Source organism: Fulmarus glacialis, unplaced genomic scaffold (genome assembly GCF_000690835.1).
Source record: "Fulmarus glacialis isolate BGI_N327 unplaced genomic scaffold, ASM69083v1 scaffold533, whole genome shotgun sequence".
NCBI classification, from domain to species: Eukaryota; Metazoa; Chordata; class Aves; order Procellariiformes; family Procellariidae; genus Fulmarus; species Fulmarus glacialis.
Genome location: NW_009202092.1, coordinates 3049 through 75137, shown reverse-complemented (window position 1 = coordinate 75137; position 72089 = coordinate 3049). Strand labels below are relative to the sequence as shown.

Genomic DNA, 72089 nt, shown 5'->3' with positions numbered 1-72089 from the left:
AAGGGCAAAGTTCTACTAACGTGAGTTAGCTTCCATTAGGAAGCTACACTATACATTACTGATGCTCTGATTTTATCTGAATGTCAGACATCAGATCTTCACCTCCTTTTCACCTTTAACTTCTTCTTTTGTTATTTAATCACAAATCATTCATTCGTTTCCTTGCAGAGAAAATCCTATTATCTTTCACTTGAATTGTAATTTTAACAAATGGTTAGTGAAGTCTGAAACTAAGGTGTTGTTTTTGGAAGAAGAGTCACAGAGTGGGGTTCATACCACTAAGCTCAACACAAACATTTAGACATCTAAAGTCTAAATATCTGTATCTGAATTAGTTGTCCAGACATTCTTTATATTCAAAAGAAGGATATAAGCATCTTTAAAGAGACAAACCACCTGGCTAATTTTATTCATCTACTGTAGCAGGAGATCATATCCTCCTTTTTCTTCTCCATTGACTGTAAGGGGGAGTCTAGAAAATTCTCATAGCTTTAAATGTCTACAATATGGAAGTACAAAGTTTGGAGACATGAATTTTGATTGTTGTGTCTGAGAAATGTTACTTTCAGTTTCTTACAGAAAGGGTTTTAAAATCAGACCTTTATAGATGATAATATTGTTTGATAGTGTTTTGTAACCAAAGAAAATGATGAATATTCTTCAGTTGCTTGCTATGTTATTAAACATTGTGGTATTTTGGGTTAAATAGCATCTCCTCACCTAAATATTGTTCTAGCTTTTAGCTATGCCTTTGCTAACTTTTTGGAGTAATGAGAATCGAGAGCTTAGGAGGGCAAAGTAGGAAAATGCATAAACATTATTTTTAAGAATAAACAGAAAGAAGAGGACATAGTGTCTCAGCGGGCAGGTTACTAAGCCAGTGACAGTGAGTTAACTATTAGCTAAACACCTCCATATAGATTCAGGATTTTAAGCTGAAGCATTAGGAAATGTTGGTTTACATTCAACTAAGACGTAGTAATTTTGAAATGTAATAGAAGTCTTTGTAGCACAGTAAATATTTCAAAACAGTTTTTGAGTCACTAGAATCAGGTGCATGACTCATTAAGAACATAAAAAGTTACTACTCAGTTGCTACACCAGTTCCTTAGAATAACTCTACCAGGTGTCCATGGCAAGGTGCTGGGAGCGAGGGGCTGCAGGGGCCTCTGTGAGGAGAGCTGGTTCCATCTGGCTCCAACAGCCCTACTGCAGGACACAGCGGGGCCCCTCAGCCAAGATGGTGGTGCCTCGGGGAAAACGTATATAAGAAAGGGCAAAACACTGCATGGCAGTATGAGGGGTGAGAAAAAATGGGAGAGAAACAACTCTGCAGACACCAAGGTCAGTGAAAAAGGAGGGGTGAAGGTGCTCCAGGTGGCAGAGCGGAGATTCCCCTGTAGCTTGTGGTGAAGGCCATGGTGGCACAGATATCCACACTGCAGCCCCTGGAGGACCCCACGCTGGAGCAGGGGAAAAGTATGAAGAGGACGTAGTGGCAGAGAGGAGCTGTTATGGACTGACCACAACCCCCCATTCCCCATCCCTCTGTGCCGCTCGGGGTAGGGGGGGTTGAGGAGACAGGAGTGAAGGAGTAAAGTTGAGCCTGGGAAAAAGAAGTGGGGAAATGTATTGTTTTAATTTCATTTTTGTTTCTCACTACCCAAATCTATTTTAATTGGCAATAAATAACATTAATTTTTCCCAAATTGAGTCTGTTTTGCCTGTGTTGGTAGCTGATAAGCAATCTCCCTGTCTTTATCTCCACCCCTGAGCTTTTTCATCCCATTTCGTCCCCTGTCCTTTGAGGAGGGGGAGTGAGTCAGCAGCTGGGTGGACGTTTGGCCCTTAGCCAAGATAAACCCACCACAGAGAAGATATGACTATCTCTTTGAATATGATATAACAATTAAACAGGGGAGATTTTGTGGATGAACCAAAGTAAGCAAGCTGTTTGATGCAAGGTTCATGATGTATTCTGGGCATAGGAGACACAGAACCTGTGTTAAGGTTTGAGCGTGTTCAAAATTCTGCAAGAGGAAAGAACAATATTGATTGTGACAAAACAGAAGATTACTTCTATTGTTATGTCAAAAGATGAGATACTGGATAGGAAGATGTTGCTAACAAAAACGGAAGAAAAGATACAACCATGAAAAAGCCAAAGTATAAAATTGCACTGAATTTAAGAGAAAAGAACAGACTCTGATGAAAATAATGCCATGCTGTGAACGAGATTGTTTGTTTAAAACAGCTGAAACAACTTATTTGTATCACAGGATTTGTTGAGCGTGAGCAGCAGTTCTGACCAGTCCTGGCTGCCCTCTAAACTATTGATACTACCTTATATTTGTCAGTCTACCACAGAAGGTTCATTTCAAATTGTTTCCCCATCCTTCACAATGTCTTTTTCCTCCATTGATTTGAGATCAATTTGGCACTTGGTCTGCTGATTCTTACAAGGCCAAATCTATGGCAAAAAACAATTTAATTATCTCTTTCTAATCAGTGAACTGGCAGGAGGTTGTTCAACTTGTCTTCTCATTTCTGTTAGTCATCCATCTTTACTTTCCAAAGGACTGGTGTAAGTCTCTTGGGACACCTAGTCTCAAATCAGTCAATATGCTGCATTGTTGCTTTCTTAAATCTACCATACACTCTGTATCTATCAACAAGATTGATAGGGCATAAGCATGGTAGTTTTGGACTTTGGCTGTTCTTGAGGGCTATAAATAAAGGAAACAACAACCTATTATGTTCACATCTTCTGTGTGTAAATACAAAGAAGCAGAAAAAGGCAAGTGTCTAAAATGTAAATGCATATATCTATTTCTATGTGTGGGTGGAAAGCTGACTATGCAGTGACTTTATTTGTAAGACCTAGATATTTACCCTGTGGGCTGCAGCAGACTAGATTGTCTTATATTTAAAGATCAGCATTTGAAAACATGGGCTTACTCTTTGCCCTACTGTGAATTTGCTAGGTGATCTTAGTTAAATAACTCTTGGTCCAAATTCTTGGGTATAAATAGCTAAATAAAAGGCTGACTTTGAGATGTGTTTGTTGCTCCCAAATTCAGTGGGAGATTTGATAATATAAATTAAGACTACTTAAATGATGCCTAAATATGCATATGGGTGTCAGTTTTAAATTATTAGCTTTACATCTCTGTGCTTCGCTTTTGTTAGCTGAAACATGACATAATAATAATAATAATAATACTTACAATATAAACATGAAGCTTGTTTTCAGTAATATTTCTAAACTGCTTTGAATCATATAGAACAGATATGTAAAAATAGATAAACAGAGAGCCATAGCCTACAAATCATACTGATCCCTTTGCCCTGCTACTGGTTACCACCCTGGTCCCTGTCCCACTGGCCTGGTCCTGGTTATCCCACCTACTTGGTCATGGTTACCTTTTCTAGAACAGACTGTTGAGCAAAATAATGGAGTAGCACTGGAATAGGCCTGACCAACTTTATTGCTCTGAAACATAGCTGGCTATCATTCTAAGAGCAATTTTGGATTTTGTAATTTTAGGATATTAATCAGTTTACCTCCATTAAAACTCTTAAGAGGACTGTGAACAATGAAGTGACCCAAAGTGTGTAATACATCCACAAAATAAGTCTGATGTTCCAGTCACTTAAGTGGAACCATAATATACATCCACATGACCTTCTGATGAAAAGCATATTTTAAAGTTTTTACTAAAGCAAAATATCTGCTGCAGTTCTTCAGGCCAAATGGCAATGTTATTTTAGTAAGCTACTGTCTGGTAACTGGCCTTGTTGACTTAAAAGACAGTTCACAGCCTCATCACCACTTGGTTCTTAATGACACTCTTACTCCGCTTTCTCACACATAGCTGATTTCCCAGGAACAATTAAGCAATTATTTTACTATGCTGTACTATCCCTTCTGTGCTGTGGTAACAGGCAACAGGCTTCCTCTTTCTCCTAAGTGTATGGGCTTGTGTCTCGCATATTATGCAGTCCAACAAGTAAGGACCTATGGATAGATTTGACTGTGAAAATAAGATCCAGGATCTCTCCCTAGGATCATCAAGGTTTCAGACTCTCGTCTTTACAACTCAGTATGTTCCCACAGGTTCCCACACAGTTGCCATTGAATTATGGCAACTCAAGTGCTCCTATTCACGTACTCTTTAAAATAGCCTCTGGTCTTTGCCTCCTCGCTCAACAATATCTCCTCTCTGCTTTGCCGCCTGTTTTGTAGGTCCCCTATCCAGTAGGAACTGTCCATCAGACTTTCCTTCAGATCTCCTATTTCATTGCAAGTCAGAGCTTTTTTGGCATTCTGCAGCAGGCTGAGTAAGAGGTCGGGCAGGCCTCCTCAGAGGTGCAAAGGGTGTGTTGTTTCTAATCCTTTCACCCCGATCCATGCCATTCTCTGTTCTCAGGAGAAAAGGAGGTCTGCTAAAAACTCTGCAGTTCCCAAACTAAGCAGTTGTTTTTGGATACTGTGATATACCTATATAAATGAGAAAACAATAATTTCTTAAACATCCAATGGATACAAAACCAGAGCTATGAAAGAAAGAGCTGCTACCTCAATGCAAAAATGGAATAATTTATTAAGACATAGTCTTAATTCTCTATAAACTCCCCCATCTTGCTTGTATGAACATTGAGACAACTGTGTCTCAGCAACATTTTTCCAAGGCAGCAATGTGATCTCTGGTAATTGATGTTGAACAGATATAGGTGTGGTGATTTAGGATGTTATCACTACAGTTGTCCAGCTTGCTTTTCTGCCAGAAGAGACTATCTACACAGCAGGGCAGCAAACTGAATGGATTCAGCTTTTCCAGTTCACGGTCTTAGTATCTGAACACAAACCAGCTTCACCTGCTGAAGTCTGCTAGAGCTTGCCAGCCAGAGCATGAGATCCTTGCCTCAAATGCCATGAGAAAAACCAACATCAATTTGGCTTTGTGGAAGAGTAAAAGTGACATGATCGGTGACAACGAACCATTACGGCCTAATTTATCTGTGAAGCAGTCCTGTAGGGTTCCTGGCCGGAAGCCATCTCATGCACTGACTTCAGTGGAGATGTAGCAGGCATAAATCTGGTACTCTGGGAGCACTTTTGTGTTTGGGATGCTAAAATAGTAACGTTTCCAGTATGAGTTCTTAAGGTCTATTAAGCACCATAATTGAACCACCCTAGTTTGACAATTAGGCTCACAGTAAAACAATTATTTAAAGATAGTGAAGAAACTAATGATATCTTAGATTTCATGCAGTAATATAGCTATGCTTACAATGAACTTTAAAAGCATTGCAAATAATGAGCTACTACACCTCTTATTTCTGGGCAAAGAAACCAAGATAAATGTATTAATTTTCTTTGCTAGTGCCTCCAAACTCAAGCATAGACAAATTATCTTTAAATCTCTCTCCAAGTACATTCTGGATACTCTAGGTTTTTTACAGTATGATTGATCCATAACTTTCAAGCAATAAAATATAAAATGAGCTCTTTCTGAAGGAGTCGTCTGACAGACCAAGCTGCAGCAGATTATGAGCCGGCAGATGTGGGCTCACAGGCAGGTCTGCATCAAACAGTTATTATATTCTTGTTTTTGTGTCCTTGTTTGAAGCTAGATTCACAGGGAGACAACTGGTGTCATTCCTAATTAATCAGGCTGATTTGCTTAGAAAAAGGAGATTGTTCAGAAGGATGATTAACCACATTGACAAGATCAGTACAAAAAGCCCTCTTCCTATACAGAGAAATCTCTCTGAGCTATCATAATATGTGGCCAAATTGTGAAATTTGCTTGTTTTGATGGTACAGCGGATGTTTGCATGACCTGCATATCGGCATACTTTACTGATTTTCTCTCATATATTGCAAAAATCTGTGAAAGTCTGCATTGAACTATTGGCTATCTCATAGCATCAAACCTGTTGGGTGGGCCTCAGTTCCTTCAACAAGGATCTGGATTAGGAAAATGAACTGTTGAAAACACAAAGTTAACTTCAAAACCATGGTTAACAGACAAACAGATTTGAGGAGCTGCTGAAACACTTAAGCATGTTGTATATAGGAGTACACTGTGGTAGACGTGATGTAATCCTGCTGCCTGAAAGCTACATATTTTTCATATCTTTTTCACAACATAATTTCTCACACCATGCCATCATTTTTTAATGTAAAGGAAGTGTTATCACATGTTTCACATGTAAAGCCTGCAACAATACAAAGATTTGTCATTCAGCAGCAACGTGAGTCTTTTTATGCCAAGACATTATAAGGCAAAGTTTATTCTGGGGTGCCCTTATCCATAGTCTGCATGCCTGTGATTTTCCAGGTCTCTAATTCTCATTTGCGGTGGTTAACTGTCAATTAAGAATTAAGAAGGCTTAATTTTCAGTATATTTGTGAACAAAACTTTTTTTTAATTTATGTATTTTGGACTCATAAGAAAGGAAGCCTAGTACCATGTGCACATTTAATAAGTCTCTGTTTAAGTAAGTGGCTATAACTTGATCATCTCCAAGTGTGTTGATACTTTGGAGTCATTTATACTTAAAAATTCAGGAATAGCAACTCCTATGTCTCATTCTTGCATTTATGTGACTTTTAGTCTTTGTTTTTAACTCTAGTAGGCAAAGAGAAAGTAAAAAAAAAAAAATTGCCATTTATTCTTTATAGGTCTTGCCATAAAAACTTCAGATTTTTCTAGTGGAAGAGTATTTGCTGATATTGTTGGATTGTTCAAGTTTGAGGTCTATGATTACTTTTCTGATGGAAATACAGATTGTAGTCCAGGGCATGCAATAGTATAAATTAATTTAAGTTCATATTCAATATATATTAAAGCTTTAATTCAATATGTATTAAAGCTTTGGCTGCTCTGCTACTGAAAGGCACAAGTTTAGCTTAAAATCCAATTGTTGCTAAGGAATTTCTTCCTTAAGTAACAAGTTTTAATTGCAGTAAGCTTATGCTGTGACGTTTTTATTTTAATAGAAACTTATTTTGGAAAATACCACATTAGTATGGTTTTCCTATTCTGGGATGCTTTTTATCACGTGGCAGATGACTCAGTGAGGTTTGTGGAGTCTTATAAGATATACCCAAATACTTAGACTTCTCAGGAATGTGGTGAACTGACCTAGTAGTAACTGGAATCCTAGTAAACCCAGCTTGTTTGCAAATGTTAAACTAATGTGAACCCTGACCACATTTTCATATCATGTGCTTTCATTTCATCTGGAAAAGCCTGTGAGTGATGTGTTCAGTCTGCAGGTTGTTCTCTGGTATAAAAAGATTTTATCACGGTCAGGAAGACAAAATACTGCTTTCTCACTTTTAATTTCAACAGCAGGAGAATTTTATACAAGAGATACAGTGTGCATAGCTGTAAGGCATACTTCATTATTCCTTCTATACTTACATTTCTCCCTCTACCCCAATTAAAAATGCAGGGCCTGCCAGTGTGCACATTCCTTTGTGAGCACCTGTGCCTTTCACAGCATCACAGAAAAGACTGTGCTCCCTAGAACTTAGCAGAAAACAACTAGCTCTCTGCAGAAAACAACCATCTTGCCTCATCATTTCATTATATCCTGATGCAACAGGAAAAGAATCAAAATTTTCCTCTTGAGTTCTGGCTTTTGCAAAACTAAGTAGTTGGGTAATGCCCACACAGATGGTGGTATTTCTTGGCAAAGCGCAGTCTGCATATCTGTGAGGATGTCAGAGTTACGAGAGCTGAGTATTGCATTTTATTTGGAAATCTGTGGGCTGATTCCCCCTATATTTGTCTGTGTGGCTCTTGGAAAATAGCTTGTTCTGGAAGACAGTGCTTTTCTGGCAGTGATTTTTCTTCTGGAAAAGTTGTTTTGCAATTGATGCAAATGTATATCAATGTATATCACTGAAACTGAGATGCCTGCCTGGATGTATGTCTGGATGTGGCACATGAAAGGTTTTATTTGTACTTGCATATTTTTGTGAAGTGGAGAATATGGATGGAGGTCTCACGGAAAAACCTGTTACAATCTTCACAGTCTGTTCAGTGGAGTAGAGAGGCTGTTCCTTTTATGCGTCAGGAGGCAGAGGAGCTTGGAGGCGTCAGTGCCTGTGGAGAATACCAGAGATCACTTTTTCCTCTTTTGCAAACAAGTTTGAAGAAAAAGTGTGCTTCCCTGAAATGTAATCTCTTCCAGCCCCTGAGGCGATAGAGGTTTGCTGCACCTGCATATGGGTTGCTGTCTAAAGACTACAGTATTATTTTAAACATGAAGAAGCTGATTTTTGTTTGTTTAGTTTTCAAAACACTGAAACAAATTCACCTTAGTGTTAACAGAGCTCCAGGCATTTTCATCAAGGCTGTATTTAACTTCATGGGAAATTCTCAAAAATTGTTCAGAGGAACACAGTGGGTGTGAAGTACTTATCTCTCACTGGCTTTCCCTGGTTTTACTCAGAAAGTCATCTTTCTTGTCTGAAAGTAGTCCTCAGAAATCTTCATGTATGAAGTGGGAGTGTGGTATATTGTGATCGTGGTATATTTCTTTCTATTTTCTGAATGCCCATCAGCTGTTTTGGGCCATAAAGTGTAACTCGTGTTAGAACTACTTCAAAATGAATGGCAATTATTTTTCATCAAACATGTAAGAAATACTAAGACATACATACCAGCATGGGGGTAAAGAGAGAGGAAAGGTTGGCTAGTGAAGTATTCTAAGTTGACCAGTCATGAGTGGGATCTCACAAATGAAGGCGAGTATTAGCAAAGCTACAATGCTACAAAACGTGATTGGAATTAGGGCATCAGCCTCACTGACAACTTCCCATGATTTACATTTCAAAGAACTTCAGCTTTTCAGTCCTCTATTCAGAGTATGTAACTATCAGCAGACAGCACTTATTTATAACGTGTAAATGGGCTTTCTATAGAAAATAGGAAAAATGAGGTTTAAAGTCAGGTGCAGAAGAGATTATGGGAACTACTTTAAATCAGTGTAATAGGTGGGATGGAGCCTAATCTAACCAAACTTAATAAAAAGAAAGCTGAGGGCAAGGGTATGACAACCCTATTCTGGTTTTAAACACCTCCTGCAGCGCTGTCATCAGTCATTCCCTTCTGCTGTGGGAGTCAGTGCTCGGTGGCTATTGCAGTCACTCACAACATAGCAAAATTGTGGTTCAAACAAATTAGGCTCTTATTAGCCACAACGTTAATAGTCTTTGGGGGAAAATGATGAAAATTCTGCTCTTTATCAGTGAATTTTCTGCACTTAATGGAAAAAAAAATCATCCTCTCTTCCTCCCTGGCAATATTCTAGTCCTGAACTCGCAGAACTCCACTCCCCCATGTAGTTCTTTCTGGCATGTAATGAGTCTTTGGCTTTTCTGAAGAGCTGAGTCACTCCAATAACACAGATGGATTCACGGCGTCTACTTTATGTATTTAGCTGTATATATTTAACTTTGGAACATAATCATTCTGTACAGGCTCCTCTAGAGATTGTTCAGAATTAGATTCTGTTTCTGTGTCCTGATCAAGCACATGTAAGAAAATTGAGGGAAAACGTTCAACCTCAATGATACTAAGGTGCTTTGGAGTGTGTGCCTTGTTAGCAGAATTTTCAAACTTGTAAAACTCTGGAGCCCTAATCACAGAATGTTTATGTCAAAACCTGAGCTATATCTGACTTTAAATGTTTGATTTTCAATGAAAATTGCAATTTTTTTTTTTTTTTTCACTTGCACCAGTTTTCTACTGGTATAACAGCACTGTGGTGGGTTGAACTTGGCTGGCCGCTAGCTAGGTGCCAGCCACGCTGCTCTATCACACCCTCTCCTCAACAGCACATGGGGAGAGAATATGATGGAAAAGCTCAGGGGTTGAGATAAGGACAGGGAGATCACTTACCAATTACAGTTGTGGGCAAAACACACTTGACTTTGGGGAAATTAATTTAATTTATTGTCAAAGAATAATAGAGTAGGATAGTGAGAAATAAAACAAAACTAAAAGCAGGTTCCCCCCACCCACCTACATCTTCCCAGGCTCAACATCACTCCTGACTCTTCTACCTCCTCCTCCCGAGCGGCACAGGGGGATAAGGGTTGGGACTTCTGGTCAGTTCATAACGCTTCATCTCGCTCTTCCCCTGCTCCAGCATGGGGTCCCTACAACAGGATACAGTCCTTCACGAAATTCTCCAATGTGGTTCCTTCCCACGGGCTGCAGTTCTTCAAGAACTGCTCCAGCGTGGGTCCTTTCCGCGGGGTGCAGTCCTTCAGGAACAGACTGCTCCTGTGTGGACTCCTCTCTGTGGGCCACAGTTCATGCCAGAAGAATTGCTCCAGAGTGGGCTTTCCATAGGCTGCGGCTTCCTTCAGGGCATCTCCACCTGCTCCAGTGTGGGGTCCTCCACAGGCTGCAGGTGGATATCTGCTCCACCGTGGACCTCCATGGGCTGCAGGGGGACAGCCTGCCTCACCATGGTCTTCACCATGGGCTGCAGGGGAATCTCTGCTCCAGCACCTGGAGCACCTCCTCCCCTCCTTCTTCACTGACCTTGGTGTCTGCAGGGCTGTTTCTCTCACATATTCTCACTCCTCTCTCACAGGTGCTGCACATCATTTTTTTACCCTTTCTTAAATATGTTATCACAGAGGCACCACCAGCGTGGCTGGTGGGCTCAGCTTTGGGCGGTGGCGGGTCCGGCTTGGAGCTGGCTGGAACTGTCTCTGTCTGACATGGGGGCAGCTCCGGGTGTCTTCTCACAGAGGCCACCCCTGAAGCCCCCCTGATAGCAAAATCTTGCCACGTAAACCCAATACACAGCACTTACTTTCATGCAATTTAATCAGGTCAGAAACTAAGATACAGAAGATGAGAATCAAGTCATAAATATTTTTATGATAAAGCTCCCAATTTTTAACCTCCATTAAACCCTTGACATTTTATTTTGTAAAATTGTTTTATGATTGCTAATGTCTTTAATGGCTATTTGCCATTTTTCTGGAGTCTGACTTGTCCAAATTTATTTCCCTGTTCATAACTTTAACTGCTAGTTACTTAGAGCAAACACTGTGAAACATAGAAGGTGATTTTATAGATCCACTGTGCAGTTTGTGAACGTGATTGGCCTGGTTACGAGTGAGAAGTAGGAAATTGCTCTCCTGATGTAAAGTGTTATCAAATGATGATTTATAAGTTGTGTCAATATACATTTTTATTTAATTTTCTAATGATAATCATGAACGATCAAGGGAAACCTTGATTCATTTTACAAGTGCACAAATGTTAAGTGGGCGAGAAATGTTCAGAAAATGTGTTTAAGGGACATACATAAATTATAAACCAAAGGATTAAAATTATATGGGGGTGATATCATCACTATATTCGTTGCTGGGCTTTACTTAGTGAGTGATTTATTTCTCAAATGTTGTAGTGCCTATATGCTTATGCATGGGGAAAAACAGGGAGAGAAGAGGTACTCAGATGAATGAATTAGAGGTACTGTATTCATCTTCACTGGTGATTCAAATCAGTCTGGGAATGCCCATTTGAGATGAATGCTCATGTCACATTATTGTGAGCTTTCTAACCTGCCAGGTGTGTGCATTTTGTTCTGGCACTAATAATTAAAATAGACTGCAACCTCTGAAATTCTGACTACAGAAACAAGCTACTGTAAGATAAGCTATTGAGTAAATACAGCTATTAGAAGTTGACTCCTATGCATGGTTTTATTGCATAGAACTGTATGACCTATGGTAACATAAGTCCCTTTAATTTATGCACAAGCTATCTGGCAGCTCATATTCGTCAGCAGAGCTCGTGTGAGTAATTCTCACTCAGTGGCTAATGTCCTGTAAGTTTCCAGCTTAGCTGATGTCATAGTAATGTCCCCATACAACCACAGTAATTTCTTTGTATAGTCAAATCAATGTTTCTTCTCCAGTCTCCTTTAGATTCAATTACCTCTTTCTCTCTTCACAGTGACATTGTTGTGTCCTCCATTTATGTCTTCCATTTATGTCCCACAGCTACACATGTACATGCCCCCTCTCTCCCTTTCTAAAAAAATCTTTTTTCATTATTGCATCATTAATTGTGTCTGGTAATAGTTCATACTCTTCTAGGATGTTGAGCATACAACACTTTACAGAAGAGAATGCAGAACAATACAGTAAGAAACTCAAATCTGAAAGAAACAGGAAAATAGTTAATCTTAACTGGCTGTTCTGGGGTTATTCTCCAGTGAACTCCACCCTGCCTGTAACCCTCACCCAGGCTGTAGTATCCATTCATTAGAGAATCTGTCATGCTGAGTCCTCATTAAGATAATTTTTTAATAGGATTTTCTCTGGAACAGTGTTGCTAAGTATCTCACTTGCAGTGTAGTGTTATGCTTGCTGCCCTGATGATCTGACCAAAAATCATGTCTCTAAAAGTAAACAAGAAGTTGCTTTTTTTGATCCGAATTACACGAGAGAGACGGGGAAAGGATAAAGTGCCTGGTAGACTTCTGACAACTTGAGTGCAGACAGCACATGCTGGGATTACTGTTAGCAGATGAACCCAAACCCAGACTGATGAGTTTACTCATCTTTTCCAGGTGTCTGAAAAACTTAGAAAAAAAAATTGGGTGTGTGATCATCTTATCTGGCACAATTACTAAAGGTTTCCTGAGCAAGAACAGATTGGAGTTCTATGATTGCACAATGTGGGGAGCTGAGCATAAATGTGATGGGTCTAAAGTCTCTACGTGTTATATCTCTTTCCAGACTCCAGTAGGAGCTATGAAAATATGCTATGAGTATACATAGAATCACGAGTGTAAAATCATTTAATCTCTGCTCAAGTCTATATTTTGCCCCTACCGGAGATAAAGACAGATAGGAGTTCATGTATTTACAATTCTGTGCAGTACAATATGCCATATAAAACAGCATGTTTCTTAAATGTTTCCTCATATTTGCTTGTTCTGGGCCTGAGATTTACATGACGTTTTGGGTATGGTGTGGTTTACTGGTAATTCTTAATTTCTGCTTTAAGCATAATTACATTGGGTACTCTGTTAAAAGTGTGACAGAGTCTTTTATTCCGATTTCCACCTCTCCTATCCTTGCCTTTTCCTTTTCCTTTTCCTTTTCCTTTTCCTTTTCCTTTTCCTTTTCCTTTTCCTTTTTTTTTCTTCACCATGTATGTGGTGTTGTGTGTTGAGAATGGGTAATAATTGTGTAAATGCTGTGTTAAAAAATCTTATGAAAAAAAATTGCTGCATATAATGGCCTTTGACATCTGAACAACAACTGATTAAATCTGTGACCATATAAAACAGCATGTTTCTTAAATGTTTCCTCATATTTGCTTGTTCTGGGCCTGAGATTTACATGACGTTTTGGGTATGGTGTGGTTTACTGGTAATTCTTAATTTCTGCTTTAAGCATAATTACATTGGGTACTCTGTTAAAAGTGTGACAGAGTCTTTTATTCCGATTTCCACCTCTCCTATCCTTGCCTTTTCCTTTTCCTTTTCCTTTTCCTTTTCCTTTTCCTTTTCCTTTTCCTTTTCCTTTTCCTTTTCCTTTTCCTTTTCCTTTTCCTTTTCCTTTTTTTTTCTTCACCATGTATGTGGTGTTGTGTGTTGAGAATGGGTAATAATTGTGTAAATGCTGTGTTAAAAAATCTTATGAAAAAAAATTGCTGCATATAATGGCCTTTGACATCTGAACAACAACTGATTAAATCTGTGATGTAGAACTAAGGTTAAAGATTCAATTATTTTACCCATGAATAACTGAAGCATTCATGTGATAGTTATTAATTAGAACTGAACCTAGACCTTCAGTTAAAAAATGACAGGTTCAAATATTAGAATAAAAAAGCCAAGTTATCTGTAAGATGGTGGTAACCCATGGGGATCACACTTTCAAAGAACACACACCAGGACTTCACAAACATCAATGTATTATAAGGACATCCTGGCCTTAAATATGAACCAACAGCTTTTTGCTCGCGTGTGTGTGTGTGTATAAAAGTCTCTTTTCTCTGTCACATATTTGTCTTTGTCTAGCTGATCTGTTTCAATTCTTCGGTGTTTCAACTGCATAAGGCTGTACCCTGTATGCATGGCTACATGGCAGATGCTTTTTTTGATACTTTCTTCCAGAGCCTACTAAGTCAATGTCTTTCATTTCACACTCCTGTGTGCTAGCTAGTCCCCCTGGATGCTTCTGCATGCCCTTTTGACTTTATTTTAGGACTTACTCTTTCAGCTCTTGTTTCATCTTTTTCCACTCCCCAGAGAGACTTGGTTTCTTTTCTGTCTCTCAGTATCTTTGTACTCATCAGCTCTAGTCCCTGTGGCATTTGCTACATCTGATAAGGCATTATTTCCATGGAGCTGTTATATGGGGTTTGGAAATGTATCATCACAAAGCACAGTAATGAAGCTGAATGTTTAATGCTCTTTACACTGACAGCAGTTGGCTTCCTGTTGTTTTCTACAAAATTAAACAACAAAATATTGTAATGGAAAACAGGAAAATACAGCAGAGGACTATCAGAATAACACAGAACCAGCTGAATTTTAGATCTGTATTCCTGGTGTTGGAAAAATTAATTGAAAGGGGATTATAGGTAATTGTATATGTGGTTCATATGTGTGGGAATTAGATCTTCTCTCTTTAATTATGAGTACAATAACAGCCTAGTGACGTATCTGTTTTCCCTGTTTTCCCTTATATATCCACTTAAATACCTCTTCAAAACCGATACAGCATGGACCAACTATTGCCCCCACAGCCTTGCAAATGAAACAGGCTACATTTCATCATACTTCTGTATTGACTGTTTTCCAGACCTTTGTGCTGTGGACTGGCTCTAGTCCTTTGTCTTAAATTGTGAGAACAATCTTACAGTCTACCTGAACCCCATAAAAACCTGAAAAGTTGTCAGACTGTGGTTAAAAATGATCCCAATTGACACTGAGCATGCTTGCTTGGAAAAGGGAAGGGCTTCGGTTCATCCTGAACAGAGAAGAACCTGACTCTAATTCAATGGGGTGTAGTAAATAATAGTTCGTTGTGCCTCTTGAAATAGCCACATAACCAGGAGTGAGAGTCCTGGAAGCCTGTTGATATACCCTTACACTCCTAAATAGGGTGGTCTGGGTTGTCATGCTGGTGGCTAATTTCTATGGGTTATAGTGCACATAATATGCATGAGATATAGATGGTCTAGATCTGAAGATATGACACCTCACCATTATTTAAATATATATGACTATCTTCCAGGTGGAATCTCCTTAATCTAGCTTTATATACATTTTAAATTATTTTTCTAGGGCAGAGACCACTTGGTCAATAATTGCTTGGTGACCTTTCTAACCTTAATTTCTTAATTTTAGGCACTATTTTGTTGCTGTCATTTTGTAAGGAAACAGTTTTTCTATGATGAAGGGTGGAAATGTGTAAGTTCAAACACATAGGCAGATTTTGTCTCTAATCCTTCTTGAGTAAACTCTTTGCTAGAATTTTTCACATCTAAAGATAGGTGCAATAATGCCTCCAAAATAGGGACATTTCAGTGGTTGTTTAAAATGATCAAATATTTAACATTTTAAATTATCAATAATTAAACATTTAAGACCTCCTTATTAGTATTTATTTGTCTGTAATATTTTCACATTTTCAAATTATTATTTATAAATATCTACAGTCTGTGCGTAGAAGCAATATGTTTAATCTCTTATCCTCTGTAAGGAGACTACCCTAAAAGAAGAATTGCATTTTTATAGGTGTAAATATGAGAAATGATGTCAACAGGTAGCAGTTTAGAGTATGCAGTGTCACTAATAGGGTTCACAGGATTCATTAAAAATGTCATGCCTTGAAAGTGGCTCCTGGTATGTGATTTTAACTCCAGTAAAATTAAAGCCTCTGGCGTGATATTCTGCAGCTGTTTAACAATATTCAGCAAGACTATAAAAGTTTAAGATTGTAAAGAAAAGAGAATGTTATGCCAATAACTGATTTTTATATTTGTTAGCTGAATAAAAAATATTTTGGGGCCTGTGCAGAATTCATTTCTTACCTTCCTTAATGAAATGAGAGATTGAAGTGGGGTTTTTTTGATGAAAAATAATTCCGTTTAATCTTTCCCCAACTCCACAGATATTAATTTTAAAACTGATTTTCAAACTCTTGTAATGAAAAAGTGAACTATTATATTTTAAAAGTGCTGAAATTAAACGTCTTCATTCTTTGTTGTATATGTCTATTTTGCTGAATGTGTGAAGTTTTTTGTAGGTGTTGTGGTTTAACCCCAGTAGGCAGGTAGGACCCACACAGCCACTCACTCACTTTGCCCCAGTGGGATGGGGGAAAGAACTGGAAGGGCAAAAGTGAGAAACACGTGTGTTGAGATAAAGACAGTTTAATAGGAAAAGCAAAAGCCGTGCATGCAAGCAAAGCAAAACAAGGAATTCCTTCAGTACTTCCCATCGGCAGGCAGGTGTTCAGCCATCTCCAGGAAAGCAGGGCTCCATCACGCGTAACGGTGACTTGGGAAGACAAACGCCATCACTCTGAACGTCCCCTCTTCCTCCTTCTTCCCCCAGCTTTTATTGCTGAGCAGGACGTCATATGGCATTGTGCTGGTCTGGGCAGGGGTAGAGTTAATTTTCTTATAGTGGGTAGTATGGAGCTATGTTTTGGATTTGTGCTGAAAACAGTGTTGATAACTCAGGGAGGCTTTCGTTACTGCTGAGCAGTGCTTACACAGAGTCAAGGCCTTTTCTGCTCCTCACCCCACCCCACCAGCGAGGAGGCTGGGGGTGCACAAGGAGTTGGGAGGGGACACAGCTGGGACATAGAATAATAGAATCATAAATGGTTTGGGTTGGAAGGGACCTTAAAGATCATCTAGTTCCAACCCCCCTGCCATGAGCAGGGATACCATCCCTGTATTATCAACAATTTTCAGCACAAAGGCAAAACATAGCACTATGCAAGTTGCTATGAAGAAATTTAACTCTATTCCAGCCCAAACCAGTACAGTAGGCACAACAACCATTTTTCACTATGCTCACGACTTTGTGACTGTCCTCACGTTTGTGCCTTTCTTCAATCCCAACCTTGTGCAGGGTATGCAAAGCACTTAAAAACAGTTTGTTTCATTGGATCTGTGCCCTGTCACTTTGTTCCTAGAAGTTTCAGCAATAAAAGTGCTGGTAGAATAGACCAGAATGCAGTTCTTTTCCACTGTTGCATACTAGGGTGGCTGTTGATTAGAAGGCCATGGGCTGGCCAGTCTTAACTTAAACACAGTGTATGTGGTGTAATGGGACAGGTGCCTGCTGGTCAGCCCCTCCCAGCTCTTTCAATGGTGCAGTTCAAGTGTGTGGCATCTTCTGTGCCTGTGACACTCTAGAATTTATCTAGCAATCTGTGTGCTATCACGTTCCTTGTCAGTGATAATAAAACCTGTCTTGCCTATAGAGGATTTCCTAATGAAGCATGGAAGGCAATACAAGCAAAGCCTCTGTGCATTGGTGATCGTTCAATAAATCATAATCATAAAAGGCGAGGAGATAGCTCGATTTAAACATAGAGAATTCAAGACTTTTATTCTGCTGTCACTAATGCAGTAATTCCATGTGCATGCAAAGGTCCCATGATGTTTCACGTTGTTAATTTCATGCTACCATTTAATGAATAATGTAATGGTATTGTACAAAACAGTGTAAGTTGTGACAATGTCAGGCAAATTGCTTCAGGCTGATCTGGTTTACACATGCCAAACTTAATGAAATGCTTTTTTTTCCCCATCCTTAAACTTCATTTATTTACGCATAGATAGATTATTCCTCGTATTGTGCTTTTTGTGATATTTTAGTGAGGGTTTTTTGCGTTGTTTCCCTCACTCCAACCTACTTCATAGAAATATCTCAAAACAAACTGTAAATATGAAGGTACGTGCATAATGCTCCTCCTGATGTCTTATGTATGGAGGCAGAGGTCTTATAATTCCTGGCAGGATTTATAAAACTTAAGCAAACCCATTTCCAATACATAAGCTGAGGACTAGTTATGTCATTCCTATCTTTCAGTGAAATTGGAAGTATTTTCCAAAGTCTGATGGAGTATTCTGCACAGTGCAAGCAAAACACAGTGTAAGGATGCTACAAACAATCATTTTCCTTTCTGACAGTTCCGTAGTAGTCTGCTCTGACAGATGTGCAGGCTTTTTTTTCTTTAGACTTCCATGCCCATTAAAAGTGAAGGGGAAGGATTACTAATAGCACTAAAATATGATGAAAAGACTTTAAGAACAGCAATTTCATTTTGGTTTTGTATGAAAAATAAATTGAAGTCCCAAATGAATAGAGCAAGATTGGTCCTGACAGGAGATTGTTCCTGGAGAGTACTTCTTACAAGTGCATTTTGGATCCCAAAACTTCCATCCTTACATTTTTCCAGAAAGGCAAGTAATAATGGAGGAATTTTGTATATGCTGTATATTTTCCATTGTTACTCAAACTCTTGTTTCAGGAAACCTGTTCAGGACTCCAATGTAGTGTTACTAGAAATGGAGAACTTGCAGTGTGAATAAAGGTCTCAGGATTTGGCCCATGGTCTGAAAGAAACCTTGTAGCTTTGTGTACTTTAGCTGAAGGAAATCTTTCTAAGAACCCCGCTTACCTTTGGGTATATTGACACCATTTAGCTACTAGGTTGTCTTGGGCCTGCTGCAAAATTGTTCTTTGTAGAGCTTAGGAAAGGACAGGGGGATTTAGAGAGAAAATGAGTAGTACAGGCTGCTTTGTATCAGCTTCAGTGCATTTTTATATGCTGTACGCTGTGGGAGAAGAGCAATGGATGTCATCTTTGCTTGTGACAACTCTTTCCTGAAACAAAATGACTAGAAGACACCAGTGCACTGTGGACACTCACCCTGCTGGGTTTAGTTTATCCACATGGTTTGTCTGGGCTCTTGTTCTCCCTGGCAGATGCAGGTAGCCACTTTTTCAAGAGGGAAATTCTCCTCTACAGTGATTTCTGTGAGCCCTTATGAACCATGCTTTTACCTAGTTTACTCCTCAGAACAAGTGCTTATAGGAGCTACTTTGAGGGGTAATCCTCACTGCCTGTTGGGATGCCAAGTCCCAAGGAAAAGATGTAAAGGATCCAGAGAAGAGATTTCAAGTCTTCTAATTTACTTCAAGACTTCCAGCCTGCTAGGAGCGGAAAGAAAAGGACATTGTCTGAACATTCTTTAAAATGTGTTTTCTGTCTTGAGGCATAACTTTTCTGCTTAACAGTGGGACATGTAGGAGGTTTGACTCTCTTTCCCACTGATGTATGGCTGGTAAGCTCATCCTTCAAAAGCTTAGTTTTCGTGTTCGTCTGGGCTGCCTTTTGAATGTGTGCCACATCATCATCACCTGCTGATTTGCAAAACTTGTCTAGGTGAAATGCTTTCTTTAACAAAAAGGAAACTGTATTCCCTAGCAATGGCCTAACACGTAGCAGTGTTTGCAGCTGATGATATTTGTAGAAAAGGTTGAGAACTCTTTGAGAATATTCTCATACATTTTCTGTAAGAGACAGATGAGAAAATTTGGTACTTAAATAAAACTCAAGCTGTTTAAACTCCTTTGAGCTAATGCCACCTACCCCTCACCCCTGAGCTTCTGTGTGCTCACACATACATGTATATTTTGCTCATTTATTTAGATCTAATGTTACTTTTTTGCAGACTTATCTCTTGCAGAGCAGTATTCTAGTTCTGATAACACTTGAAATAAATGAAGGCTGTTCCCTTAGCAACTGCCAGCTGAATAACCTTAAAATGCAAGTGGGAATAAATAGAGTAACTGATATTTGTTGATTGTCTGAAGTTTGTGAAATATTCCTTTTCATAAATCTAGTAAATGGGTTTCTGCTGAATAAAGGGTGGGTTTTAAAATGATGTGTTATTATTTTGATGTGCTGTGTAATTTGTTTACTTGGATTGGGGTGTCCTGCCACTTTGCAGCTGAGTATACTGAGAAAAATTCTGAAAGCCAATTTAATTTTTTCTCCCATTTATTTGTGATTTATGTTTGTTTTTTTAACAGCTCCTTATACCTGAAACCTTTCACTTTAGAGATAACTGCTTATATTACACTTACACGCTAGCTTCATTCTGTTTCCTCACTTTCTATTAATTTACATGAAAATGGTATTTGCATTACTTGGAGGCCAGATCCAAAACAAAATACCTCCATCTTTCGAAGCATGGCAATTGGGACTGTGAACTCTTACTTGATTTCCAAACTCTTTGGACATGTAATGAATCTTACTCTATTGTTTGCACAAAGCCCTTGTAAAATGAAACCTTGTTTTTTGTTGTTCTTTGACACTTGCGTAATAAAAATAAATAATTATGAAACAGTTCAGTTTAGCGGGGCAGTTTCCTCTGACTCCCAGACTGCTGGTCAGCTGGATGTCGCTTGGCTTTCTGCCTCCTGGAAGGGCAACCAAGTCTTTCTGTTGCTGTGTTCTAGTTAAACATGGCCAAGGCAATCATTGGCATGTTTATTCCTCTGTCAAATAACCCTGGTAAATTCTGACTGGAGGAAAAAATATGATCAAAACATCATGATGCAATACAATAACTGCCACTAATTAATTTTTAATATTAAACAATTTTTACAAAATAGGTGTGAGCTACAAAATGCTTGAAAAACCTTACAGATGGAACTTCTTGGGGAATCTTTTTTGGGTAGCTGAAAGACTGCTGAAAGGACAATGGTGGTACTACTGTGCTATAAAATTAATGCCAGTAGTTATTATACATCAGTATGTTGCACTCCCTGGGAATAGAATAAGAGGAAAAAAATGGTAAGCTGATACTTTAAAGTGGTAAAAGTTGGTATATACCAAGTTGCTCTGAGTTTATTCTTGTGAAAACAGGTAAGAAATGTGCAATTAGAACTGAGATGACGAGGCTACCTGTGCTCTAGTTCTTGTAGAATTTCAATCCCTGTTTCAAAAAATTCTCAGAGGATGTCTGTCATGAACAACGAGCTCTGCTTTTATGGGAGAAAGGTTTTTTTGGGATTGTGGTGGTTTTTTTCCTCCTGAGAAATACAGCTGTTCACTACTATTTTTCCTCAGAAGTGTTGGATAACTTTTTTAATATAAATATATACAGGTACACAGTGGACCCAGGTGTTCAATCATCTTGAAAATAAAGACCAAAAGCATTAAAGTGAACCTGAGATTCTAGGGGTACCTAGTATAAAAGTGTAAGAACAGTTCAAGTGTGTTTGCCAAAGGGTTGAGGGTTTCATGCCTATGTATATTGCTTTATTGCAGTCTAGGTGGAATATTACAAAGCCAGGACCTGGAGGACAGAGGCTCCCAGCCAGCTTAGAATGGAAATTGCTGTGTGAGAGTCTATCTCCTGGCAAAGAAAGCTAATATTCTGATGGGTCCAGATTTCCTTAAGTGATATTAAATTGGGAGTTTCACAACAATAAGTACTAGTATTGTGTTGCTGGTGGGTCTGAGTTACATGACATGAATATAAGCAAAAGCTGTTTTATAGAAACAGATGTAAGAGTTAATTTATTGTACTCTGAAAAAGCTTTATCTTAATTAGGCTGCAGAACTCACTCCCATTTAGAATAATTTTTAGTTATTAAATGAAAAAGCAGAAAACATTCATCTATTTGAATGACAAAATTTAAAAGCAGAGTAATACTCTAGTAAAGTGTTGCTGCTGAATACCAACAACTGTACTGTGTCCATAGCAATCATCTGCACTACTGATCATTAACTTCACAATGAGTAACAGTGCTGATTTATTTAATGAACCTGCAGTTAATCGTTGTTTCCTTTACTAATTACATCAGGGAAATGAGACCTGTTAGCACTGAAATGGCTTGAAATGCTTAAGCAAACCTTTCTGAAGGGTAAAATGCCTGGCTATTTTTCTCTTACTTTCTGCCCTAAGATAAGTTTTTTATTATTCCCCTGCTGTTCTAATTAGTGAGAAACCTCTTCTTCATCCCTCAAATAGTGAACCTTGGGCATATCATATGCTTTAGTATTCTGGGAAATTCCCCCACATAATTAGAACATACTGCTTATAATAACTAGAACACTTCTACTGTGTTTACAAGGTAAAGTTGTATAGGAAAACATTTAAAGTCAGTCTTAAATGCTGAAATTGTTGAAGCTGTATTTTCAAAAGCTCAGCCTAGTGCAGTACAGCTCTGCTGTTCCTGCTGGTGAGGCAGGTCTGTGGTGAGACCTGCTGGGCTTCTCTCTCACCTCAGAGCTCTGCACATGGAAATAGGGCTCTTGAAACTTTTCTTGGCTTGCAGAGATTATCGGTTGTCATAATAGATGAGAATACCATGTCCACTTAATCTTAACTTTCTGAGAAGAACAGGTCATAATGTTTGATCCAGAATTTCCTGCGCAGAAACCTTAACTTCTGGCTGTACCTGAGTACTTACTGGTAGGCTCCTAAGCAAGCTTCTTCTCTCTGGTGGACAGCCCATGAGACAGCAATTGTTCTAATGTTTATTCTTGCTGCTAGAAATGTGTATCTTGCTCATAATCTGATTTTGTTTAACTTCAGCTTCCAACCTCTGAATCTTTTTACGCTCTTGCCTGTTTTATCTAACAACAGAAATTGCATTTCCTCTCAGGTCCCCTTGTGCTTAACCTACTAAAGCGCCAATGAGGATACAACCAATTTTTACCTCATCCTTGTTTAGGCATAACTTGCTATGAGGACAGGCTCTTCTGTTATAGTGCCTACACCAAAAATTCATTAGGTCAAAGAGAGGTGACCTAATTGCCAGGGAGCAGTAATGACTGTGAGTTGAAATGCTTAGATTATCTGGGACATCGGTTTCAGTTCCTGCAATCTCAAATACTTGATTTAATTGATTGTTGATTATTGGCAGGACCTCACATCAGGACTTAATTCTTCCTTCTGAGCTGTTAGCATTGAGAGTCATGCAACAATAGCTTAATTCCTTTGTAAAAATGTGTCATGGATAGTACGCTTTATGCAGAGGGGCTTTTTCAGCAAATGACAGCCTGTTCTGCCTAGATGATCGGAAGGGAAAAAAGTCCTCGCAAAATTAGATCTCCTCACGATTTGAATTTGTTAACTTCCCAAAGATGAGGAAGTTCACAAGAAAAGGGTGGAAACACAAGAATCAGAATGTGTGTATGAGGGTAGGGAAAATCAATAGAATAAATTTCCAGAAGGTCTCTAAGTTCAGTTACCATCCATACCAAGGCAAATGGCAGGATCCTACTTTCTGGGGAAGCGTCTCATGATAAAGTCTATATTCCCCGATATCACTGTGCAGTAGCTCGAAAGCGAAACAACAAAAAAGTGTCCAAGCACTTATTTTACAACTGTGAAATACCTGACAGCAGAGAGGAGAGTAGAAGTCATCTTCCCAAGGCAGAGTTTAATTATGCAGGAAGGTATTCTACCACATAATGAGGGCCACCTCTTGGAAAAAGAGCACTGACCACAAAGGTCTTAGCAACCTGCGGCTGGTATTATAATTGAAACAGAGCAAGCTTCTTTTCCACATTAGGATAACTTTGATGTGAAAGGACAAAACGATCTTGATGTTCTCTTGCAATTTATAAGGATTTTAAGTTGAATGAACAGGTCATCTGTTAGTCTTTTCATTTGTCCCCTGTTGTCTTTCCATGCTCTGAAAAAACAATCATTTTAATTGAGTTGTTGGCTCTCACAGCTCCTTCTGCTAACCCAAGCGAACACTTTCACCTTGCCTTGGTCTAAAACTGCTACATTTTGTCAATGATTTTCTTAAGGAATATAATACATCTTTTCATTTCATTATATCAGGTGTCTGGAATGCAATTTAACTTTAAGATAGAATCATTATTGAATCTAGTTTACTTTAAGCTGTGAATTGACTTAACTGTAAGTTTTAGAGAGTTATGTTTTCGAAAAAACTTGTCTTTGTACTAAATTGAACTAAAATATTTTTAACTTGAAAAGAAAAGTAATTGCAGCAGAAATGAAATAAAAGATTTGAATAAGCATAAAGCTATGGAATTAAAAAATTGAAAAAATGTCTGACTGCACATCTAAATTAAACAGCATGAGACTGGCGTGACTCATTTCAAGCATCTAAGATCTAATGAGCATCAGGTTCTGAGGTGAATATTAACAACTCAGCAATACTTGTGGGAATGAATAAATGTACATTATACTTTTAATGTAAAACTCTCAACTGCATTACAAATAAATACTTCCTCTTTTGAAAAAGTGATACACAAAAAATTATATATATTTTTAAGTAGACCATTATTTAATCAGTCAATATTGTCTCTGGGATTCCTAAGAACAGATTGTGATCCTGATATCTTAGAGTCTTACAAGGTAAAATACCTGTCTTTTACACAGACTATGCTAGTTCCTGGATAAGATGCTATTGCCCCCCCCATTTTCATGACAGAATTCTGGAGGAGTGGTTTTATATTGTGCTGTGACTACCTGGAAGTATTTCCTTCCCCCATCCTCTGCCCTTGTGTGTGTTTTTGTGGAGAATATTACTATAACAGTTCCGCCTTATATAGAAACAGCTGAGGGTAAGCTCATCTGACTCTCTCAACATGGACCTGGTCACTTCTCTCAAGGGGAAGACATAAGTTCTAAATCATCTAAATGATATTCATTTAGAAATAGAGAGCTATACCAACCAAGGACATCCCAGCATGAATTTCTCATAATCTTTCATAAAATTACGATCTCATGTGCTTTATACAGTAAATATAATTTCTACACTCCGTACCTTCTCCATGTGCCACCAGAATTTGATGTTACAGGAAGCTACATGTTCAAAGGAGAGGTGGAAAGGTTCAAAAAGGCTGGGAAATAAATCCCTGTGCGTTGAATTTCCAGGCTTCTGCCTTAAGCAGAATAATTTTTTTCTCGTCATCACAGGTAACTCCCTTCCCTCTCTTAAACCTCCCAGTAATAAAACAAAGCAGTAGAGCTTGAATAGTTAGGAAAGAAGAGGAATCTTTTTTTTTTTTCAAATGGAAATGAACTTTACCCTGATATGTAAAACCAGAAAATTTTCTCTTAAACAGATTTTATATGCTAGAAACCTGTTTCCTGTTACCTATGTATCAGAAGGTTTTGCACCCAATTATAGGATATATACTTAGAATCTTTGTAAGGTGAGTGTGAAAGATGCTCTAAGTATAAGACAGATAATTTAAAATTTTCTTGTGTGTGAAAAACCATCTCTGCCTAAAATGGGTTCATTGTTACTTAGAATTGGGCCTTACTTGAAAACTTTACAGAGCTCACTGACATTTCCTTTGAAGTAGAACTATTTTTCAAGTTAATAACACAATGCAGTGATACACAAATCACAGCTTATTTTACATATCTTTTTGAATATTTCACTTTTCCAGTAGAATTGCCTCTCTATACCTGGAGTGCACTTTTAATAGGTATTCTTATAAATGATGCTGAGTATATTGCCTTATAAATTTTGTCACATTCAGCAAAATCATTAATATTTTACAAGGATTGTACCATTAAAAACATACTTTCATGGAATGAAAAGGTTATGAAAATGAAATGTCACACACTATGATTTTGCCTTAAAGAGCCTAATAGTTTACACAGCACTCTAGAATGGTAGTATAAAAGAGAACAGTCTTTCTTTTTGATCGGTTTCATTCAGGAGCCGGAGTTTCACATTTCGTGCAGCATGTTATGTATGGAAATCACTTGGAAAAGGTCACCATCTATCCTAGTCACTTCTTGCTTAATTAGGCACTGTAATATCATGCATTAAGCAATGCTGTTTTAAAGGAATTCAAGGAGAGATGAGAAATCCTAATGACAATGTCAACTGATATTTATTTAGGTACATCAGACATGTGCACAGCCTGCATGTGTGCTTGACAATGAATGCGAATTGTATATACAACCACTACATCACAGAAAAAGGAGTTTTAAACTCCTACTTCTTTGCTGTTGTAATATATGGGGGAAACCTTGGCCTGAAATACAGACTCTACAAAACTGAATGAAAAACTCGTTTTAGCTAGATATTTCCAGATCTTAAGTGAAAAATACAATGGCAAATATGCCCACTTTGAACTTGAGTACCAGAGGGAAGCATCAGTCTGAAGGTGTGAGACATGCCAACATTATTACTGAGTATTGGAGCAGAGAAATTATTTCGTCTTAATGTTTCAGTCGATGGGTGCTATAAAAGCTACAGGTTCATACAAGTTAGGGACAAAAGAGGCCACAAGTATTTTAGACTCTATTCTGTAACTTCACTTTGGAAAATTTGTTTGACCTGAAACATGCTAAATTATTCAGAAAACTGCATAGAATACTTTTGGAAAGCCTGAAGAGAAGTGGTCTTCTTTTTTTTGCAGTGGAAAATTATATTTCTTTGAATTTTGGACATTAAGAATTTTTATTCTTTGCTTTGCTTTTGTTGTCTTTTCAATCTGTTGGGTTTTATACGTATCTGTACGGGCTTCACACTGTTGGCTTTATGTGATGTTGCAATACAGTTTATTTATTTTTAAAATATAATTTCAAATGTTTACTGGTATGGGAAGGCCACTTTGGAAGACAGTTTTATGACTAATTGATTTCATTGCCAGAATGATTATTCTGGTATGTAGTCTTTTTCATGGCTTTGTCCTTAGCGTACTGGCTTTTCCCTTTAAGGTAACTATCTCACTGGTGGATTCTTCCACTCTCCAGGTATAATTAACTCTTTTCCATCTCTGCTTCTGTTGAGTTCCTTACAAGCCAAAAAGTATCATTTAGGTACATGAGTAAAACTGTAGAATCAATTTTAAACTTAAACCTGGCCCAAATTTTTTGTAGTTTCAGCTCTTTAAAATATACTAATATCTCAAATGTAGTGAATGCCTTTGTGCATATATGGAGAGGTTTTTTTATTCAGTCGTGGCTTTTCACTGTTTTGGACAATGTTATAAATGTTGGCTAAGTGAGGAACAGTGTAACACATCTCTTTTGCATGTCTGCATAATGTAAACACGAATGTAAGTTGCACATGGACCATTCTGAGATATTCAGTGGACAGTCAGGGAAGCTGCTGTTCAAGCAACACATCTGAAGCTATGTTCCAGGGTTCTGATGAAGGTGAAACCTTCTAAGATATTTATCCTTAATTATGAAAATGGAACCCTTAAAAACAAGTTCAGTATTCACAAACCTTTGAAGCCCACCTCTACAGTGTGCTTTCGGGTGGGGTGGGCATTTTTATTCCCAAAGCAGGTCATGCAAGGCTATGCAGGAGCTATACAGCTAAAATGGAAGCAGCTGCTCCTCAGCAGTTGCTCAGGTTAGTACTGTTATTGAGGGCCACAATGAAGGTCAGGGTTGTGTCTTCAGTCAGTTCAGAATTACTGCTGGGTGAAGAAGTCTTCACCCTTCAGGCATGGAAGAGGCCATGAACAAAGGGAGCCTTTTATTGATATCTCCTTCTTATGATCAGCAGTTTAGAGTGAGATAGACAGACAACAAGGGCAGGAGAGCTGGCAGGCAGGATCCCGTAGGAATCCTGTGTGTCTTCCATTAATATTTAATAATGGAGGAATGGCCAAGAAACATTTCAAATCCACCAGATAGATAGGAAATTTAAGTTAATTCCTTCTTTGCTGGAACTTTTTTTTCAGTTAGTATTATGCAGTTTCTGAGATTTAAAATTATGTGCTTTGGAAGAGCTTTTGATATACTTTCCTCCATTTATTTCTCACTCTTGTTTTCACCATATTTGTGGTCAGTGAGATCCCAGTTTCCTATCTGGGTTCCTTGAATTGACAATTTGCATTTATATTTAGGTGCTGCTGTGGAGATGGCCCAGTTTTTGAAAACACTGAATGCGGTATTTTTATTTATATAGGGTGCTTCCTGGGAATGATAGCTCAGTGCCTGTCCTTAGGAGCTCAAGGAACAGGTCAAACACTTTTTTTTTTTTAGTCTTTCTGCATCTATGCTAGCTTGAGAGGCTATTTCCCTCCCTCCTGGTTTCCATTGTGCCTCGCTGGAAGCTGTGCCTCCTTTAAATTTATAGGGTAAGTTTAATATATGAGTTGCTTGTTTTTCCTAATCAGTTAATGCAAGATTTTCATATTAACTTGCACAATTTAAATAGAGTTTATTTGCAACTCAACTCTTTTGGGCTGAAGCGAACCCGTACATATGCAAGATGGAAGAAACACTCGATGCAGCTCTATTGACCCAGTCTGAGATGGTGACCCAAGATCCTGCAGTAGAGGACGAGCTTTGCCCACAGTTCAGTCAATTCTGTGACAGGCACGGCAGCCTCCTGCAAAGCCTCCCAGATTTATTTTGTATCTGAAGGGGATTTTGTCTGATATTGAACAAGTTAATATCTTAAAAATATGGACCAATAGACTAAAGCACAGTCCTAAATGGAACTGAAACTAAGGAACTAAAAAGAGTAGCTGAATTGCCCATTTTTCAAATGTAGATATTCTGTGTAGTAGCATTTCAAATTACCTCAAGTATAATCAAAATATCATCCATTTTTTTAATCCAGGGGATCATCTGATGTATTTAATTTCTGGACGTCTCTACAGCCCAGTTAGTTGAAGTATGTAATGGCTCTAAAAACTTCCAGAGCAGAGCACACAGCCTCCAAAGTCACTAGGTTGCTTAACTGTGAGTCAGCAACAGCTTTACTGAGGCTATTTAGCTCAGCTATAATGCTTGGAGCATCTGGAACCACTGAATATAAATTTGGGATTTTTTAATGGAATAAGCCAAACATACGTTTTATGTGAAAACTCCCGCAACAGTTTGAAAAATATGATTCATTTTCTTATAAACAGAAATGTAGAAGTTTAAAATGAAAATGTCAGTCATCAGATCTAGAAAGCTGTCGTCCTATTTAAATAAGCTGCAAGTCCAATGCAAAGCACACCAAGACTTGTATGAATCCTTAAAAAGCGCTAGTGAGAGCTGAATACCAAATAGCTTCCCAGGAGGTACGTTATGCTAATCTCTATGGCAATCAGTTATTTATCATTCTTGCAGACATGTATTTTCCATTTACGCTAACAGGGTGGTTGATTGGATTTTGTTCATTAAATGGGCAGAGTCAAAAGCGGTCTTATAAACTGCTGTTCAAGTTAATTAGTGAGTATGTGTGTAAACTAAGTTTTAAAATTATAACCTACATCAATCGAGCATCTTTTCTACATGTCGTGGTTTAACCCCAGCCGGCAACTAAGCCCCACACAGCCGCTCGCTCACTCCCCCACTGGTGGGATGGGGGAGAGAATCAGAAGAGAAGAAGTGAGAAAACTTGTGGGTTGAGATAAAGAGAGTTTAATAAGGAAAGCAAAAGCTGCGCACGCAAGCAAAGCAAAACCAGGAATTCCTTCACTGCTTCCCATCGGCAGGCAGGTGTTCAGCCATCTCCAGGAAAGCAGGGCTCCATCACGTGTAACAATGACTTGGGAAGACAAAACGCCGTCAGTCCGAATGTCCCCCCCTTCCTTCTTCTTCCCCCAGCTTTATATGCTGAGCGTGATGTCATATGGTATGGAATACCCCTTTGGTCAGTTGGGGTCAGCTGTCCCGGCTGTAGCCCCTCCCAGCTTCTGGTGCACCCCCAGCCTACTCGCTGGTGGGGTGGGGTGAGGGGCAGAAAAGGCCTTGACTCTGTGTAAGCACTGCTCAGCAGTAACGAAAACCTCCCTGTGTTATCAACACTGTTTTCAGCACAAATCCAAAACATAGCTCCATACTAGCTACTATGAAGAAAATTAATTCTATCCCAGCCAAAACCACCACACCACATTATACCAAAATCATTCCACTTGGTGTATTCAGCATAAAAGAGAAAGTAAAAATGCTGCATTTTCATTTCCCCCATTCTCTGATGTTCTGGCAGTAAATGCGATGTTGTTATTTATAAAAGAGTAAGAACAGATATTTGCTTTTGCTCTGCTGCCTTACCTGAAACTCTCCCAGGCTTTAGGTCTAGCTTAAGAGACAGAGCAGGGATAGGAAGATCCTTAGTAGAGTTTTGTGTTCATTCTTTTACAGTCTTTAGTTGATTAGTTATTAGCAGGTAACAAAGATGGCCTGCAAGCACTACCATGAGATTACAACCAAACAGTAATAATTAAAACAATAACAATAAGGATTTAAAGGTAGTCAGTGGTGGAAATGCTGGACTTTGATTCTGGACATCCAGTTTCACCTCCTACCTTTTATGTCCATGTGGGAGGGGTGGTTTCATTATCCTGGGTTCACAAGTTTCCCATGCACGTTTGTGAGCGTCCCTTTGTAAAACAGAGGCAGACATGTTTTTTCTTCTGTCTACCACAAATGATTTAAAGATCCAGCTGAGTATTTCACAGATCTCAAATGCCTTTTCTTTCTGACTTGTATCATGTGTCTGGGAGTAGACTTGATTGCTCTGGCCCTGGGAATAGGGGGTATTCTGAAATAGCATCTTTTCAATATTGGAGCTTTTTGTGTGAATAGTTCAATATGCATTGGAGAGATAAAGTAGGATCTTTAACTTTGAATTTAAAGCACATGGGTTCCACAGTTTCCAAACAGAAAGATGAGGAGATTTGGGAGTCAGTCTTTCACAGACCTTTTTAGTGCTTTGACCATTGCACAGGGGAGAGCAACAGGAGAGAAAGTTGGGGTGTGATAGCTTCTTATCCATTGCCCACTTGTCTCCAAACTGGGGAGTCCTAGTCCTTTTAGCCTCTCCCCAAGTTCTAGATGATACCCTTGATCATTTTAGTTGTCTTTCTCTTTGCTATCTCTGTTATGTCCTTTTTGAGCTGTGGAGACCTCAAGTGCACACAAGTACCAGTACTGTGATAAAACCAAAGTTTTGTCTTGCAGAAAAGTGTTTCATCTTGCTCTCAATAACCTTCCTGATGATCCCCAACTTTTACTGCATTCTAGCAACTGCTATATGGTGAGCCATGAGTTTCTGACTCCCTTTAAGATTATTCCGAGTTCCCTTTCCTGAGTTTCACCTGTCAGTTCCACACTCAGCATGATGTCACCACGGTTTAGATTTTTGTCACCTCACATTTATTGGCATTGAAACATACTTGCCACCTTTTTCCTCCCTCACTCTGTTTTGTGCAGTCCTTCTGGAGTGCTTCAGCATTATCTGCCATTTAATTACCTGAAAGGGCTTAGTATCATCACAATTTTGAGATTTAGGTGTCCAAAGGAGATACAAGGTGGCCAGATGTCTGTCACCTTACTTCTGAGCTCTGTAAAACTGGCAGCATCAACCACAAAACAGACAGAAAGCTTGTTGCTCCCTTTTCCTGGCTGGCACTCCTCTGTAGCATCTTGCCAAGAGCCTTGTGAAAAGTTGTTATGGCACTACAGATCCTACTCTACTGAAATTCAACAAATTAAGGTGGGGGTGCAGGGGAACGGACCTCCCACCCTCCCCATCATCTGGATGGAGAGGGTTATGTGAGGCACATAGTTTCATTTTGGGTTTGGCTTGTTTGCTGGTCTATATAAGAAGACCTACTGGCTTTTGGGGCTTTTTTCTCCCATATTTTTCTCATGTTTCTTAGATGTATTATTATTATATTACAGTATTTTAACATCTGTACTTTTTGACTAGAAGTAAGAAAGAGTTCTTCACCACCTTACTGTAGGTAAATATTTTCTTGGTGGAGGGAAGAGTTGTGGGAGTAGCTATGCCTTGTGCAGAGTATTTTTGCCAATATGCTGTCACACCAAGGTTTAAGGTGCTGCAGATCTATTGTGCTGAAGGGCTTTCAGTGTTGTAACTCTTAGTAAATCAGAAACTTTCAAGAAATGTTTGGGTCTAATAAAAAATGATCCAAAACAAAAGACTCTACCATTCTGCAAAGCAAACTTGCAGAGATCCAGCAATATTCAAGCCATTTATGATCTAGAAATCTAATGAAATTTTTGCCACTGCAAGCCTGTTTCTCATGCTGCAATAATCCATTCAGTCAGCAACCTGCCAGATTTATCTCCTGCATTTAATGGCCAAAGCTTTTGTGAAGAGCATTAAAGACTGATATTTTCTTTTGTGGATACTCTGGGTACTCATATTTTTTTTTTATGAGAAATTTGTAGTGATGAAATTCCTTTCACTTCCCATTCAAAAGCTGTGGGATTAGCTTCTATTCCCTGAGAAAGTCAAGAAGTGTTGACAGGTAGCAACTCAACACAGTGGAATTTTTTGGGTAGTCTAGTGCAATCATTCTCAGATGGGGAAAAATGCTTCCTCTCCTGTATGTTTGGAAGGGTAAAGGCTTACCCTTTCAGATGGCTTGTTGGATGGCAAATACTGCTAGGTCAAGAGGCTGGATGAACTCTAGGTCATCCTCTTGGGGAACTGTGCCCATGGATTTCCTCCTCCTTTTGTCTCTCCTCGTCCCCCACTCGGTACACACATGCCCCCTTTTGCACTTTGTTGCAGGACAGGGCAGGGGGAGGAAGAAGGGGCTGCCCAGGGACTTGTAGGGCAGGGTGCAGTGCTACTTTCTCATCTCTGTAATGGGGGCGGGAGAGACACTCAGTGTACCCTGGATTATTTCTTTTTTCCTAATAGAACTTAAAATAAATGTAGTATAACCAGAAAAGATCAACAATTAGCTTTTGAGTCTTCTCCATGTTAGAAAAGAACTAATACCAGGCTTACGCATTACCTCCACTGATCATCTGACAGCCAATGTGTTATAAATTCACGGTCACAGCATTCTTTTTTTTCACTTAAAGCACATGTGAAACTTCTTAATTTGAACAAACATACATATAAAACGTTGTCATCACCTAGAATGACTCTCTTCAAAGTAATGATAAGTTTGGATGTATATATTACTCAAAAATAAAGGATTGAATTATACAAAACTAAGCAATTGAATTGAGGCTTCTTTTCTAAATCAGCCAGTTGATCCACTTGGTGAAGTTTTAAAGGAGTATCAGAAGGACTACCCTGTTTTACTATCCTGTCTTAAAAAGTTCCTTTTGTAGAATATAAGAGATGGTGTCATTATGAAATGGAAACGCTTGCGCAGCCAGGCATCAGAGCAATGCAGCTCAGAGTAAAATTGTACTTGCCAAAGCTTTGCCCCAGATATGTTTCACATAATTTCAGTATCTTTTTATTCACATGTTTTCTGTTACTAAAAGGAAATTGATGCATTTTCCCATCTTACTTTCTGTACGAATATCAAAATATGCTGAATACCTTTATTTGTGGTTAACACATATAGCGCCTGCCTTTGCTATTCATCTTGATGACTGTACTTTCGAGAAAGACTCTCTTACATTTTTATTCTATATTTTTTTAGAATTGATGAGGTTGAGCTTAAAAGTGGGACACCCCCCCCCCCCATACCAAAAAGGAGGGTATTTTTCTTTAGCCAGACATATCTATTTCATCATAGTAAAAGATGAACCAAGATGTGTCACAGATTTCTTTATCAGTTTCTTCTGATGACTAGGTAGGTTTCTTATACAAGCTGGGGTACTTAGTTAATAGTCTGACAGCAGAAAAGGAACACAGGAAGGAAGAATAGCTGTACATCTAAACACCTGTGCCAGTTTCCTTAAGCAGCTGACCCCTCTAATAAGTAATGTGAATATTGAAATTGCTAATGTACAATTTTCCATAGATTTTTCTTTTAGGCTTGTGAGTCTTTAACATATATAGACACTATCATTATTTTGTTTAAAGTATTAAAAAGATGTATCACAATAAAGGCCAAGTCAGTGCTCAGGTCTGTCTTTACCCTAATTGAGAGAAAAGTCTTAGAGCAAACTCAGGGCCTGTATTTTTGGAAGCAGCCTGGGTGGTAGGCATGCTTGTAATAGCCTGGGGCCAACTAACCTATTGTAATAAAATGCTGTTCATTTTCTCTTATCCCTGACATTGTTTTGCTCAAAACCATAGGAAGTAATTAAGATGGAAATGTCGTTCATCTTCAGATGAACTGGGATGATGGCCACAAAAGGGCAAGAGTGGGTTGCAGTTTGGTACAAGTTCTGATAGGATAGGGTGGATTTTCAATATGCACAGTTCTCCGTGTCAGCAAAAACAGGCCATTACAGTTTTCTGTGATGTTCATAACTAATTTAATGGATGTCCTGATATAATATGCTATTCAAGCCATACCCATTTTGTAATTGTAGTCTTAGCTCAAATGGTGACTGTGGCAATCTGTTTTTATTTCCAAAATGGGCTTTTTGATTTCATACTGTATTGCAAAGTCATTTACCCCTATAAATATGCATTTCATAAAGAAGTGATTGAGGATTATTAAAAACTCCAATAAAACTATGAAAAAAGAAAAATATTTGCTATAATTGGGTCATCCGTTATTACATTTTTTCCTCCAAAAGGGGATGTATATTTTTGAAAGCTTTTTTGTTGTGATTTATCACACACAGTATTTCAAGTATAAGGCAAAGCAACTAAACTTTTCAATTGAACATGAAATGGCCACGCTGTGCTTTTGTGCCTGCATGGCCATGGGGTATCGATGACACCTGAAAGAACATTATACATGCCAGAGGGGTCCTAGAAACCATATAGAGGATTGCCCTTGGTGGCTTCCTTATAAAGCGCTTCTTTTCATGATTCTTTTTTTAAAATGCAGAGAGCTTTTATCTCTGAAGCTAATCTGCAGACTTATTTTGCAATTTTTGTAAGGTATATTTTCATGTTAAAGGTTCTAGCCTTCCTGCACCTTTCAGTTATTTAATTATAAAAGTAATATCTACCCAGGGAAACCAACACATATGTGAAATTAGGAAGATGCCAAAAAATTATTTGGTTTTAATGGCTGCATTGTCCACATTCACTATTGCAGATTCATCATTTTCTTCTTGAAAGTCATGTGATTCAAAGGCTGTTGCTGTTGGAATCCAAAATGTTTGTGTCACCCTGTCCTTTATGAATACAATTCAGGAGCTGACAGGAGATAAAATAAAAGTCAATAAAAAGAGAATTATTTATTAAAAAGGTCTAATGTTACAAGAACAGTACACAGGAACTATTATATTACTGTGTCTTCCACATCATATATACCGTTATATATAGCATATATACAGATTGTATACAATATATCTAACATTTTGATATGGGCCATGACAGTACCTTTCTTTTGGTCTGCAAAACAAAGTTTCTTTCTAATTAGTTTTTTCCAGACAGGTCTTGTGGCATTATACAAAAATACAGTCTCCTCAGTGACGCTAGACTGCACTATTACAATCTTTTACATGAAAAAGGAAAGACCTCTCCATTGCAACTAAAAAATAATATGTCATGATAAGGAAACATCTTCTTCTACAAAGTAACAAATAGGTAATACATAAGTACTTAAACATTTAAAACATGTTTATTAATATATTTAAGATGCAAAATACGTAGTCTGTTCATGTTGAATATAAAACATACCCCTTTTTGTCCCTGCAATACAACTACATTACCTGATGGTATGTTCAGTCTTTCTATCTGTATCTTGACACTAGAGATTGAGATATAACTAGATGCAGCTCTATCTCCTTATTAGACTTTCGTTCTTCTTATAAAGCATAGCCATTTATTGTATTCAGAAAGTTGTTTGACCAAAACGCCACCAGCAGTGACTGTAGCCTTTCTGAATACTCTGAAATAAACTGCATTGGCAAGCAGCTGTACAAAAAATAGAGGAAATTATGCTTAACTAATTTATAAAATAGCCATTTTGCTTTTTGGTTCATCACTTGTTGATTTTAACCTTTTTAAAAACGATGGTTTGCTAATGCAAGTGCTCTGCACAGTAGCAATGCTGCTGTTTTACAAATGACAGCAGGTAGTTATTTTCTATGAGTTTGCTCTATCAGCAAGGTACATGCCACCTTCCTTTCTTTGATCTCAAAGGCTTTTACAGAAGCAAAGATATAGAAGGTCTCCTTCTGTCTGTAGCTACAGTCTATGCTCGTCTAGCTATCCTGCCGTTGTTTTCCTAGCAACGTAGTGACTAAGTAAATTTAAAATCTATTTTTTAGAAAAGTATTTAAAATATTAGTGGGTAATAAAGATTTGAGTTGAACCCCTCTGAAAAATTTTATGGATAAAATATTCAAAAGAGAAAAAAATTTAGTCATCAGTCAGCTTTTTACCTACCAAGCACTTGACCTGTGTTGTGCTTTCTTGGCTACTATTTTAAAGCTGCTAAGGGCGGGCACAGTTAGAGTGTACTAGCTAAATGCCAAGTATTATTTTGCTAGTGAGCTGGCAAAATAATAGCATTTTAGAACCAGAACCCATCAACCAAAATAGATTTACATCAAAAATTTTAGAGGGGTGGACAGCTAGAAGAACTATGCTATTAGGAGTTGCCTGTTAAACTCTTTTGACTTGATTTTTCCCAGGCAAGGGAATTTTCATCCTGGGTGCGATCCCTAGACACAAGGTAGTAAAACACCCTCCCTCATAACACCATGCACACCATAACTGTACAAACACGCACACCATATACACTGGGGATCATTTTGATTCAGGGGCCAATGTGCGGAAAGGCCTTCCAATGTAGAAAAATTGTCCAAATTGTCTATTGAGTGAAAAATTGTTTGGTACAGCAAAAAGTGGGTATTAAAACTGATAGCACAGTCCTACAAGAATAATCTTGTGAGCTACAGAAATAGAGCCAATTAGCTAAATAACTGGAATGATGCTCAGTATCACTTATCCAAGTATTTTTTTTCAGACACAGCATTCTCCAAAATATATCCTACTGGAGTCTGTATATATGTGAATGATTACATTCCAAAAAATGTTAATATTCTCTCCATAATATGCTTTCATATATACTTTAACTTGACTACCAAATATATAAAGCACTGAATGTTACTAAAAAGTGGACTCAGAGGAAAAAAAGTTACAACTGGGAAATTGTTGGAAAAAGTAGGTTTATCTCCTTGCATTGCTTTATTTGTTCACTTAGCAGCCTAATGTATGTCATGTTTAAATGCCCAGTGGAGTTTTCCTTGTCATATGCGTTAGGAATTGATTTTTTATTTGCTATTGAAAATCAATATTTGATTCATTTGACATTAAATCATACGGTATTTGATGAAAAACAAACTTGTTTCCTTTAAGTTTGTGTTTAATCATTTTCCGTTTACCTTGCAATAAAATAAATGGCTTCTTTTCTGCTCCATTTTGCCACTTTGAGTGTGCTGTCTGGTATTGACAATTCTTTTTGCTAATTAAATACATATGCATACATTTTCAGAACAAATTCTCTGTACTTTTGCAGTGGGCTGTATATCTAAACTATATTTTTCTCTCTTGTCAGTTGGAACAGCCAGCCATAGGGGATGCAAGAAAAGTATTTGACAATGTTGTATCAAAATTTGTTCTATATTTAAAAAAGAATTTTTTTCCAAACCAAACAGATGTACTGTACTAGACACCACTGTTTAAACACCTAATGATACATGACTGGGGTCACCAAAATCAAACATATTAAAAAAGTAAAGTACGTTTGACAGAAATTACGTTTCCTTACAAAAGTTTATTACATACAATCTGCATATTTTTGGGCCAAGAAGTGTCCCTTCCCCAGAGGACTTTTACAAAAAATGAAAAGAAAAAAACCTGATGAATTATTAACTGTGTCTCCAACACTCCTCTAAGTGCACCACAGGCATTTCTATGGATCTTTAAACATTAGCGTGGGTTTCCAGTTTCTCCACAGACATAAAACTCCATCCCTTGGTGTCATCAAGCTAAAGCAAACAAATAACAACAACAACAAAGTCTGCAGTCTTCACCATGAGGTTGAAGGAACCATCAGTGCCAAAAGCAATGTTACAGAGGACGAGGAAGTGGACAACACATGTAAGGTGGATTGAGCACTTGTTACTTTTCCTCCTGAAATGAAAAGCAAAGTAATTAAGGAACAAATGATGCAAACAGTTCTCAGTACACTTAGGTACTAGATTTTGCCCAAAACTTGTATTCTACTACACTGAGCAAAAGCCTAACTTTTAGGCAATGGATTACCTTGTGAGAACTGCAATCATAAAATAGGGTCCCTACACAGACATGAGGAAAATGGTGATTTTATGATGATATCCACAGAAGCTCACATGCTGAATCCTCATATTCAGTCTGCAAATGAATATTCCAAATTCCAAAAGGGATGTGGTTTTATGCCTTAATCCTCAAAAAGAATTAAACTGCAGAAGATGCCCTGAATCACAATCACAAATGTTCTTCCTGAAACAAGGAATGAAAGCTAGCCCTTGATCTTGTTGTTTGTCCAGAGGAAAAAGCGGTCTTTTGCCCAGTAGCCCAGTGATGGTTTTAGATCACAGCAGTCCCTTAAAAAGCCTTGCCAAGGGGAAATATGCTATGGCTGGCAGTGGCAACAGATCACAGGACAGGAAGGGAACCAGACTGAGTTTCTCTGGACCACAGTTGTCCTAAGTGGAACTGATCTGTTGTGTACAGTCTAATAAAAAATACCAGGTTAGAGTGAATGAAAGATTTTGTGGGCTAGAGTTATGGCTCAAAAGATACATGAAACAAATATTCCATGGAGTAGAGGCTGGTGTCTTCTGCATTCTGATGACAGCACTGTAGTTTGTGACTAGATTAGAACTGAAATTTTAAGTCTAGATTGAATTTTCAGGGTCACATCTTTTGAATAATACTCCTTAAAGACTAAAAAGCAGTGTCTAGTAGAATTTTAAAGTGTTAGCAGAAAGTTAGAATTAAGATGCCTCGTTGTGTTTAGGCAAAAGACAATGTTATTTTCTGGTTGTTCTTGCCACTAATCCTTCCATCCCTTTCTTACCTGTGTAATATTGATACTTTAAATTCTTTCAACCTATTGCAGTAACTGAGGAAATAGAAGCTAGACATCATAATTTATTTCATGATAATACATTAATACTGTAATACAATAATAATTTAGTGAAGCAATATCTACTCAAGGGAGTCAATGGAACCTACAGAGAAATTCAGCTTATTCTAAAGCAGGCACATACACAGGGTTCAGCTACCTAAATGCATGCCATTTTAGCTGTGTTAGATATAGTACACCTCTGCTGGTTGTCCAGAATGATGTGCGTATCCTCTAAGTCCCCCATCATATCTGCCAGCTCTGTGAAAATGTTTGGGATACCTTAGGACATCTCAGATGTCCTTATGTGCCTATATCTGAATATTTAAATTCAGAAGATCAGCTGAACTGCTGTCTAAGCTCCACTGTTGGTCTGTATGGATTACATCTCAGCTGACTATAATGCTATTTGAGACACCTAGTGCACATGTAGACATCTACAGCTCAGTTAGGTTCCCAAATGTTAACTTAGAAAGGGAGTTGTTTCCTGTAAATCCTCTGTTTTGTTCATCAGCCCCACATGGATGCCTCAGATACTCTTGAGCATCTCAAATGGCACTAGATACCTTTGTTTCAGCATAGAACTGAAGACTCTGGTTAATGATTTTATCTAATAGCTAGAGAATTGTGAGAACATTTTTTTCAGATAGAGAATAATAAGAGTTAATGAGCACTGCTATAATCACCACTCTTCCAAATATAAGTGTAACCTTACCTGAAAAAGATGGAACTCTGATCTGGGGACTTGCAGTCCCATCCCCTCCTTCACTGACTGCACAGACCTCAATGATGTAGACACCAACATCAGGAAGAAGTACCACCGCAGAGGTTTTCTGTGTTTCTATAACTTGACTGTTGCTCTGGCCTTCTTGCCTAAATAATACCTATGGTCAATAAAGTAGATAGTGGTCATAGTGGTCATGCAAGTCATATACCAGACATTTTGTTTACCTAACGCAGTCACTGAAATATTAACTGTTTCATGCTTTCATTAAGGATTTCTTGATGTTACATTTGACCAGTCATCTGTTTTTACTCTCCCCTTCCCCCAATAGCTTCAAAACATTAACAGCAAAGTATATTAGCAATTAATGAATGTTAAAGGACATTGATTACGATCCAGAGAGAAGATATAGCATTTGCCCCCTCCAGCATTAGATGTTACAAAATTTTTTCCCCAAACTTTCTTCTAAATGCATTTTGGGTTCCATTTGATTCAAATTCTTATCCCCAAATTCATGTAGATATTAACATTTTTGGCTCAAGAACCCAACTTCAAATGTAAAGAAAATGCTCTAAATAATGTCCTTGGTGTGTTTACCTTAGCTGGCTAAATCAACTGAGAATAGCTCAGATTTGTCCCTGCATCTCCTGTGAAACTCAGTACAAGCTTATGGTGCGTGGGAGGAAAGCAAGTAAGTACATAGCTGTCTTTTCTGTATAAGTTTCTGTTCCCAGACAAAATTGAAAAGGTTAGAGAGGTGTAAAAAAGCAAAGTAGTCAACTGAACTTTTTCAGAATCTCAGCTATTCTGATAAAGTTTAGAGCAGTTTCTGGTTTATTCGAAACATTTTACACTTTCTTAGTGATATTTCCTGATGTATCAGAGGGAATATCAGATTGTAGTTTATAGAAATGATCATCTATAGAAATGATATATGCTTCAAAAAAACCCCAACCACACCTCTGTAAAAACATTGAAATCATTCTGTTTTGATTTAAAAGATTGCAGTGAATTCCACTGCTTTTTATGGCTTGTTATTTAAGAGTTAATCTGGATTTTACTCTTTAAAACTTCAAAACTTCAAATGCCAGATGTTACTGTCACTGATTGTTGAACATCACCAACATGATCACAAAACAAACCAAAGTATTTGTGTTTATGCTCCATAAAAATAATAATTTTAATGTCATTTTAAGATGCTTCATTCTTCTGTATTTCTCTAAATCCTACTGCAAACACAGTTAAATTGAAGTGTTAGTAGGAATTTCACTGCAGACTGGTCTTATTAATAGCCACCTCTGAGTCAGATATGATGAACTGATCCCCTCAGACAGAGCTTACTCAGTTTATAATCAGTAGTTGAAAATCACAACACAGAAAATGTTGGGACATTTCGCTCTTTTCAATTTTATTTATCGCTTTTCATGGTGAAAACTGATTGCAGACAGTCTGTATAGCATACTTTACCTACACAGGAAAACAAGAAAGGGAAAAAAGCCAACAGGGAAGAGGAATAGTCATTTGGAAAAGAGAAAGGTGAGCAAGGAAGGGGAAGCACTGACCTTGTATCCCATTACATCAGATTCATTAGCTAGAGGTCTAACTGGCTCCCACCCAAGAGACACATGAGAGCCGTCCTGTATCCACATAATATTGCTTGGTGCTTGGCTGGGAGCTGAGGAGAAAAAATAACAACATGTACATAAATACAGTTTATAGGTAGTTTCTTTAAAATCAAAAGAAAAATATTTCAATCTTTTATTACATTTATAACTGGTTGTGTTAGCAGGCTCCCAACTCTACCTGGAATTTTAAAAGATTTTTTTTTCACCAGAATTGTCATTTAATAGATTGTGGTATTTACTCAGCCTACCCCATAAACTCCACAGAGGTTATGAAATTGAATTCTTTTCTGTCCCTTCTTTGTCAAAAATGCCTTGTTTTCTGAGAAGATAACCTTTGTTATGAATGCAAAGTCATATGAATTCATGTTTAAATATCAAAGCAAAACCATGAATCAAAACTATACATGATTCCTGATTATTATACACTCTTATTAAAGGAAAACCCAAGAAGGCAGAGGTTGCTCCCTGACTTCGCCCTTTGAGCAAAGGTACTGAGATCACTTACGGGACTTCTTGGTTGCTGCACGCACAGCAGTGCTAGGTGGTCCGTACCCTGCAGCGTTGTACGCCCTCACCGTTAGGTGATATAATGTGTTTCCTTCTAATCCTGTCAGGAGGATGGATGACTCATTTCCCTCAGTTTTGACCTTTTCTGCTGCTTCTTCCTGCTCCATGTCCTTCCAGTAACCAACCTGCCAACAAGCAACCAAGTGAAGGATTAATGTAGGCATCTGGGAAGCTCATGCTTCCAGATGCACATACTTGTTATCCTGTGGAGGGTCTTTTTGCCACTTCTGCCTTTTGTCTGATCATCAAGCCCTTTTAAACACGTGGGATTTGCATCCTAACCTCAGAACCAAGCAACGCTCACTTCTCCAAAATGGCAAGACTCAGAATATCACAGTATTACTTGAAACACTTTGAATTACTGTGTACTGGCATGAGAAAATGTAACTACAAGATGGAAGAGCAGAGGATGAACATTGGCAGGAAGTCAAAAGTACTTCAGAGAATTCATCGTCAGGAGAGCTCGTCGTCTGGTAGGTCATCAGAATATCTACCTTCACCCTGGAAAGCTCTGACCACATCAGTTAAGAAGTGTTGTGAGCAATATTCCCTTCCTGGCCCTGTGCAACTCAGAGCCATGAGATTTCTTATCAGCGTGATGAATAGGAAATGACAACACCGAAGGAAATCTTTCATTCACCTGAAAAATCTTATCTGAAGAAAAAGAAGGAAGTGGATTCTGTTTTAGTTGTTGGATATAAACAAATTTCTGGTAAATGCAGTTTGGATAGTATGTTTATGCCCTTCCTTTTCAGCCATAAAACCCTTAAATGACCTTTGGTGGTTCTTAGTCCATACTTCTGGTATCTGCAACTGAGTTTATCATAATCTCAATAAAGTTATAGAGCTGAGCTAGGAATTTGACTAGTCTCTTTCCTCAGGGACCAGGTATTTGCAAGGCATAACTGGAAAAAAGCAGTACTGTCTCTTTTAAATGTATCTAGGTGACCTACACAAGTAATCTCATGGGGCCATATTTTCCCTAACAGGAGATGTCACTAATGTGCCATTCAAAGACCTATATACAGCTTACCGTTATTCATGCTGAGACCTACTTGCATTTATTCCACATTTTGACCTTTTCTGTGAAGTTGGTTATTTCATAATAAGTTATTCATATTATATCCGGATAACTTCTCTGAGAAAAAGGTCATGGACAATACAGCACTCTTGTGCATGTATCCCAGAAAATGGCGAACCAAAAAAACCAAGGGGTTCATAGGAAAATAAGACCAATGAGTACAATGCTGACCTTTTATAATTGCACTAGGACTGCCATTTAAAAAAAATAAATCTAGAAAGACCTGGCTACAAAAATACACATTTGAGCTCATATCTTCACTTGAGTAAAGTGGCTCTGTTAACTTTGATTATATCAGTTTGTGCCAACTCCAAGTCTACTCTTTCAATTGTAAAATTCATGTAAATATCTTTTTTTGTGTGCCTGCATTATCTCATGTTAAAATGCTGTTGCTTTAATTCTTAGGTTAATTACAGCTCAGATAGCAAATCTAGCTGTAGTCACCACTTGTTGAAATAAGTGTGATTCACTGAGGTATTTTGCTAGCTGAATGCTTGACCAACCCTGCTGGTATCTGAACTAACACCTAGTCACATCTTTCTTGGAAAGAAAAAAGAATCCACAACCATTTATTCACACCCTAGGATTGAACCTCCAATGCTTATTATCTCTTGGGCAGTCAGATTCCTTTCATTTTACTTGCAATGCATCTTTACAAACTTGACACTACAGTGATGAGAGCCACATAGTATTAAGCACTGTACGAACAAGTAGTGAGAGGCAGCATGTGTCCTCGAGACCCTATCATCCAGTTAGTGAAGTCTGCTGAGCATCCAACAGGAAAATGGTCAGAAAGGAAAAGTGACTTGCCCAAGGTTATGCAGATGGACAGTAGCAGCAGTGGAAATGCAACTGAAATAGTGAAATCCTGGTTCTAGAAAGCCAGAAGCAAAATTATAACTAGCTCAATAGGTCTCATTGTGGTAGTTTATGCACAGGGCACACCAACATCTCATGTGAATGCAATATACAAGACAGTAGATAGCCCCCAGCTTTTGCACTGAAGCTTTTTCTTAGTATAAAGAAGTTGTGAAAACCTGATTTTCCAAATATTGGTGTTACGACTACGTAGATATTAAAACCTGATGAGTGTGGAAGAAAGCTGGCAGCATAACTCAGCCCTTTTGATATTTTTCATGTGTTTGGAAATGCTCTCCACTACTGCTTATATGGCATTATCAGTTTGGATACTAATTATATTTTGCACATCTTGGGTCTGCAAAAATAACTGTGGCATGTTCCCTACCAGTTCTGCTGCACCACGTGACAAAGGTGTTCTCCCTTGGCAAAGGGGTATTCTTGCGGGAATTAATATACTGTATTAAGCAGCAAAAGCATGAACTGCAATTTGGCAGTGCTTCTATTTCAGTTTCTCCTGTACTTCAAAGCCCTTAAGTGTTTTGTCCCTGCTTTTAAAATTCCCCTTAAAGTTTTGCCATGTGAGTTTGGACTTTGATCTCAAAATACATTTTTCTCTTTCTTTCTTAATGCACACATCCATTTGCTGATGGCCAAATGAACTAAAGGAAAAAATGGTTATAAAAAAAGAGAACTCCAATGATTGTTGACTGAGGTTGGTGGTGGGGGAACTTACATCAATTTGAACTGAAATGAAGTTACTGCTGATGTTTAAAAGTGCTGGACATATTTCTTAAAACAGAGGGTTTGTTTATTTACACTTCTATGTGTCTGTTTTTTTTAAAAATCTTGCTATTTTCTGTAATCTTAATTTATACTGCTCAGAAGGGATTTACCACACTTAGAGTAGGTTTTCATTAATGATAACTTTAACATTGATATAGCACAAAGCATAAATCACAAAAGAGTGGCCTATATTTTAAAAATAAAAGTGAGGAGAAAAAGCATTTGGGCTGTTTAATGCATTATTGTTTGTGAGGTTTTAAGCTTTTGCTGGGCTTTCTGTTGTTTTTCATCTGATTCCTAGAAATCCATGTCTTTGAGCTGGAGAGAAAGCAATAATGGTATTTAAACAACTGAATAGAGGAGATGCAGGAACATACAAGCTGCTTTGTCCTGATCGTGTAAATCATGCAAAGTAAACCATCACTTAAAAATATGTTTCCATCTAAAATTTTTCTATCTGTAATACTTACAGACAACTTCCTTGAAGTTTCATGTTAAAAGGTATCTTAAATATTATTCTTTTTCCCAAATTGGTTTCTAGGTTATGCATAATAGCATTTTGGTATAAATTCGTGGATCTATTTGCAGGCTCTCTTCTCTAAATTCAGTAGAGTCAGAGTTATTGTCTGGATACTCTCTCTGTTGACTACAGAGAATTAAAGCTACAAATTAGGCATTTCAAGTTAAGAGCCTAAGTTAGGTAGGACTAGTTGAAGTAGACAAACACACAAACTTTTCTCTGCTCTCTGATTGAGTCTGTACCAACATCAGCAGTACTGACATGACTGAAAATGAACTTGAAGAAGTATCAGAGTACAGAAAGTGCTCGGGGAGAAAGAGCGGTGAGCTGAAAGAACTGCTGCTAGCCCTAAAAAAATGATTCAGATTTCATAAAAACTGTTTTAGTTATCATTATCAGAAAACCTATCAGCTCCTTGAACTGACACATTGCAGTCATGCAAATGTTAGCGCTGGCACAACTGCAACGGTAGAACCAAGCACTTAGGACAGGAGAAGAGGTGCTTTTTGTATCATCTGCTGCTGCTTTTTGTATCATCTCTTGTATCATCTCAAGATACTCATGTGACTGTCCTTCAGAAGAAGGTGAGAGGTTCGTGCAAAAAGGCGGATCAACCTCTGTTCCTTCCCTCTCACCAAAACAATTGCTGACTGAAAAGAAGAAAAAAACCACTGTTCAGTACTCCTAGGTTCTGGAGTCTTCTCTGGAGTAGCTTGCATCCTCCACCTCTTTTCTCAGGTACTCTCTTCTCCCATATAGTCCTGCATGCACATGGGATGAAGACTGGTATTGTACCTCAACCTTGAGGACTACCATAATATATCTAGTCATGTTTTCTTATGAAAAATCAATAGTTGTCTAGGTTTCTGATTTTTAGGTAATAGAAAGCTAGTAGTCTTGTAACAAACTATTCATGATACAGACATTGCAAAGGATATGGCTCTCTTGAGGCCCTCATGAGAGATCTAGAGTGTGATCCATACCTTAAGGACTTGAAAAACAGTAGTACTGCTGTGCTATAAAATCCTGCTTATAGTCTTCAGGATTTTAGAGGTGTTTGAATTAGCATGCGAGTAACTTTGTAGGCAAAATTGACTCATATAAAACTATTCAACTGCTAATTTTGTGTTTGAGAAAATTCATTCATTCCAAAAGTGAAGTCTGGTAAATCAGTATTCAGGCTGATGAAACACCAATTCCTCTTTTTTCTGTCTTGCTTTACCAGCCTCTGGTAGAAACCTCCATATATTCTTTCTACATTACTTCAAGGTATACTTCACTAAATTAAAAAACCCCCACATTCCAGTACCTTGTAGACGTAATTTTCTGTTCCACTGTAAAAACAGATAAGGTACATCCAAGAAACAGCAAAAACTCTTGAATATTTCTCTTTGAAAAGACAGAATATGACATAAACAAGTTATTATGTCAAGTAATCCTCTCTGAAAATGGCATTCAAGAGTTTCTATTTTTTATACTTTTTTTTTGGTTGCAAGTTGATCTTTTGATTAGGCTAGTCAAGCTCCTATCCCTTGGGGGAATTTCAATGAAAAAGACATGAGCTTTGTGATCTATACTTAAGTAAGAGCCTTGGTTTTCTGGAAAATAAAAAAGAACAAAAAAAAAATCTGTTATTGCAGCTAGTAATTCTTTCCTTTTCCTTCCCCTACCAGTAGTGAATGACAAAGAAAATACTGCCTAGGGCTAAAATAGATTTTATAACCTTCAGGTTGTGGATTCTAAACAATAAGTATGAACCACACACTATATTTTTCTACAATTCTGACAAAGTTTTCAAGCTACTTCTACTTTGTCAGAGTGTAGCTGACATATATTTAGTAAGGTCGGGCGGACAGCTGACAAATCTGTACTGAAGTCAGGAGTAGTATGTGCTTCGGAAGATGCAAATGAGTACAGCAAACCTTGCATAAAACTCATGTGACATAACAGTTAACACTGTCTTTCAGGGATGACATTGGACAAGTTACTTTGCCTTTCATTACTCCTTAGTACAAAGTGCAAACAGGGCTGGAGTGAAACTGGGTCACTGCAGACTTGTCCATATGTAGTAAATATTCTGTCACTTTTGTTGTTTAGAGCCCAAACATAAAAAAATAGCCCCTCCTTTTATAATGCGGTTACTAAAAAGCCAGGAAATGTGAAGACCATGTAAGTGGTTGTCAATGCTGCGGTGACCACAGGCAGAATACAAATTGAGACATGAAAACAGAGTGGCTAGTCAGATTATTTTCCATTCAATTTGAATTGAAGGCAACATTTTACTTGTGGTACACAATAATTCTACATTAGGAAAAAATTGTTAAAAAAAAAGATAAATCATTCATCTTTTTATGAATGTCACTGGATTTCTGTACATTATCTATTTGCTATTTGTGGATTAAGGGACTACAGGCTATCTTCTGCACTGTACTATATATGATAAAACTTTCAAAATCAGTTTTTAAATAAAATAGTGTTCACAGAAGCTGAAGAAAGTGAATCATGTGGAAAGCATAAAGCTGCTCCACACTGTTTTTTTGGCAGGGAGTTTAGCCGCAGTATCGTGCTATACAGAGTCCTTCCTTTTTGCACTGAGGGGATGCTTTAAAGAGAAACTGTCAGGATGTTAGCAAAATTGGGCTGATAGTGTGGACTTAGTGTTCCTAAGTGAATACTGTAATGCACTGACTCACTGTACTGATCCTATAAGTCATTATCTCCTTTTTAATGAAATCCTTCCCAAAAATGGAACTGAAAAGATCTAGTAATACCATCCTCAGACTGCATTCTGTCCTGTTGAATCATGCAGGAGAGCAGCATTTACTCTTCTGTTTATTGAGTAAGGGCTGCTCTGATCATAATTCTTCCTGGGAATGAGGACAGAAAAGAGCAAAGCACTTCGTGAAAGATTCGTCTGTCAGAAAGCGGGCAGAGAAATTCTGGCTAAATGAACAAAGAGAGAAAAGGTGTGTGCAGGGGTGGGGGACGCAGAGAAAAAAAAAGTACCTTCTTCTCCCCAGATAAAAGTAGTACCTCAGAAGGCTTCTCTAAGTTCCTCATGGGAAGAGGTAGAAAGGAGCAGCGAAGTATTTTTATATTTCATTTTTTTGTTCTGTCAGCTGCGGGTCCCTGGCTTGAAATATTTACCCTGTAATCTTCACACCAGAATCCTAAAATTGGTGTACAGCACAGTGAGCAGCCAAATTATTAATAAGGTTCAATGTTAATTGTATCAACAACAATTTCCAAATTCATTCCTAAGAAGTCCATGAGAGAAGTAGAACAGGTGAGTATTGCAGCTGGGGTCAGAGTATGTTGAACTTCGGGGTCTAAACACTTTCTGAAATAGGAAGACCACCTCTGATATGAAAAGAGTCCACTGTCCTACCTGTAACAGCCTCCTATCACTGGGACACATCTGTAGAGCTAAGGGAAGTGTTATGTGACAAGCAGGTAAATGCAAAATACATTCAAATTATGAAAGAATAAGTTTCTAGAGAAATAATTTTCACTTTTAGAAAGAAAATCTATTTTTTATTTTAAAAATATGTAAAACAAAGTTATTAGAACATTTTGAGAATCAATGTGATCGATGGAATGAGGATAAGAATAAAAATAGTAGGTGCAATTTAAAAGACATCAAGATATCTGAGAGGGTGTTACAAAACAGCCACCTTTCTGAAGAGAAACAGACAGGGCGCAGCGAGTAAGTTATTTCAGAGGATAGAAGACTGGCCTGGAAATTGAAGACAAAGGTTAGTAGCAAGTGGAACAAGAATAGCATTTGCAAGGTGAATATCATCTTTATCAGATACAGTTTTGTTCTCTTTATATAGCAATTGTAAAGGTAAAACGGTTAGATATCACTTTTGCTGCATGAAGCAAGCCGTGTGCAAAGAGGTAAAAACATGTTTAATGTAAAGAAGAAGTGGGGATAAAGTACAAGAGAGTTTGCAGAGTTCAGCATGGAGATGTGTATGGGAAAGAGACCTGGACAAATGAGAGCCCTGAGGGGACACATCATGGTCACAGCCTGCTTGGACTGCACTGGAGAGCAATACAGGAGTATCTAAGTATCAAGCAGCTACAGAAAATCAGGTAAAAATATACTAACTGACTGTGTCTAAGCTGTGGGGTAAACATGCTGTCCTGGTGAAGGTCATCCAGCCTGAGGCTGTGCTGGAGAGTGTGTGTTGGCTCTGGTAGATGCCTGGGCATCTATGTTTCCTTCCTAAGGCCATCAGTGATGATCACCAGCACCCAATTCTTGTCCAGACATGTTGCCAGGGAGACACTCTGTGCTAGGAGGTCACAAGATGTCTGTAGACATCCATATCATTGGTATTTGCCTCAGATCTACATGTTTACCCTCTTTTCATTGTTACTGTAGAGAATCAGGAAAGCGTCAACACTCTCCAAAGGACTAAAGCAGGTTAAATAACCTGCACCCCAAAATCAGTAAATTGAGTCTAGCTGAGCTATTTCATGAGGAGCAGCATAGCCTGAACCGTAAGATTAGGATGGGTCGTGGTGGCCTCAAAGGATAGGTTTAGTTCTAGATCTGATCTGTTCCTGGAGGTTTGGATTGTAAACTGGATCCAAAGCTACAACTGGATCCAAAAGTGCGAGAAGGTCCGTTGCCAGGGCCAGTTCTCTTTCCCAAGTCAGGAAGGGCTGTCTCGAAGCAGAGCTTTATTTGTGGACGGTGCGGCTGCTGCTTCCCCTCCTGACATCCGACCTTTTATGATCTGCCCAGCAGATGTCCCCCGGCCACTGCGGGATGAGAGCACGTGGATGGCAGAGGCTCTTTCCTTTCTCTGTGTTGATTGCTCTTAGTAAATAACAAGTTTGAACTCGTCACTTAGAGCTGGAAACAGTCAATACCTAATCTTCCCCAGCCTGTGAAAGAGGCATGCTGGGTCACTTGCAGTTCTTTCAGCTCTTTTTGAAGTGTCAAAGAGATGTTATAAGAACTGGTTTTGAACAGTTTTCAAGCACAAATAAATAAAAGATGTTCCGGTGCTACAGCTGTGACCGTTGTTCTACAGCTAGTCATATGTATGCTAAACCGAGCATAATTTCTATTGAAGTTTCTCTACTGCACATGTTAACAGAATGCAACGCTAGCAAAAGCAACAAGACTTCTCATTATGATATTCTGTGTTCATACCTCAAATCCCTGTGGTCTTCCTAGGCTTTCTTTAATATGTTTCCACGCAACAAGAATCTCTGATACAGACAAACTCGTAGCTTTGACATCGATGGGAGCAGCAGTAGGCTCTGTATTAAGAAAAATTGAAACAATAAACCTCCACTGTAACAGCTTGTATTTGTCAAAAACACTCCATTTGAAACTGTCATTTACTTCCTTTATTCTACCTTAGTACTCACAAGAAGGTACGACACTTATGGGGAACATGAAAAACTGAACAAGATGAAGAGATTATTATTGTTGTATTTATTTATTTGTGTCACGCTACATCAATATCTCATCACTGACGATAGGCACAGCAAACTGTGACAGAATCTCTTGTCTTTTTTAAAAAAAAAAAATAATATTTGTAAATGCCCCCCCCTCCACACACCCCTTTCATAGCCCTTGATCAGCCTGACTTCAGCAGTAAATGGAGCATTCATTCTCTTCCTGGCTTTTTAGTGCTGTTCTGTCAGCTCAGGATGAGCGATACTTTGCCAGGGCGCTCAGTCAGTCCTGCTCCAGGGTTATACCGAGTAAGAAGTGATACCCAGAGGTGTGGTGAAATGCTACGTAAAAGAAATTTTTCGGACTATGTTATTATGTCCTTGAAGTCACAGGCACCAGTGTTTGGGGCATGCCGTCTGCCCTCTGCTGTGAAACATTTACTGTTTTAGGCCTGGGATGCACACTTTTCTAAAGAAGGCATCAAGACATAGGATTTGTCCCTGATTACCTCTGTGTTGTTACCATTGGCCCTATGTCCGTGTTTCTATTTCCATGCTATTCATAGGACACTCTGTAGTCCTGACCTCCTGGTTATCTGGCGCAGAGGACCCTCCCTGCCCTCCAACCAGGGCAGGTGTCCTTCAGTGCCGCTGGGGTATGGCCAGGGTACACACCGGAGGCTTGGGGCTGCAGGATGCTTTACATATCACACCTGCCCCACAGTGTTGCCACAGGCATGTTTTACCTTGTACTTTCATGTCATTGGCACTTTACAGAGGTCCAACTTCTTTTGGTGGTTGGGAAGTAATCTGGATAAACATACACAAAAATCTGCCATGACAGGCCGTTGAGCATAGCACTGATTTGTATCACCAGTTAGTGCGTTGGCGGTGAAGAGCATCCAAAAATTGTCACATATCAAACCGAGACATGAGTTAAGGAATCTTTTGGATCTTTTGCTTTATTACCTAAATGTTACTGAGAACTTGCTTAAGACAAGCTGTGGAGACAAGCCTTGAACACAGACAGTGAAGCACACAGTGACATTTCTCCACCATTCTGGTGTAGGTCACTTGCTCAGCAAAAACATGAATTCACATCCCCTGCAGTCGCAGAGCCTGTGATTTCTTCCTTGGCCTAACGTTCCTCATTACATTTCTAATGTGTTGATCTGCTCTCGAAGGGCTGGCAGAGGTCCTGGCTTTTATGCTATAGGGAGGCACATCAAAGAGCTTTCTAAAGAATATTTTTTTGGGGCTCATTTAACAGGGTTACAGAAAAGGAGTTTCCTTACAGAACAACATGTGTTAAAATGATACATTTTTCTCAGTGATCAAACTGCTTAGTAAAATGCCTAATATCAGTCTTAACTGATTAGCTACTCTCCTTTCTCTGATCATATTGCAGGCATTGTTCTGGCATTGCTGCCAGAACTTTTTCTGTGACATGGCTTGTACAAATTTTTCATCCATTTTGATGCCAGGTTTTTAATGTTTGCAGCTCTTTTTGATCTTCTTTTTATTTACTTCTAAAGAAAAGAAGCATTTCTGATGTGATGTAAAATGATGTTCACCAACAATGAGTATTACCAGTAAGTGTAAGATATATATGGAACTTTTCGGGTAACAAAGAATAAAAGAAAAATATCTCCAGGAATAAGTGAAATGATTTTCTGAATTCAATACTGAAAGAATTGCTATGAAGAAATATATTCCTCATAATATGATTTTCTCTTCAATAGTTACACCCTGCTTTCTATTTTATGTACTACTAAGATTTGTGTGGCAAAAGCTGTTTTCTAGTTTTTGTATTATTGAAGCAATTACCTTGTTGTCAGAAAAGATTGCAGTGGGATAAATAATTTGAGATGTACACAAAATGTTGGTTGGCAGCCTTTACACTTTCTATAAATGTAGAAATCATTTCCTCTTCATAGCATTCACTAATGGGTGGTTTATGTATTGCTCAGAATAGAAACCCAGAGTATTTTCTGATATTTTAAAAAATGGTTTTCGACAAATGGAGTAGAAATAGTTTTGATTTTTTTATGTGAAGAAAATGCATTTCTTACATATTCAGAAATTATTCATTGCAGTTTCACTGATATTAGACATTGAGAATATAAGTGTTCAGCAAAAGAGCAGAAATTATATATTTAGGAATTAGGTATATTATGACTGTCTGAAAGTTTATAGAGACTAAATAGCATTTTTTATTGATTTAGATAAGATGAGGACTATATAATTTCTGGTCATATAATACAGACCGTGGTTCACTCCAATGTCATGCTTTATTCTGTGTGTCTAAAACTAATGATAAGTTTGACAGGTTCATTAGGTTTTTCTGTAATGGTCACTGATGTTATAATCATATTCTTTTCTTAATATCTTGGCATTATGCTAAATCTATTGGTGTCTGCCTGAGGTCATACTGATTGAAAAAAAAAAAGGCCAATGTCTTTAATGGTCCCCTTAATATACCCTGATTGAGTTAAAGATGCAGCACGGCAAGTTCTCAAAAGGCTGTCCATGAAACACTGTCTTTCCATGTGCTGCAAACACACTTTAAGGAAACGTGTTCAATCTGTAGGTCTTTGGGATGGTTATAATAAAGCAGGACAAGGAATTACACTAACTGCATTGATCTGATGTTCAGAGAAGGAATCCTGAATTTTGATACTGGCAAGTGAGAGAAAAAAGAATTAGTTACTAGCCCTCATTGTGTTCTCCCTATTTATGACCATAAACTGTTTTTCTGAAATATTCATCCTTAAAGGTTTCCAAATGATCTAACTTAAAAAACAAGTTCAAGAGCCTATTCATGTTTATGTTGTTTTAACTCTCCTGTGGAACAGAGCCTCAGTCAGGACTCCTCGTTCAATCACCTAATATCCATTCACTTCTCATTTTTACTTCAGAAAGGATTTTTACACACTTCCCTAATTCAAAATCTGATTTCTCATTTGAAGCTGAGAACCTCAGCCTGGGTAATTGCATTATGACTCCAGGCAGTTCCACATAGTTGAGATTTTGGGACTTCAGCCAGGACCCATGACTGCGATAATTCCTTTCTGTGGAAAAATCCACAAAAGAGATCTATCAGAAGGAAAATCACGAGAAGTCATCCCTCATGTGTCAATTGTAGGTGAAGAAAGTGGTAGCATTTGCTCCCTTGCTGGAAATAGCCACAGGGAGTATCTTCCAAATCAGGGGCCTCTAGTGAACCGTTTCCATTCCTGAGAAAAGCCAAGAGACATTACGCTCAGCTCCACCTCTCAGCCTGTTTGATGTGTGTCCCTGGTTTGGGAACTCCACCAGATTTGTGGTGGTATGGCTGCCTACAGGATAAGATTATCTCCAGAATATTGCTAGAAAGGGAAAAGATGTCTGATTTCCAAAACACCAAAAATGAGATGATTGATTGTTTCCTGGACAGGCCCTTGGACTTCTCACTTTTCCTCAAGTCCTTTTGATTTTCACTTTCTCTCTGACCAGTGTCTTTGCAGAGGACTTTAAAACAGAATAAAATTAGAAGGGTGAGGAAATGAGCTAGCAGTGAAGGAGTGATCAGGCCTGCAGTGCTGACCTCTGCCCTGGACCTCTTTTATTTAGTGGTGAAACACCCTTACTTGTCAGGCAGAGCTTCTGAAGCCTACTCCTGCAATGCTGCTCTCCTGCACACTTGCTCACGGTATACATCCTGCTGCGCTCTCCCTTCGCCATGGAATAACCAGGATTTATTACACAGTGGAGCGTCACGTGGGAATAAGGAGCTGCCTTATTCCACGAAGGCTTTACCTACACGTTACCTACACACGGCTCACTCACCTTGGCACGCAAGTAGAAGCTGGACAAGCAGACTGATAAAATTCAGGCTTTGTTAGATTAAAAGTTCAGCCATCTTCATGAGCATAAATGGTTCATTTCCACCAAGTGACGTGGCAGCCAGAGTTATCCCCAGCACGTGAACAGGGGATGTGCCTATTATATTTATTGCATATCTGACTTCCCGTGGGGGCTAGTGGCATTAATCAAAGGAATGCTTAATAAACTTACATGTCAGGATTGTGATTTTGTTCTTTAAAAAATCAGCGGACACAGCTCTAGCTGAACTTTTACAGGATCTAATCCAGATGGATCAGCTGGCAGAAACAGGAAATAATCCACTGTAGTTTACAGCTAATATGACGATTTATTAATTTTCAGGTTCACCTAAACACCAAGGAGCTTGGCTTTAGCTATGAAATGAACCACAGGACTTCACTTCATGAATGTAAGATTTTAATTAAAGACATGGAGGCTGTATTAAAAGTGTGTAATTGCATATTCTTTCCTCTAAATGAAAAGGAAAAGGTAATTTATTTGTTTGTTTAAATAAGGGCTCAGGGTGAAAAGCAAGAGGAGATAGGCCTAACCAGAACAATCCTTCACTCTGCAGTGTCTTATTTAATATCACATCATCCACTAGCTGGCCTGATGCAAAACTTCTCAAAGTTATGAAGGAAAAAAATTGCAAAGGCTGTTATATGGCCCTTTGCCTTTCAGATAACCGAGAGCTTCGGTTCTCCATTGGCTCAATGAATTAGTACACATCCATACAAAGCAAGAACAAAAGCTCTGTGCACTATCATTACATCTTGTATGTATTACAGAAGTGCATCTGAGGTCTCTCAGGAGGCTTTAAAGAGCAAGATTGAGAGTCTTCAGGTTTTACCTTCTACTGCTCAGGGCTCTCTTTTTCATATCTAGAAGTTTTTAGTAGTATTCACTACGCTGTTTATCAAAATTATAGAACTTTCAATTTTTGTGAAGATAATTTTGTCAGGTGCCTGAAGGACAATATAGATGCTGAAACTAACAGAACTGATTCTGTATCTTCCTTTGTGGCAATCATTAAAAAAAAACTTTATAAAAGACCTAACTCATCTTGAAAGAAGTTGGGTTCCCTCTTTGTCCCAGAAGCTTAATTCTATTTCCTTTTATATTCTCACCTATTTCTATATTACACGTATTCTAATTCATATTTATTCTTGTACTGATAGACTGTGTCTACACTTGTAAACTAAACAGGGACAGGGAGACAAGGCAGCAGCCTGAGCATGGACATGCCATTGTCCATAGCATGAAATAGTTAGCATGATCTGTGGTGAAGTATTGACTCTGGCCAATTAGTGCTGCCCCAAAATATGCCCAGGAATACGCTGGTGCCTGGGGTGGTTCCCAGGAGGTGTATGGATGCAGCCACAGTCTGGAGAGTGACAGTATTCAAGTGTACAGCTGTGAACTCTTTTTGGACAGTTGGCTTCAAGGATGAAGAATGGCTGGCTTGTTTTATTTGCTGAAAAAAAAGATGTAGCATCATTGTCCTTTATCTTTAAAATCTCTTCACCATCCCTAATAATTTTCCTGATTTGCAGATAGCATCTTATCCAAATTCAGCCTTTTTTTACTAGGACAAAAGAAAGAAGCTCTTCCAGTTTCTACTCATTTCCTGATGATCCTGTTAGTCCTTTGAACCTGTATCATCTTGAGTTCTTTGTTGAGCATGAGCAACCAGAACTGTAGATAAGATTTTAGCAAAGCTTTGTGATAGTTTTATTAGAATGATGCCCTGATACAAATTAAAACATTTGAGTCTTTCTTATATGTAGGTTCTAGCTATTAGGTTCCCATTTTGTAATGGCCTGGTTTGTTACTATTCCTTATGTACGTGACCTAGCACTTGTATGTTATTCATGTTCCTTTTCCTCTGGTCCTCTAATTCATATTTTTCCTATGTATTTTTCAGATCCTTCCTTGTATTGACAGTGCATCCTGAAGTTGTAATAACAACAATATCATAACCAGCTCTTCTATTAGCATTATGAATACTAAATATATATGATCTAAGACCGATCCCTAAGAAATTCTGCCAGTAGCCTTCCAAGCCTTTCACGAGTCTGGTGGTAAAGGTATTTTTTTTCTGCACTTATAAAGAAATATTTTTATTTTTTTCTTGATAGATTAACTAAAATCTATTTTTGCCAGTTGTTATTTGTTTTCATCATTTTGGGATGGAACAGATCTTGCCCCAAGTCCTTAGGAATATAAAGGGCACTAGCTCTCACCATGGCGGTCATGAATAGAAAAACAGATTAAATTTCATTTATGGTACATTTGAACAGCAAATTCTGCATTGCTCAAATTGGAAAGGGTTGAATTTCTGAACACTTGACAATACCAGAAGTTTTCACTACAGATGTAAAAATTTGCAGACTTTCACATTCTTATTAGCTATCCTGTCTATAGCATCTTATTTATTAAAAATAAATGATAGAGTATTTCATTACTGTTGGTCCATTCCTTGATTATCTTTAATATCAATGCCTTGTTTACTTCACATTTTTTCCTGCTTTATATACTTTCTTAACTTTTAAAAAATCTTTTTTCACCTTAGTTTTTCTTATCCTTTTCATTATTTGGATTTTATTATGTATGCTTTTAACTTATTCTGAATATCTTTTAGTGGGTACATCTGTAGATCCTCAGATGTAATGTACTGCCTTAGAAATGTACCATTTCTTACAGTATAAACTTCAGGTTGTTTTTACACTTTTGGTTCAGAGACATTCCAAAACACTTTCATTTCTAGTCTCAACTGTTAATTCCAGCTTATTAAATAATTTCCTGCTATTTAATGATGACTTGTTCCACTGTTATTTGTTATGATCAGCTTTTCTATAGTGTCTTATTTATTCATCAGAACAAGACTATATTACCATTATTTCTTCTCTGTTAGTCAGTACGGGATAAAGAATCTGCTAATTATCACAGCCGGAACACAAGGTCATTAGTCGTATTTACTATCCAAACTACTCTGAGCAGCTAAATTCTCTCATAAATAACAGTGTCCTGTAATATTTGTCTAAAATTAGAAAGGTCTTTTTCAGCATCCAAATTTATCAGGGCCATCAGCAACTGACCTCTAGTTTGACTTCCAGTTTCTTTAATTGCCCTTTTCTGGGCATGAAATGACATGAAACCCAAGGATATTCTGTTTTATCCAAACACTGGTTTTGTATTTCCTGATATGTTATCACATCATCAGCATGTTATGACATCCAACCATTTTTACTTTTATTTTGCCTTTCCTGTGTAGCTCATGCTCTGTCTAGTCATGCTTGCTAAAGCAAGCCTACCTGGCCATTACTCTTATCAGTACAGTCTTTTCCATCTTCTTGCAATCATACCTTTGCACTCTCGTATTTCCTTCTCCATTGCTGTATTTCTGATTTTCCCAGTTTTCCTCTTCCAGTGAATTAAAACCACACATAGAGATTGCATATGATTTCCCTGATACTGAAGGCTTGCATTAGTAATCTTGGCATTCTTAGCCCCTCAGTATTTAAGTGGAATGTAGTCATCAAGAAAAATTTTCAAAGAATATATAAATGTTAAAAACCCCAGTGCTTAACACTGCTTTTGTTCATTGTTTTATTTTCAATATCTCGTGCCTTTTCAATTTTTATTCTCTATGGATCAAAATCATCTGTGCCTGCACTGAAGTTCAGTGCTTTGTTTCAGTATGTTCTAGCATGAATCTGATACCATTATTTTCCTGGCAGAAAGTACAGTCAGAAGATTTCTCCCTGCTCTGTTCATGCTCAGGCCTGCACATTGCAACCTTTCTTCTGGCAGGCAGCCTACCTTGCTCTTCTCTCCATGTGCTCTGGTGTCTCTTTCTCTTGTTAAAGGGTTCCTTCAGGAAAGGTTCAGGCTTGTCTTCCCCTGGTGCTAGAACATATCTATTGTGTCCTTCTGTCCTGCCTTCTTGTTGAAGATAATTGTGCATCTTTTTTTCTATCCTGCATCTTCTGTGTATCATCCTCATTCCCTCTTCAGAACCACTCCCTGGCTCTCATCGTCTCTTTTACTTCACTAAAACATCTGACGTCTCTTTTTCTTCTTCTCTCCTTGATTGTTTGCTTTCTTCCTTTCCTAAGGTCTCCAGGAAAGACTCCTCTTTCAAACTTTTCTACTGCATTAAGCCATCTTTTCCAGAGGATCACTTTTCCCTTTTTTTCCTCCTGTGTTATCCAGCTGGTTTTATACAACCTTTTTATCTGCTTCTCCATTCTATTCTCTATTCCTCCATTACATTCATCTGCATCTTTAGCTCCTGGATAGTCTTTCCCATGAGCTGTATCCTGGTGATATTTCCTATGAAGTCAAAAGGCCAGTGAAGGAGAAGTAATGTCTTAAAACATCTATAACCAGTCAGGCTTTTTCCCCCCCTTCAACTTTGGGTTATCACCATCATTGATCCCTCAGTAACCATTGGTATCATATTATCTTCTAAATATCTGACTTAGAGATAGAGATAAAAGGATTAGCCTCTCTATTTACTTATGAAAAAGCACTCAGTGTTTTGCTCGTGTTTTCTGAGATTCTTTACTCACTGGAAGGTCGTTTTTTTAAGCCTTTTGCCTCAGTCAGAGAAACTTTATGTAATCAGAGGAAAGTCAGTTGTGTTCACAGAGGGGAACATCTTACTTAACACCACCTGCCAAGCTGCTTGCCTAGGCACAACTCAGAGCCACCACAAATGGTCTCTGAGTGTAGATCAGAGAGCACACAATATGCAGCCACCGTCGTATAGAAAAGAGAGATGCATTCATTCGTAATAAATGAGAATTTCTTCCTTGTTGTCCTGGTTTCGGCTGGGATATCCTAGTGCTGTGTTTTGGATTTAGTATGAGAAGAATGTTGATAACACACTGATGTTTTCAGTTGTTGCTAAGTACCCTGCCAGTCAAGGACATTCAGCTTAAGAAAACAAAACAAAACAAAACAAAACAAGCATTAGGAGGGAGCACAGCCAGGACAGCCAGCCCAGCTGGCCAACGGGGTATTCCATGCCATGTGAAGTCATGCGCAGTATATGAATGGTAGGTGTGATCCAGGAAGTAGCGATCACTACTTGGTTATTGGTCAGCGTGGGTGATGAGCAATTGCATTGTGCATCACTCATTTTGTATATTCTATCATTATCATGATTATTTTTCCCTTTTCTGTTCTATTAAACTGTCTTTATCTCAACCCATGAGTTTTTCTCACTCTTACCGTTCCGATTCTCTCCCCGTCCCACTGGGTGGAGGGGGAGTGAGCGAGCGGCTGCGTGGTATTTGGCTGCCTGCCAGGTTAAACCATGACACTTGTCCAGAATCTGTCATCTGTCAAAAAAACTCTTATTTTTTTTCCTGTGTGCTTAGCAGAGGCAACAGGTTTGAGACTTCCTTAGACAAATTTGTTATGCCAGTAAACAATTGTAGATCCATCTGTAGATGTGGGGAATCTTTTACTATAAAACATAAAGTTTCCTTAACTTTTAATAATTTTATCCTAGGCCTTCATTCTAGATGTTTGCAGAGCAGTGAGTTGAGTGTGTGATGAAAAGCAACTAAGATAAGGGTTTGCTGGATCAGCCCTAGGACCATAATATATTGTACTGTCAATCTTTATTTAATATCTCCTCTTCAATAAAATCCTTGAGAAAATGTGCCTTCAGTTGCTTAGCTCCTTAAGTGTGAAAGTCCATGCTTCTTTCAAAACCAGTTCCCCCTTTTTTCATAGCAAGCTGAAATGTCTATTGTCCTCAGTCTCCATATTGCCCAGAACTTAGCTGTAGTAAACTGTTTCGTTACTCCTTTAAATTTTCAGTGTATCACCCAGGGTTATTCTAGAGAAAAGCTTTTTATAAATTAATTTTGCACTGTATTGTCACAGCATCCCATATTTTTTCCTTAAATATAAGCCTTATAAAGTATTTAGCCCCATAGAATTCCTCCTACCAAAGGAAAGTCTAATGCACAGAGACATACAGAGACTGAATTAGCAAAGCTATGATGGGCAGGTACTTTCAAGTAACTGAATTATAATCAGAAAAGTTGGTTTCCAGAGATAGTCTCTGGGAGCATAGAGAGAAAGTTAATTTTAATAAGTCTATTAAGATAATTTGTAAAGTTTGTATTTTAAAAGAAATGTTAGAAATATTGATTTATATATTACTGATTATTCCATTTCCAGTCTTATCCAAATAACAAGCAAAAGACTACTTATTACAATTCAGCATTCAGCTTTTGTTAAAATAGCTTTTGCTATTTAAAAAAAAAAAAAATCCATTAAGGTTTTGCCTCCCTTCCCTTGCAAAACTCTATTTTTATTGAACTTTCTGATTAGAGTATGAAATTGTTAAATAATAAAAACATCACCATCAGTCTCCCAGTATCATTTTCCATTGAGGAACAGAGAAGTCAACTGTAAAAATGTCCAAGTTGTACTGGGCAATTTTCACATTTTAAAATGTAATTGTTTTTATAATAATATGAATACTTGGTAATGCTGATCCAAACAGTGGAACACAAACAAATTACTAGAACTGCTTTTAGCAAAAACAGCTTTTCCAACCTCTGTAATTACTATGATAGAATAGTAGTAGATAATCTGTGCTACATCATGGCTCCAAAATTATACATTTATTGTGGGCTAATATGGAATAACATTTAATGTTTTCCAGCTTCACATGAAATACCATTATCTTCACACTACATTTTTGTAGAGATAGTATGAAATTCCTCCCATCTGCACTAGGACTGTACTTATTTTATCCTCTTAACAGGAGACAGGGATAACTGAAAGATAGTCTAGTAAAGAAGAACTGAAGTACATGACTTACTTCCAGTAATGGAACTGCTCAAAATATTCCTGTAGATAACATTTATTTATCTTTTGTGTGTATGGAAATTTCCATACACTGGCTCCTGTCTATACAGAACGACTTGTTTTACTATTACTAGTACAATTAGTCTTTTTTTTTTTCCCCCACAAAATACTGTTGAGAGTTATATCAAGTTGACAGAAATTTTCAAGAAATATTTTTCATTGTTCTTCTGAACTATTCCTATAATTCACACTGAATATTTGGACATTAACATAAATCCTTTTATACTAATGAACTAAAAAAGAGAGAAAACAATAGAAAAAATGCAATAAAATTGCATTCTGTGCACTGTTAGTATACATTAACCAGGAAATGAACATTCATAAGTGAATTTATTTAGTCTTTGAGATGTTGTCTGATTAACCCATCAAAAAAAGTATCATGAACCTCAGAAACATTAGAAATATTAGCCTTTTTTTGCTCATTGTTAGAGCAGCCCAGCTTAAAGTTAAGACTACAGATTTCATATTAGGGATGAACCTTCATTAAAAGAGGCTTTTTTTTGGTTAGGACTGGTGTGACTTGAAGTCTATTCCCAAACTTTGTCACTTGCTTTCTGGGTAACCTTGGCAAGTTAGTTCACCTCCTTCTCTGCAAAAGATGTTTAATGTTACTTAGCACTTCTGCAAAGAATTTTGAAATTTGAGATTGAAAAAGTATGGTATAATAGGGCACATTACATAAAAATAGCTTAATATAGTTCATAATATACAAGTTAACTTCATGTTGAACTGACCTCCTTCAGCTGAGCATATGACCACAATAGGGCTAAAGGGACCATCTCCTTTGTTGTTGTAAACTCCAACTTTCACCTCAAAAGGAGTCAGAGGTGGCACACTTTCATCTCTGTAGATGAACTTTGAAGCATCTGAAGATGTCACCATTTTTTCCTTCCAGCCACGTGTTCCATTGGGTCTGAAGGCTACAATATATCCAAATCCTTCTCCATTCTGAAACTCTTCTGACACTGGCTAAAAAATAAAGTTCAGGTAATGATCAGACGTGGTTTTACTAATTTAGAAAGCAGTCACTCAGTGGCTGACCATAATCTGGCTGCTTGTGTCAGGGTGATCCCTTACAGTTGCCCTATAGGATTTTAGTTATCATGCCTGGGAACATATAGGGACAATTGCTTCTGAAGAGGAACCTTGTAAGAGAGTTTCTTCACTTAATCACCATAACTAGGTCACTGTCCTAGGATTAAATAAGCTCCTGGGCTCAGAAAGATGTTTCCTTCTATATCTCCCACTTTGTGGTTAACGCTTTAACCAGTGGTCTACTAGTGGAATAGCCCTTTCCAGTGACATTTTTAAAAAGATAGAGCAACATATTGTTACGTGCTTCTAAAATATTATGCGAGTGACACTTACTACAGTGGGACTTTCTTAGGTTTTCAGTGCCAGCTCGTCTAATTTCTGTATCCAAATGGGGTGTCAAGTCTTAGAGGTTTAAGTCTAGGGTTCAACTTGAGACTTCGGATATAATGTTCTAACTCTCAAATTGAGTCTTGTTGAAAAAAAAAATCTCGTTTGCTTTTCTCTTCTCAGAGGATCTGTGAAATTAGCCGCTTAAATTGGGATACATCTGCCATAAGCAGGCAGTCAGCAAAGGGATTTATCTATTGAGAGGCTGAGCACTGCAAAAGCTAAACCTTACATGTCCAGCTCAAGGAACGGAATTTTTCATGCTAATTTACTGCCTACATTTCTTCTAAAGTTAATGGACTAGTTTAGGAATTAGGTTATGTTTAACAGCTGTCAGTGTATTAGGCCTATGGGAAATGCCAAAAAAACGGGTGTCTAAACTCCTTCTCTTGAAGTGCCCACCCTAGATCTGCAGCTAATGAACATGTGAATCAGAGCAGGGGCACAGGGGACACCAAATCCTCTCCCCTCCACATCGCAAGTGCATGTCTTATCACCAGGCATCTCACTTGCAGACACCATTTTCTATCCATCCTTCTGAAGCTGTGCATTGCGCATCGAAGAAAAAAAGTCATGACTCCAAAGGCAGAGGAGGCAAAAACAAGACAGACTTTGTAATCTAGTGGTTTGAGTTGGAAAGGAGGAGCTTTGCATCTCTTTGCAATACTTATGGAGTTGGTAGTAGACAGTCGCTATAAAAAAAGCCAGAAATACAAGAGAAGTAGCAGAACCCTTGGATTTCACTACAAAGGCTAAATACACAGTCTGTGAATTAAAGTTTTGTTAATAAAATTTTGTTTGAACCTGCTGAGCGTAGTTCAGGAACCTAGGTAGGTTAGTCTTTTCCTGAATTCCCAGACACCCATATACCATCTCAGTATCTCTTCAGACTTCAAAGTACTTTGTCGAATTCCTATTGCCTGTGTAAGTCCAATAAGACTTTTTTGGATCCTGCAAAAGCACAGACTGACTACGCTGGAGCTATGCTAACTTACACTGTGGTTGTACCTTATGGAAATGCAGTGGCTACACCAGACAGCACAGTAGTCTATTATCCAACGTGTTAGGATTAGTTCTTTAGCAGAAATTTCAACACTTAATTTAATTGCATGTTTTGGTATGTTTTGTTCTATCTTTTTATGATTTCTTGAAGAGACAGTGACTATAATTAGAAATGGTAGCAATCTTTCAAACAATTAAAAAATGTAAATATGCCCACTTCACAATTTATATTCGACACAGAGGAAATACCATGTTGTTTTTTGTAATCTTAATTTGATTAATGACTTTATGCAGTTTAAGAGGTATGTGAAACAATAGTGTGCTGAAAGTATTAACATCAGGAAGAACAGCACTAGGTGTTGATGGAAACAACAAGTTAATCAGAAACAAGGGAGAAGGATCGACGCCTTCTGCCTTAATGGCAGTTTGCACTCCTTAGCTATACAGGTGTTGATGGAAACAACAAGTTAATCAGAAACAAGGGAGAAGGATCGACGCCTTCTGCCTTAATGGCAGTTTGCACTACTCCTTAGCTATAAGTGAAGAAGCATCAGCTGGCTTTTGTGGAAAAAAAGTCGATGTATATTGAAAGTTATGTGATGGCAATTGCTAATTCTTAACTGTCTGTTGTATCTGTACTGCAGGATGGGACACCCATGGGTTTCTGGTTTCTTTTGGAAGAAAACTTCGACCCTTGACAGAGGGGGAGGTATAACACACTCCAGTAGTCCCCCACTCCAGTCACCTGGGGAACATTATAAACACACGTAATATGAATACTACATACTAATATATCATGTTAGGGAGTGGGATTAAGCCAGTTTACATCAGATACAGTTCTAGCCACCTGATGTTTTTGTTTGGGATTCAGCAAATTCTCTCCCAATAGGAGAGATGCTGCTGTTTATAGTTATAGACTATAAAGCAAACTGAAATCAGCTCTGTCTCAGCTGTCTCAGGTAGCTGGTGTCAGAGAAGGCAGACACACCAACAAAAGACAGCCTCTTCAAACGTCCTAAAATTTGCATTTTAAGCAGTTAGTCAGAATTCTGTGTGTCTCTTACCATCTGAATGTCTCCCCAAGTTGACTAGGCTAAAACTTTTTTCATTAAAACCCCATGTCTTTATTAGATGGAATTTTCCTTGGTTTTCTATATATATATGTGTGTGTGTGTGTGTATTTTCTGAATCTGAAACTCTTCATGATGAATCTACAAGTTTTGAAAACTCCTCAAGAAAAGTCTCTGTTCTACTGTGTTATTTATGATTAGCAGAGAAAGCAATCCCCACTCCTCCAGTTGCCCACTGGCACGGTCATACATCTGTGTGGCATCTTGCATCACAAATATCTTCTCAAAATAAAGGTCTATTTCAGGTCTTTAGTTTTATATTTTTTATGAAATACTTAAACAAAAATAGTTCTTTCTTAATTCAAGACTAAAAAAAGTTACAAGGTTTTCCTTTTCTTCCCTTAGCTATTATTTCACCTCATGTAGCATTTACATAAGATCCAGAAAAGTCAAATCAACCCAAGCGGTAGATCAGGAAGAAGAGACTGATGAATTAGCACAACTTTAGAGCTGCTGCTCATGGGTTAGATTCACCATAAAGCCCTCTACTCAAACCACATGAAAATGCACATTACTTTGAAACTTTAGAACATATTTAAAGAACAGTATTTTGTTATCATGTCTTGCCAAGATTTGCTGTAAGGAAACCCCAGTACAGTACTCTCTACTTTGGCCTCAAAGAAGTAAACATGAAACAAAACCTTTAATAAGAAAAGTCCCTTACCTCCCATGCTATTACTAATTCATGTCGCCTTCCACTTCTGCCACTTACATTAGCTGGGGGTGTTTTTGGAACTGTGAGCAAAAAGGAAAAAAAAGAAAAACCAAACCAGAATGTCCAAGTTATTGAAGTTTTCCCCATAGTAATAAATTGCTGCAGAAGACATTACGCTGTTAAATCAGAACAGAAATAACAAACATAGCACTCTGGAAAATTTGCTCAAGTTTCATTTCAGAGAATTCCGCAGTCAAGCTGGTAAACTCAAACAAAGCACAAGATGAGAAGAAAAATAATATTGGAATAAAAAGCTGCTTAAGCACGATGTCTTCTGCAGATTAGTCAAAATTTCAATGTACAGATCATCTAAGAGATAAAACAAGAATTATCTTGTTAACATTTGTATTTTTCAAATAGACAACTCAAAATAAAATGACACATTTCAGACTTCAGGTAAAATCTTAGGACCTAAATAATATGTCTGTAATATTTTCCAGACTGTTAGTGATTTAGAATGTTTTAGTTCTTGTAAATCTATTCTTTTATGCTTCACCAGGGAGCCAATTTTCAGAAATTTTAAAGTAACCATCCTTAAACACCCCTTATCACTTCTTGCAAAATGCTGGAAGCAGTACTACCCACAGTTCTTTAAAAATTGAGACCACCATTATGGCTTTAAAAGCACATATGAGCCACTGATGCAATTCTTTAAAAGAAATTATAACTATCATCATCAGTGTGAATTGGTGTGCTGGTTTTGGCTGGGATAGAGTTAATTTCTTCACAGTAGCTAGTATGGGGCTGTGTTTTGGATTTCTGCTGAAAACAGTGTTGATAACACAGAGATGTTTTCATTACTGCTGAGCAGTGCTTACACAGAGTCAAGGCCTTTTCTGCTTCTCACCCCACCCCACCAGCGAGGAGGCTGGGGGTGCACAAGAAGCTGTGAGGCGACACAGCCGGGACAGCTGACCCCAGCTGACCAAAGGGATATCCATACCATATGAAGTCATGCTCAGCATATAAAGCTGGGGGAAGAAGAAGGAAGGGGGGGACATTCAGAGTGATGGTGTTTGTCTTCCCAAGTCACCGTTACGCGCGATGGAGCCCTGCTTTCCTGGAGATGGCTGAACACCTGCCTGCCGATGGGAAGTAGGGAATGAATTCCTTGTTTTGCTTCGCTTGCGTGCGTGGCTTTTGCTTTCCCTATTAAACTGTCTTTATCTCAACCCACAAGTTTTCTCACTTCACTCTTCTGATTCTCTCCCCCATCCCATTGGTGGGGGAGGGATTGAACGAGCGGCTGTGTGGGGCTTAGTTGCTGGCTGGGGTTAAACCACAACAATTGGGTTGTCATCTTTTGTAAAACTTCAGAAATCTTAATTGTTCCATTGGAATTGTATAATTTTTTAATCTTACTTAGTACCTCTAATGAAGCTCCTAAAATGACTAATGTCTTGAGTTTATTTACTTTGAGCAGGTAACGCTTGTATTCTTTATTTGATTAAATATGTCCCAAGATACAAACTTTCTCTTTTCTTTCTTACCGCAGTACATAGGTAATTGGTAGAAGTGTACTGTGAGGCATTAACTGTTAAGGCCTTACTGCATGCTGTTTAGTTTATTTATTGAATAGCACTGTACTTTTGAACTGTACAAAGAAAAATACATTTAAGTAAATGTACACAGTCCTCTCTATTTCCCGTGTTGATCATTAACAGCTTAAGTTCAATTAAACTGCAGTTCTTACTAGATCCTGGAAGTTCACATAAAATTTCAGCATTCATTTATGTAATGTCTTTTTGAACTCTGAACTCCTCTTTAAAGAACATAAGCCCAATTCTGTTTTTTTTTCATAAATAATGCAAACCCACAAAGCTTATGAATGGCTTCTGATTTACACTGTTTTAAATGAGGTAAGAGCCCTTTTATCTGTGGTTCTTACCAGACTGATAGGGTAGATTTCTAATGTGTGAAACATCTCTCTCCAATAAATCTGGGTTCATCTGGCAAACATGATGCCTTCAACTTTTTCCTTCCCTCCTTCCTTCCTTCCTTCCTTCCTCCTCCTTACACACATGCTAAATGATATCTTTCATAGTTACTCTCTGCTGAAAGCACTTGACTTTTGCATAATCAGATGATTGAATTGCTTTACAGCTTAACTTTAGCTGGTGGGAAACCAGGTATCCAGGCCAAGCTTGTAGTCCAGGATCCTTCTCCAGTGAATGCAGAGCTTTGGGGTGGTTCATCCCATCCAAAGATAAATGTTTAAAAAATGGGGAGGATTGTTTAGACTCTACTGCCTGGAGACATGAACTAGTTTAAACTAAGACCTAATCTTTTGTCCCGGTTTTGGCTGGGATAGGGTTAAATTTCTTCCTAGTGCTGTGTTTTGGATTTAGTACGAGGAGAATGTTGATAACACACTGATGTTTTCAGTTGTTGCTAAGTACCTTCCTAGTCCAAGGACAGCTCCCATGCCTACTGACTGAGCTAGGTACACAAGATGGGAAGGAACATAATCAGGACAGCCAGCCCAGCTGGCCAATGGGATATTCCATACCATGTGACATCATGCTCAGTATATGAATCGTAGGCGTTGATGCAGGAAGTAGTGATCGCTACTTGGTTATCAGTCAGCGCGGGTGGTGAGCAATTGCATTGTGCATCACTCATTTTGTATATTTTATCATTATTATTATTATTTTCCCTTTTCTGTTCTATTAAACTGTCTTTATCTCAACCCATGAGTTTTTCTCACTCTCATCCTTCTGATTCTCTCCCTGCCCCACCAGCAGGGGGCGTGAGCAAGCGGCTGCGTGGTATTTGGCTGCCTGCCAGGTTAAACCACGACATCTTTACATGGCAAAAAGTTACTAAAATTTTCCTTTCAGAAACAGAATGATACAATACTGAATGGTGAGGAATTGCCCTCTGGTTAAAAAAAAAAAAAAAGAATAAAAAAAAATCGGTGTGTAACACCGAAAAAGAATAAAAAACAATCGGTGTGTAACACCGGGATGAATGCTCTACAGTGAAAAGATGCAGTTGAAGAATCATCTGCCAGTTAGTTAACATGCAAAAATTATGATGCCATCTCTAATGGAGCATATTTAAACCTTGTTTAGCACCCATTTTTCTCTTGCCTTCCTAAGATATTTTTTGGTTAAGTTATAAAGATAAATGAAGTTTTTATGTAGGTGCCACGTTAGTGATGAGAGAGTATGCTGTAATCCTTTGAAGCATCCAACATGATGGACTTATTTAACCAGTAATGTCCTCTTTCGAGAGTTTTCTTGTTAACAGCTTTGCAGACTGAAGCTCTATTTAAATGAATAAACGTTAAAAGAATAAAACTGTCAAAACAATGAATTTCTTTTGCACCAAACTAAAATGTACATTCACACAGTGAAACTCTCCCAAATGAATAACCATTAAAAGAATAATTGTGTCAAAGGAATAAATTTCCTTTGCACTGCACCAAAGCAGAGCATGCACAGTTAGAGGGGGGCATATTGAAATGGGTAACTGTTAAGTGAAGAAAATTATTAAAATAAAACTTTTTTTTGCCAGGAACCGAGGTTATATGTTAGCAACCCTTTCAGCAGCATCACCTTTATATCAGTGTTATATCTTAATTTACTCACTCATAGCCTAAGTTTATTGCCATGCAATTAGTGACTTCCCAATCTTTAAGTTGTTAATTCTCGGCAGTGACACTCATGGAGAGGCACTTGCACCAAATACGCAAGTATGATGACTAAACCTGGCTTCCAGACACAGGATCCATGTGCCTGGGGGACAAGGACATTAGGACCTTTTTTCTTTACTGTTTATCAAAGCTGAGAAATTCAAAAAAATACACCCCCAACTAGTAGCAAAGAGCTCTCTGCTGTGTTAATACATGTCATTTAACAAGAAGATGAGAGAATGTCACCTACGGGAAAATGAATCACTCCTCGGCTTAACACTAGTCCTTAGGATCATAAAATGTGACTATGCTTAGCTTGATCATAAGTCTGTAATTCTGATCAAAGCCTTCTCATTAGCCCCTTTGCCAGCTATCTATTCTCACTTGTCTCCTGGTTTATTCTTAGACTGTAAGCTCTTTGGGATCAAGTCAACTCTTCTTTTTTTTGTTTCTTCAGCCACTGGTAAGGTTGGGAGTTAAAAGCCAGGTCTCTCCATCGTTCTGGTAATGCGAACAACAAATAGTACTAAAAAACTGAAAGACATGATGACTATATGTGGGTCACAGTAAATAATGGGTGTATGATGACACACATTGATGTTGAAACCTCCACTTAAGGCAAACAAACAGAAATCTTGAAAAGACTTTTCCAGGAATTTGATTTGAACAGAAACAGCAGGATTTGTTTCTTATTGTTTTCCATTTTCATGGAAGTACTGTGATATGCTGAAAATGAAAATGAAATTGAAATTAAACACTATTAAAAGTTATCTCCCCTAAACCAAACAAAAAAACCTTTAACATTTTCTCTAAGAGTAGGCACGAAGAACGTAGCCCTCAGCAGCCCTGTGAAGCATGTGACAATATGCTTAAAATATAAATGAAGAAAAAGTGATATGGAAAGGTAAAGCTTATACATGAAGCCACGGCCAACTATTTAATAATTTGAGTGTATCTTATAATTACAAACTAAATATGCATGAAAAGTAGTGGTTTTAGTTTAGGACAAAATGTATGCACAGAACTGATGTTGCTGAGGGCTTTGTGTATGGGAGCAGTGGTTAGAAAGCGCTGAAAAGTGCTGACAATGCCACCTATATATTTTAAATCTGTATTTAAATGTTAAGTTTGGGGAAGCTTTTGGAAGTGGTAGGTAATACCATAGCTATGAAACCATGAATATTTGGGGTAGATGTTAGCTTTCCTTCCAGAGTTCCACGGTGTCCAACATTTTGAAAACTGCTCTGTGCTTTAGGGTGCTTAAGTAAGGTTTATGGTTCAGAGTTTTAAAAATTCTTCTCTCTTCACTCAGCATGTCTGACGGATTTCCTGTTTTTTTTAATGAAAACTCTAGACTGTAAAGATGAGCCCATTCAGAGATTTTGGGTACTCACTTTTGGGCAAAATATTGAAAATTATTAAATATTTCATTTTGACATCATAATAAATGAAACATAGCCATTTGTGTTTTAAAAAGAGGTATAATTTGAATTTTACGTCAGCTTTATTTAAAAAAAATAAACTGGAAAGACAAATATGAGAGAATATTTTGTTTTGAGTTGACAGACATTTTAAATTTTTATCCAAAATTTTAATTTTATTTCTAATTTGCTAAAGAAAATAAAGAAAATCTACATTTTGTTTAAAATCAGTTTTATTCTCCCCACTTTTACTTCAGTGAGTGAACTGAAAAAATCTTTTAAACTGCTCTAGGTCTAGATTCCTTTCCTTAGAGGAAGGAAAATAAAATGTCACATTGAACCTGGAAAAACTGAAAATACTTGAAAAACAGTTCATCCTCTTTTTAACATTCCAATCTTGTAAAGAAATTTTTAAAAAATTATTGAATGAATAATTAGTAATTTTAAAGCAATTCTGTTTTGTCTTTTTTTTTCAAGGTTTTTTTCAATTCTGTGTGCTTTTTTTATTATGAAAAGAAATGACAGATTCTTAATTTTGTGGTGTATAATTGATTATAATATTGCTCTAGAAACATGTAGCTGGATTTAGTCCCTATTCTTCAATTTTGCAATCCGAATAGGTGAGATAAAGGGAAGACAAAGAGAAGCGAGAGACTTACTAACCTCCAGTTTTTAGAGTAAGAAATGCTAACGTGAGCTGCCCAAATTTACAGAGAGCTTTCTGATAAGTAATTGAGTCCAGATTTCCCAAATCCCAATTCTATACTTTAATCACAAGGTCTTTCTTATTCTGCTTGAATCCTGTATCCATTAAGATATTTTCCACATGGATATTTCTTGTATAAATTCTGAAACATCTTATCAAATAAAGCAAAATGAAGCAAAATGTTGATATTGTTACACTTTTGGGGGAGATGAACTATTAAGTTTGGCTTTAGTGCTTAAGAAAATGTTTGCTCAAGGTAGAGTTGCAGTTATTTATTTATTTTAGAGCTTTTTATATCTTTTAAGATACAGATATAGTTTGAAAACCAACCCTTCTTAGCTGTGAAAAGGTATGGGTGAGGGGAAAGGGTTTGTCACCAGACCGACAGAACTTCCTAATGTGAGGACCAAAGCAACAACACGTTCAGCAGTTTTTTCTTCTCAGTTGTTTTCCTTTATCTACCTATCCATCTATCTATCATTCTACCTATCTATCTATATGTCCTGCAGTACACATCTGGGAAACAGAGGGATGTTAAATGAAAATGCTTTCACTGTGTCAAAGGCCAGCCCTCAAATTCTCGCCCTCCCAGGAAAAAAATTCACATCTCATCTGTTCAGGAATGAAATGTAAAATGTGCCAGCATCTCAGAAGTGGATGATACACTGCATTCAACTGTTGGAAAACAAGGATGCCCCAAGTGTTCTCAGGATCTGCATTTCTGTTGTTCTCATTT

General features: G+C 37.9%; 1 protein-coding gene across 1 annotated transcript; it reads right to left on the bottom strand.

The window, feature by feature from the left end:
• Positions 1-37142: 37142 nt before the first annotated feature.
• Positions 37143-65609, bottom strand: LOC104074128 (contactin-5; the record flags this gene model as incomplete). The annotated part of the gene is made up of 7 exons (XM_009574150.1): positions 37143-38001; positions 39693-39861; positions 41264-41376; positions 41832-42018; positions 50309-50418; positions 62055-62289; positions 65539-65609. Coding segments are annotated over 7 exons (989 nt in total), but the record flags the coding sequence as incomplete, so codon positions are not given.
• Positions 65610-72089: the final 6480 nt, after the last annotated feature.